The following is a 60,948-nucleotide window of genomic DNA, read 5'->3' as shown; positions in this document are numbered from 1 at the left end:
TCCCTATTCTGGTATCTCTAGTTAGATAAGGTGTTATACTCAATGACGGCACAATCCAGCAAACCAGCACCACGAAAGTACTTTATCGTCGGCATCGGGTCATCATTGTAAGCATATTCTTCATCCCCGCTACCACAGGCTTCATCATCAATGCATCCTGCATCTACATCATAATGGTCCACTCTAGCTCCATCTCTACTGAAATTGCCATCCCTAACATGCCCTCCATCCTCTTCATGCATCACCTCCTGGCCTGATCCTTCCACAGTACTCACTGCATCACCATGCACCAATTGTGGCACTATGTTGACATACACCCCCATATCAAAGTTCTCCTCTAATGCCTTGCGTGAATACAAAGCCCATGCGTTGTTACTTCTCATCTCGAACAACGTATGGACAATGACCGAGCTGTATGGAACAACCTGTGGCTGCACACCCTCTAGGATAACAGTATGGGATTGCTGGTTTACACGCAAAAGGCTCATAACATGTGATTTCAGATCATCTAGGTCATTAAGTACCTCAACCAAACTCTCTATATGCTAGCAGTTTTGAATTGTTACGAGCCTCCCGTGCAAAACTGCAGGACATTCTCCATAATAAATATGGAAAGTTATACCGTATCGGCTAAACAAAGGTACATCTAATAAAATCACTACTTATATGTTTGCACGATACACATGCTAAATATTTAAGTAATTAACAATGCTAATTAAATCATCATTATTGAATAAAATGAAATAATTAATATTCAATATTAAATTAAAATACTATTTAAACTAACATGAAAGTTATATTGAGCAAATATTCAATCTCATTATAAATAGACACTGCACTATTAACCTATTCATAGATTTCTTTGTGCTGAGTGAGCAATAGACCGGGTTGTCTCCGAGCTCCAGGAAGAGGTTCGATAGTGGACAATGGCGGGTGCAAAAGCCTTGGATGTCATACTGCCGACGATGGCTAATAGCACGACTTAGTGCTTCCTTCTTTCAAAGTTTCTAGCGTTGGGTGTCTTACTCTTGTGAGTTGCTTAACACTATTACAGAAGGAGTCATCAGCACCAGCTTATCAGTGCATGTTAGTTCAAAACTGATACTGATAGCGTATTAGTATCGGTTCATAACACAGTCTGGCAAAAACCTATTCATTTGAGTAAAAATCAGCACTGATATGTATTATCAGTGCCAATTTATAATAAAAACCGGCACTGATAGTATCAATGTCGGGCTTCTTTTATGAACCGTCATTGAAAGCGGGAACCGGATCTGAAATTTTTATTATATTCATTTAATACTTCACGGCTTGCATCCTCTCTCAAAGCTCTCTCACACACTAACGCGGCTCTCTCTCTCTCTCACTTATCTCTCGGTCTCTGTCTTCCTGGTCATCCCGGCCTTCTCGCCCCCTTCGCCCTCACCGCCCTCGCCCTCCTCGCCGGCCTCACCGCCCTCGTCCTCCTCCCCATTTCGGCCTCACTGCCCTCACCCTCCTCCCCAACCTGGCCTTCTCCGCCCTCACCGCGCTCCCCATCTCCTCCATCTTAATCTCGTTCTTTCTCTCTCCCTTATCTCCTCACCAGCCTCTCTCTCCACTCACTGGCCTCCCTCTCTCTCCCCTCACTGGCCTCCTCCCACCATCCCCACCAGCAATTCCACCCCTTGCAAGAGCCACGGTGGAATCCGACGGATCCAGCCATAGATCTCGCTATGGTCGGAGATCCACGCTGGGTGGGTATCCGTCACCGTTGAAGCGATGCCAGGTATGCTCTAGGGTGTGCGTGTATTATGCGCCTCAGTTGAAGTGATTCGGAGCTTCGGCACGTGCGCAATGCCAGGTATGCTCTGGCGTGTGCTTGTGTTATGTGTTAGCGTTATGTTTTCCGCCGTGCTTGCGGATGTGTGGGCTGTCGTTGCACTGGTGTGCATGCTCGATTAGCAGGCCACCACCATTCCGATAGTTGACTTGTGTGTCTGGATGGCTAGCATGGTGGTGCCATTGTTGTTCTATGTGCACTGCTGTTGTTCTGTCAATGGCCGAGGTGCTTGCTCACTAGTGATTTGGCTCCCAGTTGATGCTGTTGTCCATATGTGCTCCGGCTGGTCGTATGTGTATCTACCGCCGTTGAGACGATGTCGCCGTCCATGATGCCGATGGGCTCTGATGTGGGGCAGTGGCGGGCTCTGGCTCAATGCATCGAGCCGGCTCGTTTGCTAACCCTTTTTCTTTTTTTATTTTCTGGAAAACCTTAATAGTGCTGGTTGTTAAACCGGCATTGATAGCTCTTGACTATCAGTGCCGACTATACTGTGCCGGTTGCAAAACTGGTACTGATAGCAATTTTCAACTGGCACTGTTGACCCTTTTTGTTGTAGTATAAGTTTTTTAACATTCATTTCTTTCCTATCTTTTGAGTTGTAGAAAGTTCGGCCTAGGACTCCCACCGATTGCTTGGTTTTCTTGTGTTAGCAGGATGTGTCTTACATGCTGTATGTACCTTTCTCTCTCTTAATTAATCTAAGCCATTTTATGGATCTTTTAAAAAAAATTATTCTAAATGGTGGAGCAATTTTATTTGAGGGGGATGGGTTTGCTGGAGGATTTGTTGGCGTCCAAGATGGGATAGGGAGAACGGCGGGGAGGTGGCGGGGGAGTGTGGCATCGGTGTTTTATGAGTGGTGGTGGTTGCTAACTTGTAGGGCACATCGTGAGGGTTCGATGGGCCGCGGGTGGGCCACGTGGAAGGTGGGAGAGGGTGTGTGAATAGTGGCTAAGGAACCTAGTTTGTAACATATAATAGAACCCCACATAGAGAAGCTAACAGATAGATAGAGATGTGGTCCCTCTGACAAGATTCTCACGCATTTTGTGGCATGCGCGCTCTCTAACAGATGGGGATGTTTGCTGCAGCTGCCATGCAATGGCGAACGGATATGGATGAGGCTTACAATGGAAGATGAGTTGGGCTTGCACCATCAAAAGCGGATCCAACTCAAAAAAATAATGGGAGAGGGGGGTGAGGCTATGTTCTCCCATTGGACCTTTACTAGGTCCGCTCATGCCATCGACACTTGTCTTGATTAGCTATGCCTTTGACTTTTTTTGTTTCATGTGAATGGAATAATAGAAAGAAGGCGCTTGGAAGGTATCGATGGGCACCTCCGTGACAATCTTTCTCATGTGTTGCATATACATGGTCTATCTCAGCTATACATCCCTCCTATCTAGTACTTATTCTTTCTGCACAAATCTTAACGCAAATAAACGATCCTGATAAGCATTTGCGTCCTCATGTCCTTGCAGAAGTTTCCCTTCCGTGTTGTGCATGTGATGCGTCATTAGCAGGCACACCACGCGTTTACTTCCATGGAAAACCGGCCTTCCGTTTCCATTTCACTACTTTGTAGCTACAGCCAACAGTCGTCACACCATCCATCCATCGCCCTCTCGCTCTGTCTCCCCCTCACTTTCCTCTCTCTAGAACTAAAGGCCGGACAGCATTATCTCTCCCTCCCTATTTATCTATCTCTCTCTCTACAGAGACGAGAGGGAGTGCAGCCGGAGTCTGGTCAGTACTCTAGCTAGGTTTCTCTCCTGGTGTTCTGGCCGGCCGTCTCTACAGGTTTGATTGATCGATTACCTAGATTTTTGGTCTCTTAATTTGATTTTCCGTGGGTTCTTATGGGATCATCTTCATGTATATGATGTGCCTTAGGAGGCTAGCTTGGTGGATCCATGGATATGATCTCCAGCGACAGCAGCGCTGAAGAATCTGTTCACCACCACAACCATCAGGAGCAGCACCAGCACCAGAAGGTAATAATAATCTCAACTCCTTCCCCACTTCCTCCTTCGGCCGCAGATGGATCGATGCGATGCAGCATGCAGTAGGTACTCGATCTCCCCAGTTTATTAAACCTTTCTTCTGCTTGTTCTTCTTCTTCTTTTGGGTGAAGTCGCTCGATCGGTCTATAGATAGATGTCAAGTTCTATGATCGTTTCTTGATCTTGATCGCAAGTGTGTATATATATATATATATATATATATATATATAACTAGTATGTACTCCTGGGTGTATGTACTCCTACATCTCATATACCACTTTTACACGTGTGTTATACTTCTTTATCACTTTAAATATACTTCATTAGTAATTATAAGATACTACAATACAAATCTCACGAAAAATTTTATGAAATTCCATGATTTTTATCATAATTTGCGTATATACTTCTTTTATGTATAAAAAAGAGTATATAGTAAAAATAAAAGGCTAACATTGAATTTTTTTTCATACAACTCATATTGGAGTATCTTAAAATTAGTATTAGAGTATACTAAAAATGATAAAAGAGTATAAAGTGTTTGTTTAGATGGTATATTGCATGTGGGAGTACATACTCCTAGGAGTATAGAATAGGTGTCCTATATATATATATATATATATATATATATATATATATATATATGCTAGCTAGCTTCATGCCTGCGCGCGCGAGATTATTCGTCGTTTGTGTATATATACCCTGGTTAGCTAGCTTCGAATTGAGGCGTAAAGTAGTTGTACGCACGTATCTTGATCCGTTTGCTCTCAAATACTCACTCGATCATGGGTGCGAATCGATCGAGCCTATTCTCCATGCATCAACGAACTGGACCACCAATTCAAAGATGGATTCTTTTATTTTCTTTTCTTTGTCTAGCTAGTGTGGTATATGCTGAGGAAAATTAAGATTCCTCCAATTGTTTCCTCCACCTTTCAGATTACTCTACATAATATCCACGGCCAGTAAGTACTATATATGCTTCAAAATATGCTCATCATATGCATCTCAGCGAACTATCTAGGTAAGTTTTGTAAATCGATCGTATTGGTTGGGGCCGCCGAGAAATTAATCTGACATTCCATCGGGGTTTAAGCTTGGAATTCTTAGCTGATCACATGACATATTGACCGGCAAACTTGGATCACACAAGTTCATCATAACCCGCATGGAGTTGTATTTGGCTTCTGGACACTTCTTGGTAGCACAATGAGATCTATATATGTTGTCATTTCTTGAAGGAATGGCTGCAGAGAGGCCGGCCGGGCTGGGTCTGATCAGTTCTAGCTCTTCTGTTTGCTTAGCTAAGATTAGGTCGTCTAGCTAAAAAATCATCTTTAATTTGCTGCAGGAGGCGATGAGCACTGCCGTGGCATCAGCATCACCGCAGACGGAGGAAGGGAGGAATGGCAAGCAGGCGGCGAGCGGTGTGTCGGACTTAACCGCGCCGGCGGCGAGCCGGAGCTAAAGAAACGAGAGCAGAAAATGCGAAGTGGATTTGGTGCTGCGTAAACGTGGCAGCGTTTTCTGTTGTCTTGCATTGCTATATATAGAAAACTGATTACAAAGAGGCCGGACGAGGCGGCCGAACTGGGCGGCATGCGCCACGAACTGGGGCATGCAGCACGACGCGCGACGCGCACGGACGACGGGCGCGGCGCTCTCTACAAACTCGCACAGCCGAGAGACGTGGCTGACTTTATGGCTAAGAAAGCAACTAACAAACTTGACTAAGACAAATAAACGATGGCCGAGTGATGGAATTAAACAACATTTCTCCCCCCTAATCCTGAACTCGGTCACCTGCCTTGATGCCGATCATGTCGCGCAGCTGCTGAAAACGAACACGGCCCAGCGCCTTGGTGAGGACATCTGCAAGCTGCTGCTCTGTCTCCGTGTAGCTGATGACAATGCGGCCCTCGTCGACGCATTCCCGAATGAAATGATAGCGAACGTCAATATGCTTGCTTCGGTCATGATAGACGGGATTCTTACTCAAGGCAATGGCAGACTGATTGTCCACCCGCAGCTCTGGTGCGCTTGACTCCTCCCCGAGTATGTCGGTCAAGAGCCTAGCCAACCATACGCCCTGACAGGCTGCTGATGCCGCTGCAATGTACTCCGATTCGCACGAAGACAAGGCCACGACCTTCTGCTTGGACGATTGCCATGTGATGGGGTTCCCACCGAGGAAGAAGACGACGCCGCTGGTGCTCTTGCGCGTGTCGACGTCGCCGGCCATGTCGGCGTCGCTGTAGCCGATCAGCTTGGGGGCGCCTTCCTCGTGCTTGGTGTAGTGCAGACCATACCCTCGTGTGCCAGCGACGTACCGGAGCACACGCTTGACAGCTACGAGGTGATCCTCGTGGGGCTCTTCCATGAACCGACTCAGGTACCCGACCGAGTATGCAAGGTCCGGCCGGGTATGCAGCAAGTACCTGAGCGCCCCGATGATCCTCCTGAACTCCGTGGCGTTCACCTTGTCTCCAGCGCCGACTTTGCTCAGTTTGAGCCGGCTCTCCATGGGCGCCGCGCTCGCATTGCACGCCGCGAGGCCGCACCGTTCCAGCACCTTGCCAGCATAAGCCGACTGGCACAGGAAGATCCCGGCGACACTCTGCTTCACCTCAATACCAAGATAGTACGAAAGTAAGCCGAGATCACTCATCTGGAACTTGGATTTCATCTCGCGCTTGAACGCCGCGATGTCGTCCTTGCTGGTGCCGGTGATGATCAAATCGTTGACGTAGACGCCGATCACCAGTCGCCCGCCTCCTCTACTGCGAGTGTAGATGCCGTGCTCTGAGCTGCTCCTCTGGAAACCAAGAAAGACCATGGTGGTGTCTAACTTGTCATTCCAGGCCCTCGGTGCTTGACGAAGCCCGTACAACGCTTTGCGGAGGCGCAGCACCATGTTCTCCTTGCCGGCGACGATGAACCCAGGCGGCTGCGCGACGTAAACCTCCTCCTTCAGGTCTCCGTTCAGAAACGCGCTCTTCACGTCCATGTGATGGACTTCCCATTGCTCGTGCGCCGCAAGAGCGAGCATCGCCCGTACTGACTCCAGGCGTGCGACGGGTGCGAAGACTTCGTCGTAGTCGATGCCGGCTCGCTGGACATAGCCCTTCGCCACCAGGCGCGCTTTGTGTCGCACAACTGCTCCGCTCTCATCCCTCTTCACCTTAAAGACCCACTTGAGCCCGATTGGACGGTGCCCAGCAGGAAGCTTGACAAGCTCCCAGGTCTTGTTGTCTTTGATGGCTTGCATCTCGACCCGCATTGCCTCACGCCAGCTTGCCTCCTGCTCTGCTTCACCGAATGATGAAGGCTCGTCTGCGGTGGTGAAGTTGAGGACCTCGTCGAAGTCTCTGTTCGCCAGCCCCGGGAGTGGAGCGTCGCCGATGATGTTGTCGACCGCCCTGAAGCGAAGCGGAGCCTCCTCGTCATGCTCGGCGTCCAACTCGTCATCACGCACCTCTGTAGGCGGCGAGACAAACTGCACTGGTGTTTCTGGCGACGGTGGAGCCAGCGTCGCTGTGCGCGCGGGCGACGCATGCGGTGTCGCGGCTGGTGATGCAGCGCCCGGTGTTGACGGAGCGGGCGAGGGCGATGGTGTCGCTGCCGGAGTTGTTGCTGTCGCCGTGATCTGGGTGGTGTACTCGACGACGAAAGGCTCACCGTCCTCCGAGTGCTGCCCAGCTCCTTCTTCCCAGCTCCACTGTGCCACTTCGTCGAAGACGACGTCGCGGCTGACGACGACACGGCGGCTGATGGGGTCGTAGCACCGGTAAGCCTTGGACCCAGGCTCGTAGCCGACGAAGATTGTCTTCAAGCTCCGGTCATCCAGCTTCTTCAAATCGGGGCGGGTGACCTTGACATGCGCGATGCTGCCGAACGTGCGGAGGAAGTGAACCGCCGGCCGCTCGCCATGCCAGGCTTCGTAGGGAGTCTTGCCGTCGAGCGCGCGCGTGGGCGCCCTGTTGAGGATGAACACGGCAGTGGACACCGCCTCGCCCCAGAAGTACCCCGGCAGCCCCTTGGTCTTCAACATGCAGCGCGCCATGGAGAGGATGCTCTGGTTGCGCCGCTCCACTACCCCGTTCTGTTGGGGAGAGTAGGGAGCGGTGAGGTGGCGCTCGACGCCGTGCTCGGCGCAGTACTGCCCGAATTCGACGGACGTAAACTCCCCCCCACGATCGGTTCGGAGCGTCTTCAGCTTGCGCCCCGTTTCGACCTCAACGGCTGCCTTGAAGTTCTTGATCGCGGCCGGTGCTTGATCTTTGCTCGACAGCATGCGCAGCCACATGAATCGACTCATGTCATCAACAAGGAGCAGGAAATACTTGTTACCACTTGGAGTGGCCGGAGAGACCGGACCGCAGAGGTCGCCGTGTACAAGCTCGATGGCGTGCTCTGCTCTGTACTTCGCCTGCGTCGGGAACGACGCGCGCCGCTGCTTGCCGATGAGACATCCGTCGCACACCTGGTCCACCTGATCCAGGGGCGGCAGGCCGCGCACCATCTGTTGCGCCGCCATCTTCTTGAGGGAGCTGAAGCCGAGGTGGCCGAACCTCGCGTGCCAGAGCCACGCCTGCTCAGAGCTGCGCGCTGACAGGCACACGGGATGCCCGATGTTGAGGCGGAGGTGGTAGAGGCGCGCCGAGTTGCGGATCACCTTGGCGAGGAGGCGACGGCTGGGGTCGAAAATGCGCAGCGTGCCGGAATCAATGTCGACGCGGCAGCCCGTCTCGTCCAATTGTCCGAGACTGATGATGTTCGCCTTGAGCTTGGGGATGTAGAAGACCCCGGTGAGCGCCCGGTGCTCGCCGTTCTTGCAGATGAACACGATGGTGCCGCGCCCCTCGATCTCCACCACTGAGCCGTCGCCGAACCGGACATTGCCGCAGACCTTGGAGTCGAGCTCGGCGAAGGCGTGGCGGCAGCTGGTCATATGGTTCGTGGCCCCAGTGTCCAGGACCCAGAGGTAATCATCTCCCTCCTCCCTGGGCCCCAGATCTGCGTAGACCTTCTGCTCGACGATGACGACGCGCTCGGGCGGCGGCGGCGGAGCCTGGGCACTTGGGGGCGGATCGGTGTTGATGACGACAGCGTGGGCCATCAGCAGGGACTGGTCCTCCTCTTCTTCTTGGGCCAGATGGGCCTGGGCCTGATCCCTCTTTTTCTTGCGACATTCCTCGGCCCAGTGGCCTTTCTTGCCGCAGTAGGCGCACTCGTCGTTAGGGCCGGCCTTTGACGCAGACGGTTTCCCGCCTTTGTCGCTGGAGCCTTGACCGCGCCCGCGCGGCGGCTTGCCGCCAGTGCGCCGCTCGCGCCCGCCGGAGCCAGCGCCGGAGCTTCTGCCCTCGCGGTTCTTCATGCGCGCAGTCCACTCCTCCTCAGTGAGAAGGAGACGGCCGGCGCTATCCTTCCCGGACGCCTTCTTCTTGCGGCGCTCGACGGCGCGCAGGTGTCCGGTGGCTTCCTCCAGCGACAGGGAGTTCAAGTCGAGGAGGGTCTCCATGGAGATCGCCACGCTCTCCAACTTCTCCGGTACTTCATGCAGCATCTTCTTCACCACCTCCTTCTCGGACACGTGATCGCCGAGAACTCGCAGCTCATTTGCCAAGGCGTTAATACGTAAGGCAAAATCTTCCACAAGCTCACCGGGTTTGAAGGTGATGTCGGCGAAATCCTGCCTCAGCTTCTCGGCGTTCGCCTCCTTGACTCGGTCGGCGCCCACCCGCATCACGCGGATCGCGTCCCACGCCTCGCGCGCAGTCTCCTTGACAGCCAGCCCTGCCTTCATCTCCTGCGGAACAGCTCGAAGGAGCGCGGCGAGAGCTTTGCGGTCGGTGTGGTAGTCGCCGGCGCCGGACTCGATGACGTCCCACAACTCCGCCGCCTGGAGGTTCACCCGCATTACCAGCGACCAGTCGGTGTAGTCGTTGCGGCCGAGGACCGGGTAGACGATGCTCGAGGTCGACTTCTCGACGATGCGCTCGATGACGTTGCCGGCTCGGTGGCGCGGGCGACGCGGCGGCGGCGATGGCGATCGGCGGCGGTTGTTGTGCGGTGGAGTCAGCATGCCGTCCTGCTGCTGGCGGCCTGGCGCGGAGCTGCGTGACATGCTCGGCGTTGATCGAAACACGAGCTCTGGTACCAATTGTCGTTTCTTTAGCTCCGGCTCGCCGCCGGCGCGGTTAAGTCCGACACGGTGGTGGTAGGGAGCGTAAGCCTCGGCCTGCACAGGATCAAGGGCTCCAGTGCCCGCGGTGCCAATCCACCAACACCAAGTTCAGCTACTACAACAACTACAGCATGTCCCAGCCGCGCTACTTCTGCAAGGCCTGCAGCCGCTCCTGGACTCAAGGCGGCTCCCTCCGCGACGTCCCTGTCGGCGGCGGGTGCCGCAAGAACAAGCGCTCCTCCGGCTCGTCCTCATCCGCCTCGGCATCGTCGGGTTCCTCCGGCTCAAGCTCCAAGATCAACAGCGACCCCAACGTGCTCCCGACGTTTACGTCGACCGGCTTCGAGCTTCCCAGGTACCACCACCTCTCTCTGCCCTTGTCCTTGTCCAACCCACCGCCGGCGCTGGCTCCCGGTGTTGGGACGACGACGCCATTTATGGTTATACTGAGAGGAGGGTTTTTTATTGCACCAGCAGCAACCATCAGATCGGCAACGGCTTCTACGGTCCTACCACTGGCGGTGGCAACGGGATGGTGATGCCGATGCAGTCGTCATTTGGATTTGGTGTGATGCAGCATCAGCATGGGATGGGTGGGCATGCAGCAGCAATCGGTGGCGGTGCAACTGCTGCTACACAAGGGGGGCAGTGGCCGACGACATTACAGCATGGGAAGAACAGTGGCTAGTGATGGTGCACATCAGCAGGGCACTTCGAATAACAATGTGATGATGGATAGCAACAAGAATAGCTGCTCATCAACAAGGGAGTACTGCTGCTGCTGCTGCTGCAAATAATCCGTGGCAAGCAGGAGGTCTCATCAATAGCGGCTCCCTCATCTGGTTCAATTCCGGTGTAAGTGCAATCATCATGCATGCTTCATCCATCATGGAAGAAATCATGAATGGTGTACGAAAGGGAACCCAACCAATTGTGAGGAGTGTAGTTAGAGGATCGATGCATCGGAGTTTGTGGTGATGATGGCAACTCATCGTGAATCACTTCTTCTTTTTTTCATTTTCATGCGTACATGAGAGTTGGTGATCAGCTCATCAATCATATCGGCCATTAGTCAGTTGGTTATGCTTCATTTGGATCATCATTTAATTTCCAGTGGATTTCCTTAATTCCTCCTCTTCTTTTGTTAGTTAGTTTTTTTTCTTCATTTGTTCTTCTTTTTTAGACTAAAGATTTTCCTGTATACTTAGTTTGGATCAACCGGACGATTTAACCTGCTTATATTATAGCTTTTTTTAACACCAGATCTCTTTCCCGGAGCCTTTGTTGGAGGCTTTTGACGGGGTGTGCGAGACCAGGGACTCGAGCCCCGACCGGCTCCCTCCACCGTTGGAGGTTTGCCACCGGGCTACAAGCCGGTTAGCTAGAACCATGCAGGGTATACTTAAGAAAAAATAAGATCATTGGTAACAATATATAATTGGTTGCTGCTGATATCCATCCTTTAGTTCTCTTCTTTTTTTGACTTGAACATGCATGGCATTCTATATGGGGACCTTCCTTTTTATGCTTTTCAATTTGAAGATGCAGTGCAGTGCTACTTTTCATTCCTCCATCTTTTTATCTATCTCTGGTTATGCCGTTATGCGTCGGTTTCATTACTGTTCTGCTTAAGATAGATAGGTAGATCGATCAGTTGGATCCACTGGTTGCTGGTACGTACAGAGGATGGGTATACAAAAGATCCATGATTCAGCATCAACTGGTTGATGCCTATCCTTGGAAAAAATGCTGGAAAAGAAGAAAAGAGAGAGGAGATAATGTAGCAAAGTTTCAAGTGGGGTGATGGTATGTGAACGCCTCCCAAGAAAACACATATACTTGTGTCCATGCAACGCATGATTGGTAACTCCCATTAGGCCTTGCTTGCCATCGATCTACACGGGGAAAAGGCAAGGAGAGCATTGGACATCTTCTACTTTCTACTTTCTAGCTAGCCATCGTCTATAGCATACAGCGCACACATCAGTAGCGTGTTAATCAGAAACGCTGCTGAGAATGCTAGAGTTGCATCCTGCACGCTAGACACCAAGATCTTACACTGCTCAATATACATGTACCCGTACATATTTGCTATATACCTACTGAATGATTTTATTTTATTTTATTATTAGATGGGGGTGGGGGAGGAGGGGCTTCGAATTACAACCGCCAGTAGCGGATCTAACATAAAATTTTAGAGGGGTTAGGCCTCAACAAGCTAAACAAACAATCATTTAGTTTAAACTTTGAAGCAATATTTTACACAAACATAATGGTTAAAAAAATCCAAAACGAATTAAGAAAGGGCATACCACTGATTGAGGCTAATATTCTTCATTCACGATAATAGTCTAATATTCTTCAATTTTCATGAGAAGAGATCTATACGTAAACACGATAAATTAGCGATATAAGAATTTCTTTCTACTTGTAGATAGTAGAGGACAAAGGCAATAGCCGGCTAATGATTGAGTTTATCAACAGTAATACAGTAATACATATCCATCAAGATAAAGAATGCACTCCTAACTCCTTCAAATTGTTAAAGATCGACTAGACGACTACCTTAGCCCCTCCTTGAAGTCTAAAAACAGACTAAACAATACTGATATGTGATCTCAATTAACTAGTGAACACCTCCGTTCTTACCAAGAAATACTTATTAACTATTACGAGTAGAAAGTAGAACACAGTAAAGATTAGGTAGAAATGAACTCATCTGTTGATTCATGATGTGTTTACATATTTATACAAGTTAAATGGATATAATGAAAGGACATATCTATTGGGAAGACACTCCTTCCTAATAGACATGACTATTAGTAATTGATTATATGGTATTTATTCTCAATACTTCCCCTTGATCAATTATTCCAGTTGTAAACTTCTTGTTGAAAACTCCTCTAAAACCCTATGAGAAAATATGAGGAGAAAATAATATATTTATATGTTATTAAAACTTCTTTAAAACCCAATGGAAAAATGTAAGAAAAACAAGATATGGCATATATTGGTTATTGCCTCATTGTAAGCTCATATGAGAAACCTAAATAGGAAAAATTTATTGATGAGCTTAGAGAACAATAATTATAATCTATGGATCATATTAAAATCTCCGAAAAACCTCTTGAGAAAATAGGAGGAATAATAGTGATATGCTGTTAAAACTCCTTTTAAACCCAATGAAAAAATAAGGAGAAAATGGTACAACATATATTGATTATTTTTGTCTCTTTGTAAACTCATATGAGAAAACCATTACAAGGAAAAACTCATAAGCAAGTTTAGAGAACAATAGCTATGTCTTTGATACCTCCTTTAAAAACCTCGAAAGGAAAAATAAGAGATATGATATATGATCTTGTATAGATATTGCCTTATTAAAAGCCTTATATGAGAAACCGTATAGGAAAAATTCATAAAGGAAAAGAGTGCAATATAATAAGAACATATTATTATTTAGGGATAAACTTCCCCAGAACCTTGCAAATCTTAGAGTCGCCGCATACCAATTCCGTGAATATTGGAATGTGGAAGTTGGTAAAGACTTAGTGAGTAAATCAGTGAGATCATCACATGATTTAGTTTGCAAGATTTCTTTTTCCCTATTATGAGGATAGAACAATTTAGGAGCAATAGGTTTGGTTATATTGCTCTTTATGTAACGTGTTTGCATTTGAGCAATGCATACCGAATTATCATCATAAATAATGGTTGATGATTCAATGGAACCAATACCACATGATAGTTGTATGTGGATTATCATTCTATGAAACCATACACATATATGTGAAGTTTCAGAATGATAGGTGGAAATAGCCACTGGAATCTGTTTTAATGACTCCTATGAAAAAGCTATATCACCATAAAATCAGTCTGTGATATGGCGTTATGGGGATCAATTATATAGCCAGAATCTTGATATCCCACTATGGTTATATCTTGATTTTTCTGATAGAAAAACCTAGATCTTTAGTGTCATAAAGATATCTGTGGATATCCTCTTTGACTCCCGCCTAATGATGTTTGTTAGAGCTACACTATTTAAGCTATCAAGTTATCTGTAAATGAAATTGAAGGTTATATGCCCTAGAAGCTATTATAGAGATGATTGTATCACACGTCTATGTTCATGTACTACTGAATAATGTGTTATTCCAAGAATGACTATCGTTTACATTGATTGGCAAGTATGTGACTTGTTCATGAAACTCTTTGTTTATATCATGATGTTTTTCTTAGTCAATCCCTGGTCGCATATCATTATGATAATACATAAGACCAACACATGTATTGATTGATGATCATGTTTCATGAATCATAGGTATAGAGATACCAGGTCAATAATGTAGATATTTATGTTAGAGAACTTGATGTTGGATAGACCCACCTTAAGATATTGCTGGAATTATTATTTATGATGTGCCATTAGTTGTTATCTCAAATGGTGTACCTGCAGGATTCTTAGACCTGAGAATCATCATTGATTCCCAGAATATGTAGTGGCATACTTTGAGGCTGTCAAACGCTATTCTATAACTGAGTAGTCATAAAGGTAATTTTCAGGTTTGTCATGAAACATATCGTGGGGTATGAGTGATCAAGATAAAATTTACCCCTCCTAGATAACGGGAGAGATATCTCTGGGCCCCTCGAGGTAGTTGGATTGAGAAAGTGCATGACCATGCCAATATGATTAAAGAGTTGATCATGATGAATCCGCTACCTGATCAAGTGAATAGTCAGGCTATCACAAGGGTGGCACGTATCTCGCCTTGAGCTTGACTGGTATTGTGAGGTGAAGGGATCGATGCATGTGTACATCAAGGTTCGGTTGATATGATCTTTTGTGTATACTCGAGAGTCAACATGTCCTGCTAGAAACTGCTATTGATTTTGGTTTGAAAAGAGTTTCCGAGTCGTAGCCGTTTGTACATAAACCTAACGGGTCACACACCAAAAGATCACAGCTACATAAGGTATTCGGCTCATCCATCCCATATACAGATATGTGGTAAGTACGGAGAAGTGCTAAAGCCAACTGCAATAATGGACGATGTTTAATCGATTCAAACGGGCCTATAGCATCCGAGACTCCCTTCTCGAGCCATCCCTATTGCCCGCCCGAATCTTGGCTCATCCTCACTAACTTACACCATCCTCCATCATCATTATCTTTGTGATATAAGGGAAGCCCTAAGCTTGTGAACGATGGTCGAATCACCACTCGACTTCTACCGATGACTTAAGCCATGCTAAGCATAATGCATTCTTTTTAAGTTAAATAATTATGTGACATGAACAACCCAGGTTACAAAAGATCAAGTGATAAACAATGTCAAGGGAGGGTAATGTAATAAATAGGATCTAACCCAAAACCCAACATAAGACTCATTGACATGCAAATATACATAAAGCATAACTTATCAATTGACACAATATATGATCCAAAGTAATGGGATGAAAATGTTTAAATGCTTGCCTTGTTGATCAGCTTCACAAGCAAGGAAAACAACTTCCAGATCGCCCTCGATCACGCCCGCATCACCCTCCAGTCCTTCGTTCACTAACGAAGATCGCATGCAATGATGAGCATGAAAGAGATGCAATGAAAATGCTACAAAATTTAATGAGGATGTTGTACTGGGTAATGAACATAATTCAGCAAGAAACACTTGAATTTAAATACGTAAGCTCACGGTAAAAAGGATTTATTTAACGTCTATCAAAAATGATCTTAATTAATCTAGCTATCAAGACTAAATGAGCTTCAACAATTTAAATAGTACTATCATACCAAAGTATATTTTTCCTAGATAGCACTGATCATGATATGAATTTTTCAAATGGTTCCATAATTTTAGGACATAACATTAGTTAACTGTGATTTAATTAAATATCAGAAAGTATTTATTGAGTTCCAATATTTTTAAAATTTAGTTCATACTCATATGAAGCTAACGCAATTAGTTTCATGATTTTTGGACTTCGTATGAATTAACTATGAAATATACAAGCTACGAGGACAAAAAGAAAAGGTCTGATGAACAGTAAAATCTGGACTCTCCGGGTTCCGGAGTCTCCAGGTGAAACTCTGGGTTGGGTTCCACGGGTATTTTTGGTTAAAATCACCCGGAACCTCCGGGTTTACCCGGACAGTCCGTGTTCTGACAGCAGAACGCGAGTTTTTCGACGATTCTTCAACCGATTCAACTTGCATGTAGAAATCTAAGCCACCTAAACATATAAAGGCACTAAAACATTAGTTCTACACCTAATTTACTCACTCTACACATTCAAATCATTAGTTCAACTCCATCTAATCATTTCTTCTAACTTTAATGCCTCAAGAACACATGGTTGCGTCACCATTCTTCGATTGTAGCTCCAAATTCGAAATCCACCATTCCAAAACATGCATTTTCAGCAAGAAAACCCCAGAGACTTACCCAAGGTGATTTGTCAAGGTTTGTGGTCATCGGGTGGGGGAAGAATCAATGGGAAAAACTCGGAGAAGAGATGAACAAGTTGCTGAAATTTTCACAAAATGAGAGGTGACGAATTTGAATTTGAAAACCTTCAAATCCTTATGCATGTGAGAATTTCTTGGGTGGATGTGAAGCTAGAGAGGTGGGGAATGCAAAGAGACAACATGCACACCTTGATTCTTGCTATTGAGGGCAGATTTGGGTGGAAATGAGAGAGTGTTTGAGAGAGGAAGGGGGAGAAAGAGCTCCTGCTCTTGGCTGAGAGAGAGAGAGAGAGAGAGGGGGGGGGGGTGAGTGAGTGAGGTGTGAGAGGGAGTGGGGCTGTTGTTGCTGTGGTGGCCGGCCAAGTGAGAGAGGGAGGGTGAGGGTGGTGGGGCTAGCTAAGCGGGTCCTACTCGCAAGAGAGAGGGGCTTTTCAGCTGCAAGGAAAAATCCTAAGGACATATGCGTGGCGATTCCCTTTTAAATGGATCCACCCACCGCATTAAAACAAGACTTAACTAAACGAACACGCTAACATCAGGTTTTTTTTTTAAATACGAACAAGTAATAAACCACCGTATGAAATTCAATAAATTCATAGTGCTTAAAACATAAACATGATGTTTATGATGCTAATAACATATGTATGCTTAATGACATGATTAAAGAAATTTAGGACGTGACATCATGGTCGAAGTCGTGGTCGCGGTTGAGTCGCAGGACAGCACGTCAGTAAAACTGGCATAACTCTCTCATATGATATCCGTTTTAGGCAATCTTGGATATTATGGAAAGCTTACGATGAGCCATTTCCAATGGATATGAGTTTAATCAAATATTTCTTATAGTTTAGTCAAAGAAATAAGGTGTTGCGCCACCGTTTTGGACCTAGTTGGACCTTGTAATCGTGCCGAGGTCGGAGTCCAGGTTGTGTACGCCTCTTTGCACGGCTGCACAACCCTAAGTCGACCTCTTCACGCCCCCTACATATGCACAGTAGCCTTCATAGTTTAAGCTTAGATTTTGCTTAGATTATTCTGTTTTATACAGTTTCACCACTTGTTTGGTTTGTGGAACTCCAACTCGAGTATTTCATTGGTAATTAGTAATATTCAGATTACATCTATCTGTTCTTGCTTATATTCTCGATTCGCTTGCAGGAAAAGCCTTCTTGACGAGGTCAACCGCGCCTTTGGCACGGTTGATAACTATGGAGTAGTGGTGTAGTGGTTGCGAGGGTTCTCAATCTATTCTGTTCGGAGCCTTTGGATCATCAACGTTGAAACTCCACCAATAAACTTATCATATTACCTTCGGAAGATCGGGCAAACACGTATCATTGCTGCTGACTTCTAACTCTACCAACCAAGTGTAAATAAAATACTTCACAGACCAATATCATGTTCAATGCGGGACTTGGAGAAATGAACTACTTAGAGCTAGATTTAAATAAATTCATGTTCCTTGTGAAGGAATCATTCAAAGTAGGCTCTCATATAAATTTCCCATGATCAGGATGCAGGTAGCATGTTAGAGTCTCGTCGGTGTAGAAGCGTAGCATGTTGCTGCCGCCGCAGCCGGAGAAGGCCCCTCCTCCGCCGGACACGGTGGTGTGGCGGCAACGCATGAATCAAGACCCCTCCTCCTTCCTAGCTTCTTCTTCACGAAACTCTCCACTGCTCCGATCTCTCCTTCCCGATCGTCCCTAACAGTGAGGGAGAGGTTGATGCAACACTTAAAGCGTTGAGGTGTAGCCGTGATCGCCATTGGCGGCGCATTCGCTCCGCTACGGCGGCCCTCATGATCGGGTGTGGATTGTGTATATGTGTGTTGGGGAGAGGGCTCCTCTTTATCTTTATATGCATGCGTAGAACGAGACCGAAACCATTGTCTGTTTGTTGCGTAACTGATCATAGCGCTAGATGGCCCACGCCCCCATATCTCTCCACACCGAGATCAACTCCAACACCCACCAGTCAGTCATTTTCAGCAGCAAGAAGAGTGGGTGGCGAGGAAGGAGAAGGCCATGACGGAGCGCAGGGCGTGGTGGTCTTACAGGCGCACGCCCGCCACGGCCAGCGCATGCTTCAGTTCCGCCGCCGCAGGTCCCTGCATCGCCATCACCAACCGAGGGTCCACAAGCTCATGGCCGAACCTCTTGGGGTCACCGAACATTGGCGCCGCCCTTGCCACGAGGCTCTGCTCACCATCTGGCCGGCTGGTGTCGCCGGCCCGTGATGAGCTCCAGCAGTAGCACCCCGAAGCTGTACACGTCCGACTTGGCATGGAGCTGGCCCGTCCGCAGGTACTTCGGCGCGGAGTACCCGTACGTGCCCATCACCCGCGACAACGATGAGGACGAGTCAGTGCGCGGGGCGGGGAGGAGCCTGGCGAGGCCAAAGTGGGAGAGCCTGGGGTTGTAGTCGCGATCGAGGAGGATGTTGGAGGACTTGAGGTCGCGGTAGATGACATCCCTGTCGTGCAGGTACTCGAGGCCCCGCGCGGCGCCGTGCGTGATCTTCATCCTCGTGCGCCACGATAGAGGAGCTTTCTTATTCTTCATCTGCTGGTCGTCATCCTCCTGTCGATCGCTGGCACAGCAGAAGGCGGTCCTCGAGGGAGCCGAGCGGCGCGCATGAGCGGGTAGACGAGCGGGCGCTGGTCGCTGTCGGCGCAGTAGCCGACGAGGTTGGGGTGGTGCAGGAGGCTGAGCATGAGCACCTCCACGACGAACTCACGTGTCGCTCCTGTCCAGCTGCTTGACGGCCACCTCCTACAGGATGGGTTGGAGGCGGACCTTGTAGACACGGCCGAAGAAGCCACCCTCGCCGAGGAGGTTGTGTCCTGGCTGAAGTTGCCCGTGGCGGCGTCCAGGCCGTGGAAGGAAAAGGCCGGCGCCGAGACAACGGTGTGGTTGCTGTAGTGATATGAATGAGGCTCGGGCGAGGAGAAGGAGGAGGCGTCATCATCCTCGTGAGCTTGTGTATCATCGTCGTCGTGGTCACGTTGTTGAGCGTAGACGATAGTGGAGGCGCAGCGGATGATGCAAGCGGTGAAGCTCTTGGTCCTCCTGCCTCTGTTGCTGTTGCTGCTGCTGCCGCCCTTTCTGTGGATCGCGTCGTGAGGGAGGCCACGAAGCCAAGCCACCTCAACATCGTCGTTCTTAACAATTGATGGATCACCTTGCCTTGCCTGCCGGGAAGGAGGAAGAGAGACGATCAAGAAAACGGGAGGTGGCTGGCCGGTTAAATGAGTCAAACCCAACAAGCTAGGATGAACGATGGAGGGAAACGAATGAAGAATGGAAGAAGAAAGTGAGACGTCGTAGATGTAGAGGGGCTTTTTCAAGGAACGACAAACAAACCATCCATCAAGTTAGTTTGTTAGCTAGGCTAATTATACTGCATACACTACTACATAACTATATATCAGTATCAGTTGAAAAACGGTTTCACTGCCGGTTTTTCCAACCGGCACTCTTTACTTGACACTGATAGTCGGTGACTATTAGTGTCAAGTCTGAAACCATTATTGAAAGTTTTTTTCAATGCCAGTTCATGCCTCCAATCGGCACAGATATGTGTTTTCAAGCCCAAAAAATAAACGAGCTGGCTCAAAGGAACCAGCTCTGCTGCCGCCACCACCGTCGTCCTCCTACCGCCACCACCACCGTCGTGCTCAAATCGATTCATCTCATCCATACAAACATATCTCACAATCAAATCGAATCATCTCACATAGTCTCTCGAACTCAACCTCTAACATAATCAAGTACCTTAGTTCTACAAGACGTACGCTAATCGGCAAGAACTCAACAACCTCTAACGAATCTGCAAGAACATCAACCAAGTCATAGCCCCTACGGCTGGTTGTACAGCACACCCAACGGTGGCACCGTCCTCTAGACGACGGTCAGCCGCGCGGCTCCCCCTGACTGCACCACCCAGATCTGGTGGTTCCACTGGCAAAGGGTGTCGACGAGCTACACGGACATGTAGATCCAGCCATTAGCCGGCAGCGGTGATGCAGATTGTCCTTCGGTGGCACCCGCCGACCGGTGATGCCCTTAAGGGACGGTGCTCCTTCAGGGCATGAGGCCAGTGGTGCCTACAGCGCTTCCCCCGGTGTTGCCTCCACTGGCCGATCGCACTTCTCCAAGGTGGACGACATCATCTGTAAAACTAAGGAGGCTGGAGGAGTGAAGGCCAAAGGGGAGGCTGGTGGAGGCAGGAGGGGAGGAGGCCGGGCGAGAGACTGGATGATAAGGACACGCCTGAGTCGTGACTGCGCTGAGCGGACGCCGACGTGAGCTAAAAATCCATTCCATAAAAATTTTGGGTCCAATCGTAGTATTAGCGCCGACTCATAATACGAACTGGTACTAATACTAGTTATCAATGCCAGTTTTTATCTGAATGGATGACTTAATGTTTGGTATTGTTACCAACCGGTACTGATACCCTATCAGTGTTGGTTTTGACTAAACCGGCACTGATGAGACGACACTTATGACTAGTTCTGTAATAGTGATAGATGCATACTGGAAAACAGCTACACTCATTCTACCGCAATCTCTTCTATTCTAAGTTGCATGCAATGCAAGTGCAACAGATCAGGTACAACACCAGACCGTTGGTCTGTTGCCTTCTTTTTTTAGTTTCTGTTTATGCTACTTATGTATATTGGCTTCTACACAACACATACATATACACGCATTGATCAAAGGTATGTGTCAGTTGTTCAAGGTGATATCACTGGCTCACGTTTGGATCCTTCCCAACTGCATTGTTTCAAATGCCTAGGGGTGGGACACCTTGTTAGGGATTGTCTAGGGGATGTGAGGTGCCAAAGCCGCTTCAACTATGGCCACACTATTAAAAGTTGTCTCAATAGAAAGCACAACAGAAGGTTTAGATCAAACCTCAGGGAGCTTTATTGAGCCAGCCATGCCCCCTGATATGATAATGCAAAAATGGATCAAGAACATAGCAAGTAATACCGCCCTTCAATTCTCTTGCTTTAGGCCTGAAAAACAACTCCAATGAAGCTTCCCAATTCAGCTCAAATTTATTTCAAACAAGAGATCATGGGGTAATTCTTTTAGCTTTCTTCTCACTGGCAGCTTGGCAACCAAGGAATCAATGAAGAAAATTCAGATTTACAACAATATACTGAGGAGTCCACTTGAATGCAACCCTCTTGCTATTGTACCATTTAAGCCCACTATTCCCTCAGTGAACAATCAAATCCTAGCAGCACAACGAGCATCTAACTCAAAGACCGATACAGTGGACTCAACTTTTGGTAATGCATTTTCAACTTTCAATCTTTGAAAAATGCAGTGCAGCTATGGTAGACAATGAATATACAGTTAACCTTGGGATGACCCTGACCAGCACGCAACAGCAACTAATTCCTCATCTCATCATTAGGGCAGCAAGCACAACAACCTAATGCAAGCCTGAATATTGCACAAAGCAGGAATGCGGTCACATCTAAGCATAGAATTGAAATGATTGAGGAAAACCTTGCAACAAAACAAGGGAAAACACCAAGACCCAACCAACCTAGAAGCAAATATGAGATAAAGGCAAATACGGTAATCAAGAAAACCTATAGCAGGAAGAATAGGAAGAAAAATCTGATCCTGGAAGAAACTTGCAAGGCTCAGATAGGCAGCAACGATAACTCTGCAACTGGCAGCAGAACCAGAACCACAAGCCACACACCTCTAACAGATAGCAACCTGAGAAGGAGCAATAGAATCGAAACAAGAAACAAGGGACATAGGCAGGATCTCAGCACTAGAGAAGTCCCAAGAAAAAAGAGTAGCGCTCGCCCAAGAAGGATGGTGCAGGCTATCACAACTGTGGGCAATGCTCCTAACCCTTCTTTTTCAGAATTCCCTGGTCCCTTTAGATTCCCAAGTCTATATGACATTGAGAATGCCACTGAACCATATCTTGAAATCCCGATCAAAACTCTGCGGAAAGTGGCAGTGGAGAGGTGCCAACTCACTCTTGAAGAGGTGTCGGAGGAGTTGCTGTTGGAGATAAGGGCGCAGGCAGGGGCGGAACCAGCCCAGAGCTAAACCCCAGGCTGGCCCATTCAAATTTGGGCTAAATCTTTAAAAATACTACTGTTTCTACAGTAAATAAGGGGTGATTTAGGCCCATGACCCAGGCTGAAGCCCAGGTTGCCATGGGCCTGGGTCCGCCCCTGGGCGCAGGGCCTTGAAGCTCCAGAGGAAGACAACAACTATTAGCCCTAGCTTACTAGTTTCTCAATGAGTAACAACAACAAAAGAAACTGGAATGTACTCAATTGGAACATAAGAGGCCTAAATTCAGATGACAAGTGGAGAGCAGTAAAAGGGAAAAATGAAGAAAGTTCATGTGCAATCTTTTGCATCCAGGAGACAAAGAAAGAACATATTGACAATTCTTTCATCAAGAAAATTGCCCCCAAGAGTCTCAACAAATTTACCTATGCAACTTCAAATGGAGCTTTAGGCGGCATTTTAGTTGGATAGAACAGTTCAATCTTCACTGGAACAGTCTTGCTTGTCTCTAGCTTTGCCACCACTATCAAATTCACATCTACCGACAATGTAGAAGAAGGGATGAGTTTGTAAACTGGCTCAATAGCCTAAACATAGAAGAAGAAGAAAATTGGATGATTATTGGAGATTTTAACTTCTATAGGTCTCTTAGTGACAGAAATAAACTAGGGGGCAACATGAATGATGTCTTGATCTTCAATGAAATCATTAGTAATCTTGGCCTTTTGGAAATCCCTCTCAAAGGAAGGCAATTCACTTGGAGCAACATGCAAGAATACCCTCTCCTAGAACAATTAGACTAGTGCTTCATCTCAACGAACTGAATCATATCCTACCCAAACACACTCCTACTGCCCATGGCCAGACCCACTTCAAATCATATACCTTGTATGGTGCAAATTGGGACCAAGATACCAAAGGCTCAAATTTTCAGATTTGAGAATTTATGGATTGATCAACCTGGCTTTCTTGATATTTTTCAAAATGTATGGAGCAATGAAGTAGGGGCAAATTGTAGTGCAACAAGGATCTCAGCAAAATTCAAACTGTTGAGAAGAGCTTTGAAGAGATGGAGTAAATCTCTCTCACAACTCAACAAGACCATCACTATGTGCAATGACACTCTAGCAGTTCTAGATAAGCTTGAAGAGCAAAGAGGACTATTTATTTGAGAAAATAACTTCAGAAACATCCTCAAGAAGCACATTCTAAACCAAAGATGGCCAAATGAGCGGCCTGGCCCGGCACGGCACGGGCCCATTGAGGCACGGCCCATTTAGGCACGGCCCGTTTAGGCCCGTTAGCTAAACAGGACGTGTTGTGCCAGCCCGCGGCACGAAAGGCCCGATGATTTTTTTTTTGGCCCATCAGCCCGCGGAAAATTGGAAGAAATCTCAAAAACTTGCTTTCAATCGGAATTGAACACCCGACCTTTTACTTGGGAGTCAAACACACTACCATTGCACCACATATCCTATATGGTATTAGATCTAAACAAATTATATAAAATACTACAAAAATATAAACAGTTAAATGGACCGTGCCGTGCCGGCCCGTCGTGCCGCGGCTTCGGCCCAGGCATGGCACAAGTCGTCATGCCATGCCGGCCCGGCCCGTTAGCCATCGTGTCGTGCTGTGCCTGGGCCGTGCCAACAGTGTCATGCCTCGGGCCGGCCCATGTTGCACTACCCATTTAAACATCTTTATTCTAAACCTCCTCAAGTGCAAAAATGAATACTAGAAGAAAAGGTATATTGTTAGATGGGTCAAATTTGGAGATGATGACACGAAATTCTTCAATGCTACAGCAGCTGAAAGATATAGGATCAATACTATCACTTCTCTAGAAACAAATGATGGAAGAGTAATTACAGATCATACTGAAAAAGTAGCAATTCTTCTAGAAGCCTGCAAGGAAAGAATGGGGAAAATCGAGGATCCTACAATGCACTTTAATCCAGGTGACTTGATTCAACCACATTACAATCTAGAATGGCTAACTGAGCCATTCACAAAAGAAGAAATTAGCAATGTGGTCAAGAAGATGCCAACTGATAAATCACCTGGACTTGGTGGGTTTAATGGCATGTTTCTGAAAAAATGCTGGAACATCATTAAAGATGACTTCTATGAACTATGTAATGATTTCTATGGTGGAACCCTAAACCTGTAGGCAGTTAACAGCTTCCTATAACCTCAATACCCAAAATCAACAACCCTACTGGAATAAATGATTTTAGACCCATCTCCCTGCTCAACTCAGTTCTCAACTGCTCACAAAGTTGTTAGCAAATAGGTTGTGGGCAGTCATTCTATCCATCATCCACAAGAACCAGTACGGATTTATCAAAAGTAGGACAATCTAGAATTGTTTGGCTTGGGCATACAAGTTCCTTCATCAGTGCCACCACTCAAAGAAACCGATGGTAATCTTGAAATTGGACTTTGAAAAGGCCTTCGACACAGTTGAACACAATGTCATCCTCAACATGCTCAAACAGTTGGGTTTCAACGACAAGTGGATCATGGAAACTATCTTGTCTTTAGGGACATCATCAATCCTGCTCAATGGTGTCCCTGTTAAGTCATTTCATTGCAAGAGAGAAGTCGGGCAAGGTGATCCACTCTCACCTCTCCTCTTTGTCATTGCAGCAGAGCTACTCCAATATATCATTAATAGGGCTCACAGTCAGGGGCTGAATGGCCTTCCTCTCAGCAACACTAGTGAAAATGACTATCCAATTGTTCAATATGCAGATGACATCATTCTCATCATGAAAGTTTCCCAAAAAGATCTCTTCTGTAAGGTCTCCTGCGGACTTTCAGTCTATCCACTGGTCTCAAGGTTAACTATGAAAAATCTTGCTTGGTCCCCATCAATGTTCCAAAGACTAGGATCAAGCACCTTGTTGGGAGTTTTTGGCTGCAAGATTAGAACCCTACATTTCACTTACCTTGGCCTCCCTCTCAGCACAACAAAGCTAAGAGTTGAAGACCATGCCCCTCTGGTAGGCAGGATGGAAAGTAGACTGTCAGCAGTAGCATCTTTCCTTGCTACCTCAGGAAGATTAACACTTGTCAACTCACTTTATCCTCACTCCCAACCTACACAATGTGCACTCTTTTGCTCCCAACAACAGTCATTGAAAACATAGATAGAGCAAGAAGGAACTAGCTGTGGAGAGGTAGTGATGCAAATGCAAAAGGGAAACCCCTTGTTGCTTGGAAAAAAGTCTGCAGACCTAAGTCCAAAGGTGGCCTGGGTGTTGTAGATTTGAAATCTCAAAATGAAGCTCTTCTCATGGAACACCTGCACAAATTCTATAATAAGATGGACCTTCCTTGGGCCAACTTAATTTGGAACACGTATTATGCTGATGGTCAGATTCCACATGCAACATCAAACAAAGGCTCCTTTTGGTGAAGAGACATAATAAAATTCAGACCACTACAGAGGCATTGCCTCGTGCCAAGTGGGAGATGGCACTATAGTCCCTGCTTTGGAATGATGTTTGAGATGGCAGCTACTTATGGCTTCAACTTCCTAGGCTATTCTTATTTGCAAGGAATGAGAACATCTCAGTAGCAGAATTCTTGCAAGACACATCTGCACAAAGACACTTTCACATTCCTCTCTCAAAAGAGGTTTTCCAAGAACTGCACATCCTATAGAGGAAAATTGAAGAAACACAAGCACAAGAAAGACAACAAGATCATGGGTGTACTGTTGGGGATCAATAACTTATTCATCAAGGAAATTCTACTCTATTTCTTTCAAGTCAATTACACGGCCAACCCCATTCAGTTGGATTTAGAAATCAAATTGCTCTAAAAAATTGAAGGTCTTTACATAGCTTATCTTTATGGACAGACTAAACTCTAGAAATATGTTAAGAAAAAGAAGCTATCATATTGGAGGTAACAACTATATTTGTGTCCTTTGCAACACGGACACTGAGGAAACAACCTTTCATCTCTTCTTTGAATGTTCCTTTAGCACCACATGTTGGAACACTATTGGAACCAGCTCGGACCAAGACTTGTCGTTCTTTCTAATGCTTCAGAAAGCCAATCTTGAGTTGCAACAGCCTTATTTCATGGAGATCTTTATCATTGTTGCTTGGCGCATCAGACCCAACACTACAAGGATGGAAGACTGGTTTCATAGATGAATTAACACTTTAGTCCAACAGATTCAAGGAGTCCTTAATCGCATTAGTCCACCCATGGATCAAATCTCCCACTTCTAGAGAGTTGATCCCATGGAGTCCTTCCCTTTTCTTCTTTCTTGCTTTAAGTGGAGTTGTAGCCCTGCTCCTCCATCTGTACAGCCTGCTCGATCTCTATATTTAAATATATATACACTACAGTAGAGTTTTCCCCTACTGTTTTCCCTAAAAAAAACAAGGGAAACCCTGGACATTCTCCATTTCTCTATCAAGCCCAAGGGAGGACAAGAAAACCAGGAAATTCTCTTTAATTAATGAATGGAAAACGCATATTTACGTCAACTGTTGTCACTTCAGTTCCTGACATGCTACAAAAATTCTCTACACTATTGAGCTTCTATATATTGTTCTTGTCGCTAAATTCTAGCACCTACCTAACCCATAACCTCCAAGGCCAATGAGAGGGGGCAAAAAAACAACCTGCTTCTCGCTGCCTGGCAGCTCGCAAACCTATTCTGTTACATGGCACTCCATTCATCCTCCAACATCAAGTCCTTTCTCCAAGTCAGACAGGATGTGCCGATCACTCCCGGACCACAAAGAAAACTCAAGTGATCATTCCACAGAGACCGGTTCAAATTGTACACTGGGGATCAGCCAACGAGAGGTAGATATGCTAATCAGAATCCGAGTCAATAGTTAGTACCAATCTTGGTCGAACCGAACGCTGCTGCTGCGGCGGTGAGAAAGGACCACAGCATATCTCTCCAGTCAGGTCATCTTCATTCGTGCTGGCGAGGACTGAAGCTGCACAGGGAATTGAATGTTAAATATTTCAGTGAAAATGTAGAGGCATAGTTATCAACTAAATTGATGTCTGACTTCAGAGTATCCAAAGCTGTAGCTTCTGTACTGATGTGTTGAGATTCGAATAGACAGCTGTATCAAAAACAACGGGCAGTGGCAAAGCAGTGATAAAATTGTAGCAACAGTACTGCAATTATGATAATCTAGGAGAGGGTATCTAAAAGGACTGATAATGGACAGAGAATTACAATAAATTGCATAAATCGAAAGGAGCTAGGCTTCAGTCATACCATCTAAATCTGTTATTCCATCTCCAGAGTTCCTCCTTTTCTTTTCACCATTAATTAAACTTTCATCGATGCCACTGAGGCTCAGAGATGTCCGGTTGTCAGAATGGCCATCATGACATGTTTGAGTATGATCGCACAGGTTAGCCGAACTAACATCACCATCTCTTTCACTTGACGTACAAGCTTGCAGTGCGCCATCACGCCCATCTTCCAGCGGGTTTGCTGCTGCTGCTTGTACCCCCAAATTACCCCCAGAAACTGGCTCAAGCTTAGATTGATAATTGGCAGGGTAGTTTTGTGCTTCACCTAGATTATCTGTCACCTGTATGCTGGGATCAAACATTTGGTAAGTACGATCATCCTGAGGACTCAGAGGACACTCCCAAAATGACAGTCCCAGATCACCAAAACCTTCACTTAGTGCAAGACATGAGGTTTCATTGGAGAATCCACCATGTTGTTCGCCACACACTCCTGAAGTTTCAGGTGGTTTGGGTGGAAATGGATTCCCAGTGTCAGGTACTGAGCCACAATTCACAGCACTAGGAGATAACACCGTGACAATATCATCATCTGAGTCACTCAGAACTAATATATCCTGCTCTCTTGGTTCTGGAGGAACATGTTCATCCGTGGGAGAAGAATCAAGATCATGGACATGGCTCATAGGATAATCATTTCCTCCTGGTTCTGAATTATAAGTTTCATCTTCTGTGTCCGCATCATCAATATTACTTGAGAGAGTGGTGCAGTTTTTGTTTTCAAAGTGTCTTGCATGATCATTATCAGAAGATGGAACCAAGTCAGTATTCCCTCTCTTACTAATTTCCCACTGGCCGTTGCTGTTTTTTCTAATTCCCAACTTAAGACGACAACCCAGCTCTTCAGACAACGGTTCTTCTTTAATCTCTTGCTTTACAATATCCATGTTGGGTTTGGCTCTCGTATCTGTGGTCACACAGAGAGTACCATCTGGTAAATGCCACTGTGCAAGGTCTTTCAGTTCAGCTCCGCCCCTAACCTTCCAGGAACCATCAGGCTTGACATCAATTTCAGATGTATCTTCTCCGTAGCTTTGGATCTGGATCACCAAAATGCAACAAATCAGCAATGATGCTCACTGGAATAATGTAGATACAAAAACATGTACTTCCTTTTCACCATAAACTCACCAAAGAAGTGATGCGATTAAAATAAGGATCAATTATTATGTTCTCCAGAGAGTAATTCTTCAGGCAAATTGGGCATTGCCACTGCAAACAAGGAAACAGAGGTTGATTTAGATAAAAGAACAAGAGACAAACTTAAATTAATATGGTAAAAATAATTGAACCTTCCGGGAACGTTGATTAATTTCAATAAAAGCTTCCAGATCAAAACAACCCATGTGAGCACAAGGCTTGAACCTACCAGCTATCCGGATCCTTGAAGCAGTCATCTGTCAAGTGATAAAATAATTTAAGACATGCTTTACAAAACATGACATAAAAGGACATAATGTGTGACTTTCTGTTAAGGACTGCAAAGCATACTATTCATCAAACGTTTATTGACAAAATGATGGTTACAGAAGAGCATATGGGTTAAAAAAATATATAATAACATATATGGTGATTCTAGGACAAGGAACTCTAAGCCCTGAGCGTCATCGCCTCATCGGCATACGGCTGCGACACAGAGAATAACTTCAGATGGCAAACAATAATAATCCAACGGAATTTTAGTTCAGACAATATTTCAATGGACATTTTCTCGTATTTAATTAATAGACATTGATCAGAGCAATTAGCCATTTATAAGTAATTCACTAAGCCAGAGTGCTTACAGGGCATCGAAGATTTATGGGGACCGAATCAGCCACAACTTCAATATCACTATCACTGTCTGCATTATTTGCCTCAGTTCCACCAACACAGCGACGCACACGAGCAAGAGCATCATCAAACTTCTCACCATCTTGTTCCTTCGGCACCAAATTTAGGACCTGCCCACTATCAAAGTTTAAGAACTTGAAACAATAAAACAGGACTCCCAATTCAGATGTTCAGCAATTTCCAGGTATCAGCTTGTTGGCAGTAACTGCTAAGAGAACCAGCCAGTTAATGGTGTTTTACTGGAAAGTCTTGGAAGAAATTACTCTTTGAATAGTTTTTTTTTTTTCACAGGAACCAGAAATCATGTCAATGAACTAACAGGGATTTGGAATACTATTATGACATAAATTATATGTTTCACACGGAATCTTTCAGCACGTAAAATAGCTATTCTCCTGAGGCCTTATAATGGAATTCACTTGGGAGATAACCAAGAGTCTACACATGGTAAGCATAAACGGTAAAGGAAAAAAAAAAAGAACAGCAGGCAAAACATCTCAGTATTTGTGGTAGATAAAGGAGGATAAAGCTTCTAATATTGAAAAGCACTGGACATGCCCAAGAACAATACAAAATATCTAAAAGTGCCTGCCAATCCCTTTTCCAAAAGGGAAGAACGCATGAACCATGGCTGATTCAAATATCCTTGCTCTGTAAAATATGTGTTTCTTGAGAGTATTGTGCTTAACAATGAAAACGTGGAAATGATTTCTGACACTATATACAAAAACTTCCCACCTGTTCTAGAGATCTCCTCTTAGCAATTCTGATACCCAAACAGAAAGTACGAGAGTCATTTCTCGATAGAGCAATCTTGTTAGGTCCCTCTCTCAGGTAATCTGTTAACTGTGTACATAGAAATGTTTTGGATCAAAAAGGAGATACACAATAAAAAAATGTAACTGATGAACACAGGAAGGTAATGTACCAAAAAAAGAGAAAAATAACTTAAGAAGCAAACAATTAACAGAATTGCAAGCTTCAAGACAAAAGATACTTACTACTGGACCATCATCTCTACCATTGGCCCCTAACTGATGTGTGGGTTTCCTGTTGATAACCCTAACATGATTACCTGAGAAAGAAAGAATTGCCAACATGAATAGTTCAGATCTAGTATGATTGAACTTACTGTCAAATATTAAAGGCCAGATGCCAGTCTAAATCATAGCTACAGCTAGAAGGATGTAAAATACTATATTGCTAAACAGCAGATAAGATGCACATGTAAGCACAAGCCATAATGCAAAGACTGACATGCATGCACAAATCAGCAAAAAAAAGGCCAAAAGAAAAAAAAAAGAGAAAAGCAACACTGGCAATGCAACAAAAGATGAGTGGAAGATGACAAGTGGTTTTCACTGTGCCTGTTCCTTGGACATGGGCACAGGTGTTGGAATCTGACTCAGACTCGGGTGTTCCACTTGACATAAAAAATTGATATGGTAAATAGCACTTGGGTTTCCAACAAGAGTGTCGGAATCCGACACGAGTATCGAGTGTCCGACTCTGCAAACAAAAAAGGGACTACATATGAACTTTTTTGAACAAAGAGGAAAATTTAAAGATGTATCTTCCTTATACAAATTGTGAAGTGACTTGTAACGAACCAAATTGGTGGGACTTAAGTTTTTTTAACTCAATAAACAATTTGCAGCAAAATCCTATCAGAGAATATGAATCATTACACATAATAAGCCAATGCATATACCATTAATTTGCATATCAGAGTGTAAAGGCCAGTGCATCCTAAACGAGACTCTGTCATTCAGAAGGATACACCAAACCTGCATAAAAATAACCGATGCAAAGGAAACTCAAGTCAAAAAATGGATACTGACAGGTTGAACGTAGTTGCTGCAAAGGAAACACAAGGTAGAAAATCAATACAGACAGGTAGGATAATCATATCTAATGCGGTGTAACTCAAACAGTACTCAGACGCAGAAACCAAAACTTACTTGAGAGACATATCTTTGTAACTGAAAAATGTTGATTATTCAATGAAGATCCTAAACAAAACTAACAGTTCAAGGAAAATGAAAAAAGAAATGGACTTAACCTGAAGATCATATTCAGCTTTCTGCAGTATTTCTCTATTAGCTCTTGATAGCGGAAAGCCTCTCGCGGTATACTGTACAGTATATGACCTGGAAATAAGCAAGAATCACAAACAAAGCTATTCATATTGCAGAAATATCATAGTTTAGTTAACTTGTATAATGAAATGAAGCAATTTGTCCAGCCATTTTTTTACTCAAGACTCATGATATCAACATGGTCATCCAACGTACAATCACCTCATGTTTACTTTGTACAAATAACACAAGGAATAATGACGAGTGAAGAAACCATGTAAGCTACAGCAGCAACACAAGATGCAGAGCAAGCTGTTCATTCTTAATGTCATCACGCAAACAAAAGTAAAGCTCAAATGAATGTGTCCGTGCATTTGGGTCCTGCTAATTGAGGAAAGAGTGCTCAGTTCAAAGAATAATATCATCATACAAACAAAAGGTAAAGCAAACAACTACAGATAAAATCTGATGATGAATCAACAAAATTATTTTCTCAAAATATCAAATAATTTTCTTGATGTTGCCATCCTAGGTCCTGACTAGAATATGGATATCCATTTCTAAAATTCTAAAAGAATTATGTTACAGTTATAGCGTAAATGTTCAGTCATGATAAGACTACCCCTTTTCCAAATTATATCGAAGTAATTTTATAAAAAGGAAGTTATTTTACGTATAGTTATAAAATAGGCAACATGGTGGTCTAGCAGAGATGTTAGCAACCAGAAAAGTATTTAAAGGTAATTCAGAGAACATAAGAAAGAAGTGCTTTGTGACATCCTTACTATTGAAAAGTCAGTGTATCGTATCTGACCCAATATTCAAATGTAAACTTTGCCTATTGATAAACAACAGTGATGAAGGGAATGATGTGTAGGCCGCATACTGGAATGTCATTGCACTAGTGCAGATGTTATAGATCAATTTTGACCTTGCTGCCAGCAGAACTAAGTCACTATGTTTCCCTTAATAACCTTCCAACAAATATGGAGTAATGGAATCAAAGCAATACATTTTGACAATCTGTCAGATAAGACAACAAAGTTTCTAATTGTCCATTACTTCATCCAAATTCATCGGGAATATTAGATCAATCCTTCTAGTACAGTCAAACAAATTAATAAAAAAAAATTACGCACAAAACATTAAATAAGTGCGCTTTGGTGATGAAACATTAGATAACTCACCCGTCTGCCGCTATGCTCGAGGGGGCTATTAAAATAGGGAGTAATGGATGGTTAACGGTGACCCAAAAACTGCAGGTTACAGAAGGGAACTATGTCAGAAATAATAGATCAGATAATATGAAGACTGAAATATATAGGACTGAGTAAATAATGTTCTCAGCCTAAAAAAGTAGAAGAGCAAAAAGGTGAAACGGGAAGGAACAAAAAAGATACAGATTGATCAGGTTTTAAGTTGCTGGGCAAAGAGATTTTCATGAATGATTGATGCCACAGAACAACTAAAGTATCAGATGTTTGAACATGAATGACCAACACATACTAATGGCATAGGGTCACAAAATAAAAGCAAGTGATCACAGGGCGACTGAGTGACTTGGTCTCATTGAGTTCAGGACAATATCAAAGTTTAAAGAACTTACGGATCAGCCCTGCTAATTCGGCACATCTCACAATAAAAGCAGGGAGGTAATTCAGGAGAAATACTGTCTGCAGGCTTCTCAGGTATAACAACACAAGCAACATGCTGCCATACATTGCACTGTGGATCAACACACTACAAGGAGCAAATAAATGATCCAGAACTAAGCAAATAATCTTATTAAGTACAAAATTAAAGAATGATGCAAAGTTTTCAAACAAAAGCATGCAAATGCTACATTTCATAACAAAATAAAAAAACCATGGCCGAAACCAAGGCTCTAGGCTTCCGGTATAAAACACAAAGAGTGGTGTAGACCAGTAGATAATTTGTCATTCAGAATATAAACAATAAGCTGCTTTGGTGATTCAGAATGAGATTTTTACAATCGCTTGTATCAACAAAAAGATTGGGAAATCTTATTGGCTTGGCTGCGAGTCATAAATGAATGACAAACAGTTAGAAAGTCATACTTACAATGAGAACTGTACCTTAATCATAGAATCTTTGGGCATGAAGTTACCACAAGGGCAACGGACCTTGACATCCAACTCAGCAGAATTATCTGATTTCTTTTTAGGCTTAGCACTGTATCCCGACTCAATATGGCTTCTTGAGGCTGCAACAGTATTTGTAGGATCTTGCATTTTTCTTGAAATGGAAAGCAAAAGCCGACAGTTTGCCAAAGTTTTGTAAGACCCAATCAGGTAATCTACAGTTCTACAGACATCTCAATGTGAAACAAAATGTGAACTCACCTAAAAGTGTCCTCAACTATTTTCACCACTGTTTCTCTTCCAACTACCTTTTTATTTGGTAAATCATTCATTTTGGAGACTACAAGAACAAAAATGAAATCACTTCTGAAAAAAAAAAAGTAGAGCAAAAAGATAAGTTTTGGAGAAAGGGCAATCGAATGTACCTCGATCTTGCTGATCGAACAATACTGCTATAACTTTGTCCACTAGTTCCTGTAAACCAAACCGGAAACACCAAAACCACCTGGTTCATAAGTAACCATTTCCACAAAAAAAGATTAATAATAAAACTACAAGGCACTGAGAAGTTGGTGAATTTCAGCATATCTTCATGCTCTTGAGATGGAGGCTTTGGAAAATCCAGACAATTCCCACGTTTTACCACAATAAGAGGCAGGATGAAATCATATACTGGATGTCGATTGTGTGAAGTGTAGAAATACAAACTTGCAGTGGACAAACCTGCTTCTTTCCTTGCTTTGGAAGTCCAAGCTGATGCAGGACATCCTTTAGCTCCTTTATTCTGAAGTGGTTCAATTTGTACTGAAACAGAGCATGAGTAACAGCAAATGTCAGTAGAGCATGCTAATTCAAAACCACAATTGAGCACACCAGCATCAACATTGATACTCACAAAACCAATCACATAATCAATTAATGAAAACAACCTATAGTGATGTAATGGAGGCACTGGAGCCTATCGGAATAGCAATATGGACCTAGCGCGCAGTTCTTTGAAAGGAAATAAAGCGTGCCAAGTAATTGTCCTAGTCTACCTTTACTCCGGTAACAGAAGAGGTTCTCCAGCTCACCATTGTTGGTAAATCAAGGTAGTGCGAAGGTAAAGAAAGGGGCGAATTTTGGGAATTGGCATGGTCAATCGACAGTTTTGCTGACCCTAATCATCTACATTACTGGTTCTGAAAGGAAGCAATTAACCTCCGAGGATAGGAATGCAATCGAACCGAATCAGCGCACGAGAAGCATTATTACGTTATGGAAGGGGATCAATCAAGGGCTTTCGAAAGAGCCCCATGAGAGACCAGCCAGGCATCCACTCCCAGCGCACGGAAGCATACGCACATACATACAAAGGTTGAAGAAGATGGAAAGACCTTGCAAGAGGCGAGCACCGGATCGTCTGCGGGCTCGGGCACCATGTTGGTAAGGTCTTCCTCGGAGTCCGACGAGCGGCGGAGTGGAGGAGTAGGAGGGGCGCCTAGGGTTCGAGAAGGTTCGAGAAGACAAGAATGGCGACCACGGGGGAGGGGAGGAGTTGTGTGCGGCGGCCGGGGGCCGGGGAGGCGAGGGCAACAGAGGTAGATGGAGAGGCAAACGGGGATCTGAAGCTGACACGTGTACCCTGGAGGGGCTAGCACGGATCTCAAAGACCGCCGGCTCCGCTAGTTAGTCAACTTCTTTCTCACCGATTCACGGATAGCAAAGCTATAATTTTTTTTTCTCGAATATGCAGTATAATTGCGCATTATTGATTAATAAGTAAAATTTAAGTTTTATATGACACATAGTGTGAAACACTCATGCTACACCGCTAGCCTGATTAACCAGACTATGACAATCCTCTTAACAGAAATTAAAGGAACTACTCACAAGATGAGCTACCTAACTTCCACACTCCAGCCATGATCCAGAGATCCACCTCCTACTGCAGCACCTAAAGGAAGTGTGGGATTATAGCCCATCTGCGGTTAAAAATCCATGCATTGCGCTCCTTCTAGAGTTGCCAGACGATGTGCATGAGGCACGTTGACTTGGCATTGTAGGAACCGTCAGTCGTCCAACGTCGGATAAAGCAAACCATATCTTGCTGCAGGTGCACCTCCTCCAGGCGATCCCATAGATGTACATACTCCATGAGGGCTTGAACAGACAAGGCACTAGATATGTCCCGCACCCATTGCCTGTGTCCTAGAGCTTGATCAACTGTCCTCGTGGTGGCGATCTATTCGTCGTCCAAACATTTGTCGGCCTAGAATAGCACATGTTCCCCGTTCCCAAGAACGATCCTGACGGAAGCCTGTAACAATGCATGAACCTCTAGCTCCACCTTGATTTGCAGGGCGTACCAAGCCTGATTTTGATCCATCTTTTATAGCCAAAGCCATCTAAGTCGCAGCGCCATGCCTATGAGTTTTAGATCTATGACTGCCAAGCCTCCATAGATTATCGGACGACAAAAAGTGGACCACACAACCATGCGTTTCCCAGGCACTCATGAATCATGGTTTTCCTAGAGAAATCTCCTCCCGATGGCGCCGATTTGTTCCATGACCCAAGGGGGTAGTTTGTTTGCCATTAGTGCATAAATCGAGATAGCGGACATCACCATTTGACGAGGATCAATTGCCCACATTTGGCCATGAGCGAACCCTGCCACTGTAATAATTTCATCGCCACCTTCTCCACCTATGGTTGCAGGGCAAACTTAAGTATCACCTTCGTCGATAGTCGTAACCCAAGGTACTTGATTGGAAATTGCGTAATTGGGTAGGGCAAAATGTCTTGACCCCCAGCAGGGCATTGTCATCACAAAGGATTGGCATGATGAAGCATTTATCCAGGTTGGTGTGCAACCCAAACACTTCTTCGAAGATGTGAAGGAAACACATGATCACACCAGCCTCCTGGGTGGTTGGAGCAACGAACAATATAACATCATCCATATAGAGACTACATTGATGTTTGATTGCCACATGCCCAATCAATTGAAGCAATCCTGAGGTGCTGGCTCTCATGAAAAGCTGATTGAGAAAATCTATAGCAATGATGAACAACATGGGCAATAAGGGGTGAGTCCCCTTGGCGCACGCCATGCTTATGATCGATCAGCGCACTAAGACACCCATTGAACATCACCCTAGTTAACACTGTGGAGAGTATCGTGGCAATCCAAGTACACTAGCTATGCCCAAATCCTAGCGCATGGAATATCTCAAGAAAGAAAGGCCAAGAGACAGTGTCAAATGCCTTCAAAATATCCATCTTTAGGAGGATTTTGGGGATTTTCTTCTGCATGAACAACATCGCCGAATGCTACACGTATCTAAAATTATCCATGATTGACCTCTCTTTGATGAATGCACTCTGATTTACATCCACCAGTTCAGTTAGGTGCAGGGCCAACCAATCTGCCAACACCTTGGATACCAGCTTAGGGAAGTTATGGATCAAGCTAATTGGGCGATAATCCTTAGCCTTCTTGGCATCAGGTTTCTTGGGCAGCAGGATAAGCAGCGTGATATTGAGGCACTTTAAATGACATCACAGTGAAGAATGTGCTAACTACACGTAGGACATCCGCCTTGATTATTGGTCATGTTGTCTGATAGAATGCGCCAGTAAACCCATCGGGCCCTGACGCCTTGTCTAGTGGCAACTTCCTAATTACCTTCCACACCTCAACCTTAGTAAATGATGCATAAAGGAGACACAGCTCATGCGGGAGAATGCCTGGCACTGAGAGATTGACCGTATGTGCTCGTTCATCCTCTTGTCTGAGCAGAGAATTGAAATAGGAATTGAGGGTTTATGCCTTGTCTTCATGGCCGGAGACAACACCGTCTTGAGCATGCAAGCTCACAATGTGATTCTTGTGCCGCATGGAGCTCGCCTGCATGTGGAAAAAGTGTGTGTTGGCATCGCCCTCCCACAGCCGAGTAATGCACGCATGCCATCTAGCAATGGTGCGCTCGAGCGAAGCCAACCCCAAACATTTGTATTTGGATTCCTTATGCAACACCGCCTCTTGCATTGATAGTTGCCTTCTGCCGTATGTCTGATCCAACTTGTAAACAACCTCCCTAGCGATCAACAATAGCATCTTGACTTGAACAAATCTTTTAGCTAGCTAGCTTTGCAACTCCCAAGCCATGTTACGAATCAGGTTGTCTAGCTTTTTGTACGGATCTCGAATGTTCGTTGGGCAATTTCATCTCCAACCGACTATGTCTAAGAATCCATCAAATTTCAGCATGCTATAGTGAACATGGGCCTATTAGGGCATCTATGTGATTTTGGTGATTAATGGCAACATAGTCAATGAGACTAACATGTTTGTCAAGTATATACTTTAGTAGGTCTCATAGATATAATACATGAAGAATCCACCATAGTTGGGATAAGATTTGATTGAATAGGAGAAGTCCCAAAGAAATTGCACGCTCCGGATGGTCCGGCGCAGAGGAATTTGTACACGCCGGAGTATTTCAGCTCATGGCAACAATACACATTGGAAGGTCCAGCGCATGAAGATAGTTCACGCTGGAGCATTTCTAGAAGAAAAAGAAGATCGAAGATCCTACACGCCATATAGTCCGACGCTCTGAATTATACACGTCGTTTGGTTGCACCGGAGCATTTCTAGCAAAGAAGGTTTCAGTGGCGCGGTCTGACTCAAGTATACATGTCGGATGGTCTGGTGATGAAGTTGAAGGCAACGTCGGAATATCTGATGTTCATAATGGATTTGAGTGAGGTTCCAACGGCTAGTTCGTAGAGAATATACACACCGGATGGTCCAGTGAGTAAAATCTGTTTACACCGGATCATCCGGTGTATACAGAAAAATTGAGCTATAGGGGCAATGACTAGTCTACGAGGTTAAGGCTATAAATACCCCTCCACTCGATCATTTGAATGTGCTGGAGTCCAGAGAAGCTCATATACACTTGTGAAGACATCTAAACCACCAAAGTGCTAAAAGTGATCATCCAAGGCAATTAGCACATAGATTAGAGAATGATTAGTGTCAATAAGCCTAGAGAGAGTTGTTGTTAGGTGTTGCTACCTAGAGAGTGGATCAAGGAGTGATCCTAGAGTGTACCAAGTGGTACGTCAGTATCTTAGAACCTTGGTGACTCGTTGGCACCAGGAGCCTTGGTAGCTCATGCTTGTTGACCCTTCGACTTTGTGTGGAGCAACGGTAAGAAGCTTGTCCAGGAACGCAAAGACCCTTGTCTTGGCAACTCAAACACCAAAGTGAAGATGGCAACAAATGACCAGAAGAGAGGAGCCACGAGAAAAGGGGGACAAAGTGAAAGTAAGTTTCCTTGCAATTGGTATCTTTAGTTGTTCTTACCATGCATCCAGACAAAGTGGTAAGGCATTGTGCTTTTTACAAAAAAAAATTGCTATATTTGTGCCATTTATATTTGATATCATTTATTTGCCACTTGTTTTAGTTGTGTTGTCACCAATCACAAAAAAAAAGATTATAGCGAATATGGCCCTATTAGAGTATGTATGTGATTTTGGTGATTAATGACAATATAGTCAATGTGACTAACATGTTTGTCAAGTATATGCGCTAATAGGTCTCATAGATGCAATACATGAAGAAGTCACCATAGCCGAGATAAAGTTTGATTGAATTGGAGAAGTCCTAGAGAAATTACACACGCCGAATGGTCCAACACAGGAGGAGTTTGTACACGCCGGAGCATTTCAGCTCATGGCAACAGTACACACCGGAAGGCCCGACGCATGAAGATAGTGCACGCTGGAGCATTTTCAGAAGAATAAGATCAAAGATGCTACACGCTGGATGGTCCAACGGTCTGAGTTATACATGCCAGAGGGTTGCACCGGAGCATTTCTAGCAGAGAATGTTTCGGTGGCTCAGCCTGGTTCAAGTATACACACCGGATGGTCCGGCGATGGAGTTGAAGGCAACACTAGAATAGTCGGTGTTCAGGATGGATTTGAGTGGGGTTCCAATGGCTAGTTCGTAGAGGATGTACACACCAGATGGTCTGGTGAGTACAATTTATTTACACCAGATCATCCGGCGTATATATAAAAATTAAACCATTGGGGCAACTGCTAGTCCGTGGGGTTGAGACTATAAATACCCTTCCACTTGGTCATTTGAATGTGTTGGAGTCTAGAGAAGCTCATATAGACTTGTGAAGACATCCAAACCACAAAAGTACTAAAAGTGATCATCCAAGGCAATTAGCACATAGATTAGAGAGTAATTAGTGTCAATAGGCCTAGAGAGAGTTATTGTTAGGTGTTGCTGCCTAGAGAGTGGATTAAGGAGTGATCCTAGAGTGTACCAAGTGGTACACCGGCACCTTAGAGTCTGGGTGACTCATCGGCACCGTGAGCCTTGGTAGCTCATGCTTATTGACCCTCTGACTTGGTGTGGAGCAGCGACAAGAAGCTTGTATGGGGACGTGGAGACTCTCATGTTGGTGACTCAAGCTCTGAAGTGAAGACGACAATAAATAAATCGAAGAGATGCTAGTGATGAGACATTGTCTTGGTGGCTCAAGAGCTATGATCGGGAGCATATTTTTGGTGGAGCTCTAACGTGGTTTAGGGGTGACATTCATGTCACTGATACCACAGGATAAAAATCCCTTGTGCCTAGTTTGCGCTCTCTACCTTATTTACATTTCCGCATTTACATACTTACAATTTACCTTCCTAGAGTAGGTTGCAAACCTTTTGAACGGTAGAGTAGACACACTAGATAATCCTAGAGCGCATTTAGATAGAAATTGATATAGGCTTATCTTGTGAGGTTGTTGGAGTTGAATAGTTTTAAGTGTCCTAATTCACCTCCTCCCTCTCTTAGGACGTCACCGATCCTTACTCATGCACATTTCGAAGTGAAACACAACTTTTTGTGAAGGATCATAGACCCTCAGTGGGAAAGCTAGATCCACACACTATGAAGTGCATCTTTGTAGGGTATTCTTCATGACAGTAAGGCTACAAATGTTGGAGTCTCAGTGAACGGCGTATGTTCATAAGCATGGATACGACATTTTGGCAATCAATGCCCTTCTATGGAGAAAAGATTAATCTGAGTTTTATGTTTGAATCTAATTATAGTGGATCAGATGAGGTTAGTCGACAAAGGGAGAACAATGGTGTGGTAAGTAATCCAATTGAGCAAAACATAAGGAGAATGAAGCGGTAATTTGTGACTCAACTCCTCAACTAAGAATAGAGGCAGTGACCGGTGACTTGAATCCAACTCGTTGCCATAAGGATAACTTAGCAGTTGTTGACTTGTGATACAAGGATCCATTAAAAGTGTATACAAGGAGGAAGTCTATATCTCAAGCAGAGGCTCCAGCAATAATTTCATCATCAACTCCTGAACATTATTCACCTGCTCCACCAAGGATTGTTAATGTGTCATCCACATCTAACTTTGCTTGACCCTTGCATCAATTGGACATCAAGACTGCTTTCTTGCATGGAGATCTTTAGGATGTGTATATGGAGACTCCACTCGTGTTTTCTAATCCTGAAATAGCTGGGAAGGTATGCAAATTGAACAAGTCCTTGTATGAGCTCAAACAGCCTCCACGAGCATGGTTTGACCAATTCAAACGTGCACTATGTGGCATGGGCTATAAACAATGCAATGTGGACCATACTATGTTCTATCAATATTCGGGGCGTAAGATCAAAGTTTTGGCTATGTATGTGGATAATATTCATGGTGTAAGATCACAGTTTTGGCTATGTATGTGGATGATATCATCATCACATGTGATGATGGAATAGAGATTAAACGGTTGAAGGAGAATCTGAGTAAGGAATTTGAGGTGAAGGATCTTGGTCCACTCAGGTATTTTCTTGGCATTTAAATTGCTCGATCTCCAAAAGGTATTGTCCTCTGGCAGACAAAGTATGCACTAGACTTACTTAATGAGACTAATATGCTTGGGTGTCAACCTACATCAACGCCTATTGATTCAAAACAATTATGTGCCAAATCAGGCAATCCTATGAACAGATAGAACTACCAAAGGCTTGTTGGTTAGCTCATTTATTTGTGTCAAACAAGGCCAAATATATCCTATGTTGTGAGTGTTGTAAGCAGGATATGCATGATCCCAGGCGTGAACATATGGATGCTGTTTACCGGATCCTAAGATATTGAAGAGTAGACCTAGAAAGGGACATTTATTTGAGAGACATGGTCATCTAAATGTGGAAGGCTATTGTGATGCTGACTGGTCTAGCTATCTTGCTGATAAGAGATCCACATTAGACTATTGTGCTTTTGTTGGAGGAAATTTGGTGTCATAGAGGAGCAAGAAGCAATCGACTGTATCTCTCTCAACTGCTAAAGCAGGGTACAGAGCTATGTCTCTTGTAGTGAGCGAGATGCTATGGGTAAGGAATCTCTTATCAGAACAGAATGTGCTAAGGAAAGGCCTATTAAGAGTTTATTGTAATAATAAGTCTGCTATCAACATCACTAATAATCCAGTTATCATGACATTATAAAGCATGTGGAGATAGATCACTTCTTTATCAAAGAGAAGTTAGATTGTAGAATCCTAGAGTTAAGTTATGTAAACTCAGGTAGTAAAACAACAGATTGTTTAACTAAAGGTTTAGAAGTAAAAGAATGTAACTTAATATGTAGCAAAATGGGAATGATAGATATCTGTCATCCATTTTGAGAGGAGGTGTTGGGATGTATTTAATATGTAGCAATATATCTTGGCTCAAGAGGCTAATGTATGTAACTCTGATATGTATGAACCAAGGAATGAGAGATAGAGGTTCGAGAGTTTTCCCAATCCCAATCTCTCAACAATTTGTGTATTATCCTTGATCTCGTCTGACAGGATGATTATACACAAAGTATTTTCTCATTTTCCATTATTTGAGAAGATTGTCTTGTTGGTACGTGGGGTTAACAAGTGCGCTCTGAGAGCCACATGCTAGCCACACTTCAATGATATTTTTGAACACAAGTGATCTTTCTAATGGTACTAGACAATTCGCCATTTTTATACAGGGTACATATGACGAATCGGTAATAACGAAGCATGCAGTTTTTACATTATATTCCTAGCCTATTTCCATGTGGCCATATGTTTTCTTTGTTGTTTGTCACAGTGAGCCATCTGATAGCTCTCGCACACCCTGAGCGTCCAAGCAGTTTTAAATTTGCTGTTGTCACCGATGGTCACATGCATGTAAGAGCAAAAGAGAATGCAGATACATCATACATACATACGTATAGGGCAGCTCAGCCCAATCAGATGTTGTATTCTCTGACATAACATTCATAGTGGCCTGGTAAATTTGGGCCATTTCGTCCCTCTTTGCATCTTGGGACAGGCTCAAACCCGACATTAGCAACGTGGATGTCTATTGTTGCTCCGAGAATAATGCATTGTACAACAATAATGTGGAGATCCATTTGCTTCAGCTGATCGATTGATTAAGCTGAATGCTGATGCATGCATGGTCCACTGCATAATTGTGACGACATCCAGATAGCAAAGCATGTAGCTAGCGGATTACATATATACCGTCATATATAGTATTGGATTTATCTCCTGTAATATTATATATAGATCGAGGACGGATACAACTGCGAAAGATACACTTTCACATCACATCAACACATACAAAGCAAACCTAACACCCAAGTTCACAGTATCGAAAACAAGTAGGCCCATTACATCACGAAACAATCGACTCTAAACGACGCTAAGATGCTACTGGGGAAAAACTGGTAGTTCAGGAACTATCGCCACCCTCTGAAAGGTCTTGCGATGCAACATGCAGAGCGGCTTCAAGGCAGAGCTTCTTACGAGAGGGAGAGCGAGGCAACTCTGGCTCGGGCCTCTCCTCTGGTTCCTCCTTTGAGTCGTTAGTCATCATTGCCTGAAGGGTGAGAATCCTCTCCTCTGCCTCGGCGAGCCTCAGGTGCACGTCGTGTAACTCATCAAGGGCTCTGTCCAGCTCTTGAGTCAAGGTGTCCGTGAGGTGAACCTGCTCCACCAGTCTAGCGTCACCCTCCCTGTTGGTGCCAGCAAAGATGACCTCCAAGATGCCACTCCTACGTTGTGGGTAGAAGCTATACTGCGTAGTCTGAATGGTGCCATGGTACTCTGCGTAGATGACTGCAAGTGCCTGGCGAGCTACGTCACAGATCCCAGCTGCAAAAGTCTCTCTCGGTGCGAGGGCCGAATGGACCCTGCGCACCCTGTGGCCATCGTCGTCCGGGTGCTTCTCAAAGACGATTACCTCCACCAAACAAGCGTATCCATGGCCACTGAACGGGGTCCTAATTCCCTTGTAGATCGGAGCCTCCTGATAGCACAGACCCTTGAGAATCGTCCAAAGCTTACGAGGGAACTCCCTTACCTGCAATCCAGAAGTGTGGAACTCCGCAGGCGGCTGGAACGCCCAAGTAGCCTCTGTGGGAGCTCTAGCAGGAATGAAGCCTCCAACCTGCTTGCGGGGCGTCTGCTTCGTGCGGGCCATCTAACATTTTGAAAGAGAGGGAGGACTCAGTAACCATTTTAAAAAGATTTTATAAACAATAGCAATAGAAAGGGGAAGAGAAACGACACTGGTCGAGTAAAAGATTTCATAAACTAGTTTTTAACAGAGATATCTCCTTAATAACGACCATTTCTAGCTAGGCTTGCGTCCTACGGTCAACACGGCTTTGATACCACCTCTGTCACACCCGGTTTTCAAGAGAACAAACCAGATGCATTCCACATGTATGCTAGGATCAAATTTTCATACATGCGGTGACTTCATAAGTGATAACATAACAGTGTCATTACATAACGATAAGATTCATTACAAAAGGACCCGTAGGTCTTAAAGAAAACACTATGGTAACTTCCGGTGATAGCGGGTCTTCCATCCAACAACAGGCGTTGACCGGGGGAGTGCCAGCCTATGACAAGGTCTTCAGGTCAACATCTTCTTTCGCCTAGAACTCAGCTTCATCGACCGGTATGTCCTCGAAATCCTCACCTTCTGAGCATCATCAAGAGGTCGGGAGAAAGCAAGCGTGAGTACATGGAGTACTCAGCAAGTATGAAAAAACATGCTATGAAGGGTTAAGACAAGGAAGACTTGACTCGGGTTGACTGCAACTATGCCAATCTAATCTAGAACTCGAAAGATATAGCAATCCTATTTACTATGCGTGACGACACCAACATTAAAGGGATAGCTCATCAGATTCCATCCGACTACCAGACTCACCAGATATCTCATATCCAGCTACCAACTCATCAGAGTTCCACCACTCGACTACCCAAAACCAATCATCCAATATCCCTATTAATTATGAAGAAGTTCAAGCCCGCTCTTGACCATGAGCATGGCTGATCGATTAGTTTTTATACTCTACAGAGTTTGGACACTTTACCCACGAGTCGTGATTCCTGTTTTGCTTCACAATCCCGAGGTGTAGAGCCGGGATCTCACTACAAGGCCTTTACAAAGCGCTTCCAAATCCATATACACCCACTAAGGTTTCACCGCTAACAAGGATTCCATCCACTGCAGAGGCCCCCTCTTGTGCCACTCAACCGTCCACTGGTGCGTATAGAATAAGGAGGACATCTAATTAATTGGTCAGGTCATACCCATATAAGCCTCATGGTTGCGCTGTTATGCCGGGTTACAGGCTTCATAAACTGCCCCTTAAGATCTACATCATGTACTTGCACATCACCCAATGCACACACAGCAGCCATACTAATCAAACCAACCTGCCTAGATCCCTATGATCAAAGTTGCTAAAAATTACTCAAACCGGTTCATGTTGCATAGAACAATATTCAGATTAACATTTAACCCACCCAACTTGATAGCATGACTAAGCATTTCTACTCTTGACACCTAGACTACAACACAAGCAACAAGGATAATCACGGAAAGATACTAGTAAACCCTAAACATGGGATTCATATTGATAGGCATGCATCTAGAAAAATTAAAGATACACTTTCCTACAATAGGATCAATGTGATCAAGGACACTTACCTTCAACCACGGGTTGTTCAAAATCCTTGAAAGTCTGGTCCTGCAGGTTCACAAATTGCTCGTGTCCTAATGCAATCGCGCACACCAAAAACAAACAAACACAAACATCTAAGAATAGTACACCAAACAGTAGCAAGACACTATAAAAAGATTACTAACGGATAGTACTCGCTGCTACGATCGCGGGAGTGCAAGAATCGTCTAAATCGGAGCTCGTATGAAAAAGTTATGAGGGATTTAAGCTACGGGGGCTTTTCTGAAAAGTACAAGGGTGAAATTGTAAAAATATAAAGTTTTATGGACTTATTTGTAAAATTTTAGGGGCCTATGTGCAAATAAATAAACTACAGGTGGCAAAAAGTAAAATTACAAGGCTGAAAGGGTCTTTTTGTGAAAATAGAAAAATTTGGGGGTCTATATGTAAAATTACCTATTTAAAAGAATTAACAGATTAATTTTTATTTAGAAAACCTAATCATGACCTCAGCACGCTGACGTGGCTGACTGGGACTGCCACGTCAAACAAAATGATGACGTTGCAGCTACGTGGGTGCTGACTGGGTCTATGGTCCCGTGGACCAGCTGAGGTGGCATGGTCCACCGGTCCATGGTGGACCGAAGGTGTATGGTTTTCGCCCGACCTAATCTGGATCACCTACGCAAGATCGGACGGCTGAGGGTGGTTAGGGGGAAACGAGTGGCCGGCGGCGACAGAAAACGGTGTTGCCACCGCAGGCATGGCTGGAACGTCATCGGCAACGCGCAAACAGGGCTACAGGATACCAAACTCGACGATAAATGGTGCAATAGGACGAGATGGTGACGGGGAGTCTCACCGAGGGCTTTACGGCGGCCAGCGGGGTCTCTGCGGTGGTCGGTGGCAAAGGGAAGTGGCGACGGGGGGGTCAGAGCTCGATGGAGGCTTGGCTACATCGACGAATGCGCGAAATTAGGGGTCGGGGAAGCCTCCTCGGAGTCCTGCGGCACCGAAGAACTGGTTAGCCAACCTCGGGATGCAACGGAGAAGACGGATGACGGAGAGGTGCGGCGAGACTCACCGGAGTTCGACGAGATGGACCGTGCGGTGGTGGAACGACATCAAGGAGTGGCGGAAGGGACTCCTCGTGCTCTAGCGAAGCTGAAGATAGCCTCAGATGCATCGGGGGAAGCTCAGTCGCGGCGGACGGCGTTCGACGGAGCTCAGTGTCGGCAATGGCGGCTCTGCGAGGGTGTGGAGCGGGCGGAATTGTGGGCGAACGGGAGAGCGGCGGGTTGGGCGGCATATATACGCGCGCGTGCGGCGGCTGCGGGATTCGCGGATGTGGTTGAGGGCACCGGCGATCTCGGGCTGCCATTGCGGCGCTGCGCCGAACGCGGGAGCGAGCGCGACGCAGATGGAGAGGAATGATCTGACAAGTGGAGCTGAGCTGTCAGAGAGAGGGGGAGCAGTTGGGTTGGGCTGCACACTCAGAGAGAAACAGACTGGGCCGGCGAAACAGGCGTCACACACGGCATGCGAGCTCTCCCGCCACTTTGGCTTCAGCTCCAGCCTCACCGTGGCCCCACTCGGCGTGCTCCTTACGCTGAGAGGGCCGAGGAGGCCGACCACATATTACTACGCACTAGCCATGCTGCAAGCAAGCTGCAGTGTCAATCTGTGACCTCACAACACACTAGCTAGCTTTACAGCAACAGATCAACCACTGTTGCCTGTTGGACGTCATGAACAGGATTGTAGTAAATTCAGAAGAAACTATAAATGATGATCACCAATCCACCCCCACCCTCAAGATGGACCAGTGTGTGTAGGAGTAAATCAAATACCAAAGGGATGATACTAGTTTCTCTCTTTTTCATCGTTGTTCTTACAGGGATCCTAGTGCAAATTATATTTGAGCTACTAAAACAGCAGAAATGGATGATCCGATCCCCTAGTAGTAGTACTAATACTACTCAATCAAAAAAGTCAAAGAATTCGTAGATATATAGTATAAATGACCATTCCTTTTCTTTTTGTAATTCTTGTAATGACAACAAGAAGCATGCTAGATGTTAAGTGCTAACCACAACATGCATATGCAAACGGAAGAACTGTTCATAGCTTCAGCCGGCAAAAATCAAATCCATTTAGCTTCAATTGGTTTCTTGTATTTTTGGTGTACATACTCCTCCTCTAATAGATGTTTACAAAGGAGTATCCATATCTTAAAAATATATACATCTTATAAAAAATATTTCATTTATAAAGAAGTATTTACATATTAGAAAATATATAGAGTATATATTTCCGAGAGTATAAACTAGTTTTCAGTACTCCGGGGAATGTATATGTGTGTGTTCAGTACCGGGGCACACGAAGATGAATCAGTAATAAGTGTAACTCGATTAATTGAAACTCAGCGCATCGCAAATTACAGGCAATAGATATTGATTAATGCCCTTTCAGCTGGGCCTGGAAATACAGATTTTCAGATTGATTATTACCTGGCTAACATATGGATACACAACCCCGCATATATATGAAGATATCACAGCCAGTAGATTAGGTGTACAAACCACAACTGCAATCAATGATTTGAATCTGATGAGGCAATCCAATGCATGGATCTTATATGCCCGGCCCCCACATCTAGGCATGCATGCATGTACTGGAGCTGGAGGCCGCAGTCACGTGTATACTATGCACGAGTGAGTCTCTCTGTCTGTCTCTCTTGTAATGTAAAATCCAACCGTTGGGTAGCCTTAGTTATGAGGCAAATTAAAATCTGATGAGGATATATAGTTGATGGGATGTGATCTTGTCGGTGCAGCAGCAAATTAACTTGTTGTGATGCTGCACTGCCTTTGCAGCATGCAGTGACACCATCACGGGCCATGCATTGAGGTGATCAGGTCACGATTTATTTGCATATGGATGGAGGACCTAGATTTCACACCAAATTAGAAGTCAGGTGAAAATAAACTTCTGTCCTTGTGTGTGAGGAAGCTTTTTTTTTTCCATATATACGGGGGAGTTGTCTGATCACTTGAATGTTTCAGGCGCCTGTCCTAGTCAAATGTACTATTGTCTGATCACTTGAATGTTTCAAGCGCCTGTCCTAGTCAAATGTACTTATTAGTAACAGGCACGAATAGAAACAAATTAGATGATCCAAACAGGTCTAAAGTTTTTGGACGAAACTTAGGTCATCTCCAGCAGAGGAAGCAATTTTGCAGATTCGACGGTTACAGTATTGTTTACAGAGACTGACAGTGGACTCGGAGGAAGAAACCACCGTCTGTACTGTACCAGTACTGTAGCAACACTATAGCTGTACTGTTTAAAGAGGCTGACAGCGGTCCGAAAAGAGAAAAAAAAGGAGTAGAATGTACAAAATAGGTAAGGTCATCTCCAGCAGAGAAGGCATTTCTGCATATCCGGCTGCTACAGTGATTTGCGGGGGGTACTGTACCAGATCGAGTAGAGTCGGTACCCGATGCTACAGTGCGCTACATTGTCGCTACAGTACTGCGGAGAGAAAACGAACCATCAACTTTGGGGGGGGGGACTGTAGCAACACTGCTCACAGAGACTGGCAGTGGGCCCGGCCGCAGAAAACAATGTCTGTTACTGTAGCAGTACTGTTTATAGAGGCTGACAGCGGCCCGGAGAGAGAAAAAGATGAGTAGAAAGTAGAAAATAAGATAGCTGCTGGAGATGAAAAAATAAGGGATGCTGTAATAGTATATTTGAAAATAAAAATTTGAGTACCTGCTGGAGATGAAAAAAATAAGAGATGCTGTAATAATAATAGGGGATGTTGTAATAGTGTTTTTAGAATAAAAATTTAAGATAGCTACTGAGAGATGACCTTATTCTCGGACGCCAGCGACTACCTATCTATCAATCAATTAGTCAGCCACAACATCTCCATAATCAAATACAATACCTATCTATCCGGCCTGGTATTCTTCAGCTTTGCTTTGCTATTTTAATTTGCATGTATGTATTATATATAGATAGGCATATGATACGTGCGCGGGGTTGGTTACGCATCAACTCGGGTTGCTATCAGACAACGTGAAGTTACAGTACGAGCATAATGCAGTTGTGCTATATATGTATAGCGCATAAGGTATATAATCTAAGGTGGTGTTTGGTTCGAACTTTTGTAAAGCAATCTGATTGAAGAGTTAATTGATTTCGTTAGATTTTGTTTGGTTCAATTGGACCGCAATTCGTTACCCTGTAATCGGATACCTGGCCTTTGGAAGCCCGATACCCCTTCCACCTCAGCGTAATGTGATACTGCTTCGTCCCGTTGAGTTTGTCGTCTCCAGGGAATGAGCACCAAGCCACCCTATCGAGTTCATCGTCTCCGGTGAGCGAACACCAATCCACTCGGTTGAGTTCGTCGAGCCCGCACTAGACACAACCTCGGCGTCACCAATCTTGTCGCACGCCGTCCACTCATCCATGCCGCTTCCGCGGTCAACATTGCTCCCTCGCTCACCGTTTCAACCAACCCCTTTCGCCTTACCGCGGTGTTGCCGCATGTGCTCACCTCTCCACCAGATCCAATGCACCACTAGTCCACCACGCCGCCTAACTAGCCTCGCCACGCGCATCGTTCATGCATGCGTGGTGCCGAGCTGAGCAAGGGATGACGGTGAGGGAAGAAACGAACGGCGTTGTCTCCCTCCTCCCGATTCCCGCCGTGCTCCAAGCTTAGTATCAACTGCAGCGAAACAGGCAAGGATTCCAAGACACAACGCGCCAGCGGCAGGTACCAGCGGCGAGGGGCACACAGGAGTGGTCGGAGGAGATGTCAACGACGTCGGCTTATGAGGAGTGACGGAACTCTTCTTCAAGTTAGATACAATGGTTGAACCAAACAAATCTTGTTTTCACCCATTCCCTTTTATGTTCCCAGTGTAATTTGATTCCATTTGCGTTTACTTTTGCAGATCTTGAACCAAACACCGCCCAAGTTCCTCTGTAACACAGATGGCAATACATCTCCGATCAATGATGTTCCTTGCAAACTCAAGTGAAGGATCCATTTGAATTCGATCTGCCTCTGTTTGAATGTCAAATCTAAATAGTTTGATACTCTTAAAATAGGCAAATTAAAGTTTGATGAATTGGTTAAGAGCACAAAAACGTGACGAGTTGCTGCGCAGGAACGAAAGAAAAAAGACATACAAGCTCTCTAGCCTGGCTGGCAGAGAGCGGGCTCAGGGCAGGTTGTGCAGAAGTGGACTGTGCCTGCAGACACACACTAGGGCTGGCAATAGGGCAGGTTGGGTCGGGTCCTTGCGGTTTTTACACCCAGTGGGGGTGAGGCCTAGGCTAGATTTTTGCCTGTAGGGGTTACGGGTCGGGTTGAGGGCGGAGGTAGATTTTTGCCCACAGCCCCTGGTGGGCTCCCGGAAAGCCCATGCCAACTGCCTCCCAGTCATCGCACGTCCGCCGCCTCCTGTCTGTGTTCGTCTCCTGTCGCCACTCGCCTGCCGCCGGCTGTCGCCGCCCGCACGCCCGACTCGGCTCCTAGCCACCGCCGCACTGTGCCCGCAGGTCCTTGCGCGGGTTTTAGGTCCACACTGGGTTCAGGGCCAGGGCATATTTCTACCAGTTAGACGAATCGGGTCTGAATTAGGTTTTTCGATTAGAGTTTCGGGTCGAATACGTTCTTACTGCACCTGGCTCTGACCCGCGCTATTGCCAAACCTAACCAGAGGTGGAGCTCCCACTAGGGCAACTATGGTCATAGTCACGCTCATGTTCTACCCTTAATTCTCCTATAGCTCCCATGTCTTGGATGATGACTAGCTCCGCCCCTGGGTCTAACACACATAGAGAGACTTTTGTGATTGGCTAGTTTCTTCTTGGATTTTTCCACTGGTTCAATTCTTGTGACAATTTTTTTATTGAAATAGTACTAGGTAATTTCAGGAAAGTAAGACTTTTGCGATTGTATCATCGATGGTGTGTTCCCAGAAGTTAATAGGAGATGTATGAAATCATGGAATGCGGTATTTCAACTCCCGAAAAAACAGGAAGTGCTTGAATTTAGAATTGGTTGTTTATCTCATATTTAACTTGAATTTAGAATTGGTCTATTACAAAAAAAGGATGCTGGCAGGGCACTATTTTAAGGGTTCAACAACTATTTGTGGTCATGCACGCATGGACCAAGGGCGCCCTGTGGCAGGGCGCAGGTGGAGTCCCTCTCCCTCGGCAACAGCACCATCAAGATGCAGGATTGCCAGCATGCAGCAGCAACAGATGAATAAGGGACAGCCCTGCAGCCTGCAATGCAATGAATATATAGCTGATCTATTTGTGCACGCATGCTGACATGCATGCATGTTTCTCTAATACTCGATCGTTTGTGATGCCGGAATAACTAGCTAGCCTGCTCTGTAGACAGTCTGTTAAGTTGGAAATAGTAATCGGTGTGTACAAATTTCACTGGCTGTATGTGCCCTGCCAAAATGCACAGTTTCATTTCACATTTCAACTTGCACACCTCACCAACTCCATAGCTAAAACAACAGGTATCAAGCTATTACAAATCACAATTGTGTAATGATAGCTACTCCGATGATCTGAATCTGACCACCCAAATCTACGAACCAATATAATGCATCCTCTGTGGTCGCAGAGCTGCACCAATATACCCTTGCCGTTTATTTTATTTTCAGCAGGCTATATATGCTATCAATCAGGCATTCGTTTTTTCTGTGACTGCTGGTTACTTGAAATATATTACTAGTTCACCTTGTGCATCACTTGAGCTTATCGTTTTCGGCCCAGTCATTACCACCGTTCAAGGTGTGGTCAGTCTGGTAGTAGACGACGTCTCCGTGGTCGCTGACAAAGTGATCCACTCTGAGGCTCCTGAGGAGAACGCCAAAGAGGTGAAGTGGCAGCGGCCCTGACTTCTCCGGCTCCCGGTAATATCTGCCCAGCACTGGTCTCGCTGCCTTGGTCTGTTTTTTTTTTCATTTCATTTCAGAGAAGAAGAAAGATGGTAAGTAGTAAGTTAAAGTAGTTGTTTCGGCACTCTGTAGCAGTGAGCAGAGTACGGAATTCAGTAAGTATTCAGAGCAGAGTGGCAGATGAAAAAACTTACGGCTTCGACGAGGTGGTAGTGAGGAATCTGTGGGAAGAGGTGGTGGATGACGTGGGTGCCAATGTCATGGTGGATGTTGTTGATCCATCCGTAGTCCCTGTCCACGGTCGTCAGGCCCCCACGCAGGTAGCTCCATTCCTGCACTCAGCATGGCAAAGCATACCTCCTTATGAGCTACATGATTCATGAACCAACAACAGTGACACCTTCCTTCCTTCCTTCCTTCCTAAGATGGATGGTGTCCCAAGTCCCAAGAAGGAAGGAAGGTAAGTAAGTAATAGTACCTCGCCGCGGTACCAAGGAAGGTCATGGTGACCATGGTGGTGAAGGTAGGTCACCAAGTCCAGCCACATCACAAACACCTGCATGCGTGCATGCAGTTGCAAACTTAATCACATCTCTTGCTACAGTTTCAGTTAGTTGCCTTATTAGTACTAGTACCGTTGCTTACAAGCAAGCGATGCAAATTAGTGATTGCTTACCAGGTATGGGATGCCGTACATCTTGACCACCTGAACCGGGCCGAACACGCACGCCATGGCGATGAGCGAGGCGAGCATGATGCACCAGCAGGTGGTTGACACCATCACGTCGCTCCTCTCCTTGGGGCTGAACAGATCGCTGCTCGGGAGAAAGTGCGAGCCGTTCTTGCCGGGGGTTCTGTACCACTGCAACCACCATTGCAACAGCTAGCTAGCATCATCAATCTATTCACTACTCCAAATTCAGTTGTGGACTCAACATTGCGTCAAGAGTAATTCAGATAGTGAGGTTTACAGTTACATACGAGGTAGAGAGGGAAAGCAAGCAATGGGAATGGGGGTGTGAAGCGTAGCTTCTTGGTGCGTGGCTCCAGCTCCCGGTACACCTTCTCCGTGATCTGCTCCACACATATTTGCACAAGCATCAACAACATCGGTTAGCTAAAAGTTAGCAGATTAAACCCTGCATGATACTGTTTGCAACAAAAGCGAGAACGTCTCTCAAACAGTAATGGCATAGATGCTTTCAAATGCTTGTGACAAGACCCAATCCAAGCATCTACAATTTTAAGAGCCAGCGCTTTCACAGGCACAGCTCAAAGGATTAAAGGAAGGTATATATTCGTCAGAATTTTAGAGCGATTTCAGCCCTAGTCGACACTTGAGATCTGCTGGGTGAATTAAATCCATCTTTTTTTTATTTACTGGCATCAAACAGTGCGCACGCAGATGCTGGCTGCCGGTGCTTTAATTTAGTTCTGAAGGGGCAAACAAGGCTGTTGTGTGGTCACAGGCTAAATGACATGAAGCTAATCAAAGCTAGAGGGTTTGAGTTATAAAATGCTATCTTAGATCCAAACACAAGACATCCGATGCGCATCTCAAAGATCCGTCCCTGCAGATTACTGCTTTAGCATCAACTCACGTGAGTGACATATATATATCTGCAGATCTACCAGCTGCTAGCTGCTGGTGGTACTCTTAATTATTATTATTCACTGGACGGACCACATCGATCTATGTTTGTTAAGCAGCATGATATTTGTTCCTGCATGCAGATTGAAATCTCCTGCTTATTCAATCGACACTTGGGCAGACAGACACAAGGACGGTCGGTAAAGTTTTTTTTACTAGTATTTTGATGGATAGATGTCGTAAGTAATTAAGGTGTTTTGCTCAGACCGGACCGAACTAACATCTGAATCTGAATTGTGCGAGATTCGGAAAGAATAACTTAACTATAGTGTCAGATGTGTTGAATTTTATACTAACCGGGTGCCATGATTCATCCCTCTCGATGTGGCCATGATTCTGATGGTGCGTTCTGTGGCTGATCCTCCTGCATGCATATATGGCCATCAGTCAATCACATCGATTGGTTAAAACATCGATGAATCAGAAGGAGATATATTGCAATTGAAAACTTCGTTATGCATGCATAAGCAACTCATCAAAGCTTGATTCAGTCATGCGTTGATTTGTGTTACGTTCAATATCAGCCGGCTGCACTGAGGTAATTTGAATATAGAATCTGTGCATGTGGTGATGCTTGCATATCCCAATGTAGTGCTCCCATGTATCTTTTTTTATGCTAAACCAAACCAAAATATCTATCACAACGAACCGACGAGAGTGCGAGGTGAGGTAAAACAACATGCATACTAAGGATGCATTATTTTATAACAAAAAAGGTCAAAGATCGATATGCATATGCATCATGCATGGAGATGAGATGTAGAAGTAAGTACCATCCATTGTAGGGGACGAGGATGAAGGAGTGGAGGAGATGCCCCACCACGCTGTTGAGCATCCCGTTGTCGGAGAAGCTCCCGTGACCACTGCAACCGCCCAAACTTAACAACACAATTCAACTACAGAGAGATGAGACGAGGACGGACGATCGTACCAGTCGTGGCCGAGGACGAAGAGCGCCCAGAACATGGTGCCCTGCGCCGCCCAGTAGAGCGGCCACGCCGCCCAGCTGTCCAGCGCCGACGCCGCGAGGGCCAGCCCGGCCACGGCGGCCACGTCGCGCGCCACGTACGACAGCGACCGCCAGGGGCTCTTGCGCCAGCAGTGCGCCGGCACCGCGGCGCGAACGTCGCCGATGCGGAAAGGCGGCGGCTTCCCGGCGTCGAAGAACTGGCGGCTGTCCTCCGTGGCCTTGGCCGCCGTTTCTTGATCTGGGCGCCTCGTGGTCTTCCTCGGCGCGGACATGGCTAACGGTGAAGGAGGCTGTTGCGTTGTTTGGGTTTGCATCCGCGTCTGCATTGGTCTCGACCGGCCGGAGGCGGAGAAGAAGGCGCGGTGGAGAGAGAGATTGATTGGTTTGCTACGACAACAGGAGAGGAGGAGCACGTGACTGACTGGGTCTCCGACGAGAGGGAGGGTGTCGCGCCTATTTATAAGCTGTCCGTCCACCCAAACCAAACTATGGTTTTCTATTTTGTCCTTATTTTTCTCGATTTCCTTTCTGGTGTAATTTCTCTTTCTTTTTTTTTCTCAATGTGCATCTCGAGTTTATATATGAAATTTTGTGGTGCAGTAGATTGATTTTTGCTCAGATGTTGTCAAAGAAAATGTTTGAATTTTTCATATCCATTTGTTCCATTTTCTGAAGAGTGGTAGCATGGAATATGTTTGCAATCTAGCTTGAACACTTGTACATTTGGGAACCCCTCTTTGCTGGATGGTGGAAGAAATTGAAGAATAGATGTTGTTTTTGTTTCAGAGCACGCATATGTACATATTGCCATGTTTATTGTCAAGTTGAAAAGAGTAAGTGTTGGTGAAAGAAATTGTTTTCTATGAACAAAGTGCTGCGAGAGCCAAGTCATAAGAATAGCTCAAGCTTGAAGGAGAGATGGAGAAGGAGAAAACACCAAGGTTATCTAAGCAATCATTTTCTACCTTTGGTTTGATGGCCAAGTGTATGTATTTATACTTATATTCAAAGTATAAATATATAAATGTGCCCATAGGAGGCAGGCAGAGGTATATGTCTTATACTGTACAACCAGAGAGCGGGTTAGCCTAGTAAATTATCCATACGGCTGGTAAGGTGGTTGTTCTAGCAACAGGTCATCCATTTCGGTGCCGCACTGCACCAGCGTGTCAGGCGACCACCACTTGTGCCATCGTGTCAAGCAGCTACCATTTGCACCATCGTGTCAGGCAGCCACCACTTGCACCAGCATTAAATGCCAGTCACCTTGCTGCACATGGGGGTGGCCTACAGGCCCCCTCATGATTGATCTTTCTAAAGGATTAAAGGCTCTGGGGTCCGGAGGTATGGCCTCCGAGACCGCCCCGGAGCCCCAGGCCCCGAAGAGGGCCGGAGCCTGGGTGGTCTTCGGGCTTGGACCTCCGGGGCCAAGGGACATCAGGGGTCCTTAATGGTGATCCCCCCCCCCCAAACAGTAGCCCCTCACGAGGACAGCTAGCGGTGCGACCATCCCCGTGGTATCCGAAGAAGGGCCTCCGACGATCCTTGGCTCCGCAATTACGGGCCCTTAGCGCTCCGATGATGCTGCACTTGGAAGTGTTGGTCAAGTGTCCAGGTTAAATGCCTAACGTTACCTACGCGAGAGAACATTAAATGCAATTTGTCATGGGTGATGTAGTCGCGTCTGTCCGGTCGGTAGTGGGATGCGTGACGTCTTGGGTATTGGAGCGTCGTGGAGAGTGGTTTCGCTTCCCCATGATTGCAGGGAGAGGAGATATGACATGTGCACGCGCCGCGAGGATGTAACGACCCATTCCCCAATCTATAAAATGAGGGTTTTGGACGAGCAGCATTCTCATCCAGCACCTCTATTTTTGCTGTTCGATTTCTTGCGCACGCACCCACCAACCCCATCCTCTGCAGACTCTTGGATAGATAAGCTCTCCACACTATTTTTTCAGGGAGCCATGGCTCGCTCCGGCACCCGCATTGGAGCGGGCTCACCACCAGGGGGGCAAGGCGCTTGTCGCTGGGAGATCGTGCCACCACATTGGTGGCCGCCGCCACTGGCGGTGGCATAGGCGGAACCATCGATGCCCACGGGTCAGTAGAATCCCGGACGGCGAAAAACCTTCTGCCGCTGCCCAGCCTGCTGTCGGGTGTAGAGCTCCGTCGCGTTGGCAGGAAATACCCTCTTCAGATCGGCGTGCTAGGCGCGTCGAGCATCACCGAGGTCGAGATCAATCGACTAGTCGAGGAGGGGAAGATCCCCTCTAGATCGGTTGCGTGTGTTCCGCAGGGGGAGACTATCCCAGCACCACGGAGCCACAAAACCGTGGTCTTGGAAGCCTTCTTCGACACTGGGCTCGGGTTCCCCGTGGTGCCGCTCCTCGAGGGGGTGCTTCAACATTATTTTGTGGAGCTCCCCCAGCTCTCAGCTAGCCCCATCGCCCGCCTGGCCATCTTTGAGTGGGCTATGCGGGCGAAGGGCTGTGAGGGGCGTGTGAAGTTCTTTGCCACCCTTCATGAGACACACTGCCAGCTAAAGCTTCAGATGGAGGATGGGGTTAAGAAAGCCCTTAGCTTCGCCAGCGTAAACTTCCAGTTCCGGTCGGAGTACCATAAAGTGTTATCAGTGAAGGCCATCAACGAGCGGTGGTACACCGGGTGGTCGAAGAGGTGGTTTTACTACATCGTGGGCTCCAGGTCCCCTCTTCGCTCTACTAACCGGGAGATCAAGTACATCCGGACCCCAGTAGTGGAGATGCCCAAGGCCCAGATGACTTCGAGGGTGGACCTCCTCTGGCGGGTGGCACTAAGGATGAGCATGCGCGATCACACGGAGGAGTTCACAATGCCGCGCATCAGACTCCTCCAGACAGGTTGGGACTATGCCTTCGAGCATGGTGAGGAAGGCGAAGGCGAGCCAAACACATACTCTGGACCCACCATTGACTCTAGTGAGTCCTCCTTGCTATCCAACTTCAAACTCGCAAACGTGAGACACCTTTTTCTTTCCGAGTGGTGCCTAACGCTAGACGAAGCCACCGAAGCCATAGACAAGTTCCTCGGTCAGCCTTCCTTCGTCGAGTGGGAACAACGCATGGAATTGGTAGGGAGCTGGGAGCTTCATAACCAGATTTGCTCGCACCTCTGTTTGGCGGCCCCAACGTGGCACAATCCGACGGAGCCCCGGGGAGCTAGAAAGCGTGGGCATCCTACCGCCAGCGTCACGGGCTCCACGGCTGCGAAGACCTTGCTCCCGGCCCAGACTCCCATTGTCTCGATGGGCTCGTGTACCAGTTCGATGGTCAGGTCGACCGAGACAAAGTCGGAGGGGGCAAAGCACAGGAGACTCGGCCAGAACTCCGAGGCCGGAGGTGGTGTGTCTAAAGACGAGGCCCGGTCCGGAGGCGGGGATCTTGGGGAGGCTTCAGCCTGTCCGAACTCGACCATCCTCAGCTAGGACAGAGGAGGGTGCGAGGTTTCCCTTGATGACCTTGGACCCTGGGGGATCCATCCCCCATCGATTATGAGGATGTGACAGGTCCTGTGGAAGCCGCGGCTATTGGTGCTGGTGAGCCCGCAATTCTCCCTCTTTATTCTCTCTTTTTCTTTGTGGGTTGCACTCACTGCAGTGGTGTTGACCTTGTTTTCTTGTTTGTAGGGGCTGTTGGTGTGTACCCGCCCGGGGCCCCTGCTCCGGAGCTATTGGCTCCGGCTAGAGTCCTGGTGATTCCCCCCGGGGGGGGGCAGGAGGCCAAAGCTTCACCACCCCAGGTCGTGTCCATGAACTGGATCTTGGCTGTCGTGGCCAGGGCTGGGGGCTCTGGATCTTCCAGAGTGCCCACTTTTGCTCCACTGGAGCAGGGTTGACACTTGAGTCCCTAACCCCAGCCGACTTAGCACTTCATCTGGAGGCGTTAAGCATCTTCACCTCCACCTCATCTCTCTTCACAAGTGGGGAGGTAAAGCAATCTCTGGTTCAAAGACCTCTGGAAGAGGTGGTGGCGCGTCTTCGAGCAACGGCTTGACAGGTATTTTTGTTTGTAAGGAACCCTTTATGGTTATAATTTATTGGCTATCGCCCTTACTCTCCTTCGTTACAACCGATGGCAATTGGTCCTGGTGGAGGCGCTAGAGCATTCACAGTGCCAGGCCCTCGCAGCGGCCAATAACTTAGCTTGTGCTAACGTAGACAGACTTCATCACGCATTGGCGAAATCCGAGAAGTGAGTGGTGAACGCAGAGGGCCACCTGCAAGAGGAGGTGACGTGCTGGGAGCATGCAGAGGAGGTGGCCTGGGTGGCTGCCAAGGCCTGCTGTGCTACGAAGGAAGCTATCAATGCAACCAACGTGGCCCCCATTTTTGCGAAAAGCGAGGCACGGGATCTTCAGATTGTTGTTGTCGAGGCTTAGTGTGAGGGGAGGGCTGCTCGGGCCACGTAGGACACACTACGTTCTGAGCGCCAATGGTTGGATGGGCATACGACGGAGGGGGGCCCAGGTCCTCTAGAAGGCACTAGAGAGCCTTGGGGCACAGGCCCTGCCTTTACCCTTGCTGGTGAACATCCTACACCTGACTCTCTGTTGGCTCTAGTCTACCACAGGGCGGGGACCAGCGCCGCTGAGGCCTTCGACAGCACCAGCATCTACATGGCCTCGATGGCGCTGCTACATCGTGTGGGGTGCAGCCATCTTGGGGTGCTGGAGCAGCCGGTCCCTGACTCCACGGTGGAGGCCATCATGTCTGAGGTGCCCCCAGTGGAGGTTCGTGCAACGGCGATCGGCTTCCACCGACGCGTATGGATGAAGTATGGCCGGCTCACGACAATGCAATTATAGCAAATTGCCTAGGGTCAAGCGCTCGTAGAGCTCCTCGCTTGGATTCTCCAGCGGGGGCTCAGGCTCCGCGTCCCGACGTCTCCTCAAGCGGACCGACGCCTCAGTAGGATGTCTCCGGGTTGCTTCCCTAGTCGGACACCACTTCGTAGCAGCCACCCTCGCATGCGGGTGACACCCTATGGTACCTGCCGCCAGAGATGTAATTTCGAGTAGGGTTCACGTGTGTTATGTTTTGCTTCTCTTATATTTCCACGGGGTCCGGGGGCGTATCATGTTGTCCCAGCACTCCTGCTTTATGTATCCTGACTTTTGCCGGCTAATATTCTAGTGGGGCTATGTCTCCCTTTCATCTTGTCTGCTTATTCTGTTGATATGCTGGGGTGCGTATGTCATGGTGCTAATCCTTGAGTAGGGCTTACGCGTGCAGGCCTGGCGATTTGAGATAGCTGGAAGCGTCCCAGGTACTCGGACCGTTGCCTTCAGGGGAGGCCCCGAGCGTCCGAACCCTCCGGATCTATACCACCAGCCTCGTGATGGGAGCGCTTTGTCCTTCCTCGCGATTCCTGGGGACATGTGGACCCAGGGGTGGCCGTCGATGTTTTGGTTAGGGCGGAGCCAGGGGATCC

General features: G+C 46.0%; 3 protein-coding genes and 1 pseudogene across 7 annotated transcripts; 1 reads left to right on the top strand and 3 right to left on the bottom strand.

Annotated features, from left to right (window-relative positions):
* The first annotated feature begins 3,347 nt into the window (after window positions 1-3,347).
* On the top strand, window positions 3,348-12,092 carry LOC133900004 (dof zinc finger protein 3-like). Of its 4 annotated transcripts, none has more exons than XM_062341068.1 (5): window positions 3,348-3,628; window positions 3,722-3,822; window positions 5,183-5,261; window positions 10,049-10,373; window positions 10,496-12,092. In XM_062341068.1, exons 2-5 carry the CDS (start codon window positions 3,742-3,744, stop codon window positions 10,704-10,706), a joined length of 696 nt encoding a protein of 231 aa, XP_062197052.1. In that variant the 5' UTR covers window positions 3,348-3,628; window positions 3,722-3,741; the 3' UTR covers window positions 10,707-12,092. The 4 variants fall into 4 exon arrangements, with proteins under 4 accessions (XP_062197052.1, XP_062197051.1, XP_062197053.1 ...); XM_062341067.1 differs by having other exon boundaries at window positions 3,349-3,628; window positions 10,493-12,092; XM_062341069.1 differs by having other exon boundaries at window positions 3,562-3,628; window positions 3,722-3,893; window positions 10,493-12,092.
* Window positions 12,093-18,540: 6,448 nt separating this feature from the next.
* Window positions 18,541-21,436, bottom strand: LOC133900317 (probable serine/threonine-protein kinase PBL7; annotated as a pseudogene).
* A 4,827-nt stretch (window positions 21,437-26,263) lies between these two features.
* On the bottom strand, window positions 26,264-35,433 carry LOC133900426 (E3 SUMO-protein ligase SIZ2-like). Of its 2 annotated transcripts, XM_062341569.1 has the most exons (17): window positions 35,246-35,433; window positions 34,593-34,673; window positions 34,295-34,343; window positions 34,131-34,209; window positions 33,864-34,023; window positions 33,374-33,507; window positions 32,955-33,023; window positions 31,752-31,839; window positions 31,401-31,476; window positions 30,691-30,764; window positions 30,428-30,535; window positions 29,641-29,799; window positions 29,149-29,253; window positions 28,988-29,068; window positions 27,816-28,896; window positions 27,426-27,525; window positions 26,264-27,308 (listed from the first exon to the last, which is right to left on the bottom strand). In XM_062341569.1, exons 1-17 carry the CDS (start codon window positions 35,288-35,290, stop codon window positions 27,302-27,304), a joined length of 2,496 nt encoding a protein of 831 aa, XP_062197553.1. In that variant the 5' UTR covers window positions 35,291-35,433; the 3' UTR covers window positions 26,264-27,301. The 2 variants fall into 2 exon arrangements, with proteins under 2 accessions (XP_062197553.1, XP_062197552.1); XM_062341568.1 differs by having other exon boundaries at window positions 26,265-27,525.
* Window positions 35,434-52,302: 16,869 nt separating this feature from the next.
* On the bottom strand, window positions 52,303-55,893 carry LOC133900510 (fatty acid desaturase DES3-like). The gene is made up of 8 exons (XM_062341669.1): window positions 55,439-55,893; window positions 55,281-55,370; window positions 54,805-54,871; window positions 53,838-53,930; window positions 53,533-53,718; window positions 53,335-53,412; window positions 53,051-53,188; window positions 52,303-52,907 (listed from the first exon to the last, which is right to left on the bottom strand). The coding sequence occupies exons 1-8, from the start codon at window positions 55,801-55,803 to the stop codon at window positions 52,704-52,706; spliced, it is 1,221 nt and encodes a 406-aa protein (XP_062197653.1). The 5' UTR covers window positions 55,804-55,893; the 3' UTR covers window positions 52,303-52,703.
* Window positions 55,894-60,948: the final 5,055 nt, after the last annotated feature.

The sequence above is a fragment of the Phragmites australis genome, chromosome 19 (genome assembly GCF_958298935.1).
Source record: "Phragmites australis chromosome 19, lpPhrAust1.1, whole genome shotgun sequence".
Taxonomy (NCBI): Eukaryota; Viridiplantae; Streptophyta; class Magnoliopsida; order Poales; family Poaceae; genus Phragmites; species Phragmites australis.
The sequence above is the reverse complement of the archived record's forward strand: the minus strand, read 5'-3'. Positions and strand labels throughout refer to the sequence as shown.

Bases quoted from the DNA above. Each gene is read 5' to 3' on its own strand.
- LOC133900004 (XM_062341067.1), top strand. From the start codon at position 3,742: ATGGATATGATCTCCAGCGACAGCAGCGCTGAAGAATCTGTTCACCAC. The intron at 5,262-10,048 runs TGTCGGACTTAA...TCCGACACGGTG, and splicing joins CAAGCAGGCGGCGAGCGGTG to GTGGTAGGGAGCGTAAGCCT. The intron at 10,374-10,492 runs GTACCACCACCT...TTATTGCACCAG, and splicing joins ACCGGCTTCGAGCTTCCCAG to CAGCAACCATCAGATCGGCA.
- LOC133900426 (XM_062341568.1), bottom strand. From the start codon at position 35,290: ATGGTGCCCGAGCCCGCAGACGATCCGGTGCTCGCCTCTTGCAAG. The intron at 34,210-34,294 runs GTACATTCGATT...TTGTTCTTGTAG, and splicing joins GTTCGATCAGCAAGATCGAG to TCTCCAAAATGAATGATTTA. The intron at 28,897-28,987 runs GTGAGTTTATGG...TTGGTGATCCAG, and splicing joins TTAATCGCATCACTTCTTTG to ATCCAAAGCTACGGAGAAGA.
- LOC133900510 (XM_062341669.1), bottom strand. From the start codon at position 55,803: ATGCAGACGCGGATGCAAACCCAAACAACGCAACAGCCTCCTTCACCG. The intron at 53,931-54,804 runs GTTAGTATAAAA...TGTGTGGAGCAG, and splicing joins GGGATGAATCATGGCACCCG to ATCACGGAGAAGGTGTACCG. The intron at 53,413-53,532 runs GTAAGCAATCAC...GCACGCATGCAG, and splicing joins TGTACGGCATCCCATACCTG to GTGTTTGTGATGTGGCTGGA.